Source organism: Haematobia irritans, chromosome 5 (assembly GCF_050003625.1).
Source record: "Haematobia irritans isolate KBUSLIRL chromosome 5, ASM5000362v1, whole genome shotgun sequence".
NCBI classification, from domain to species: Eukaryota; Metazoa; Arthropoda; class Insecta; order Diptera; family Muscidae; genus Haematobia; species Haematobia irritans.
The window spans coordinates 68,522,426-68,594,514 of NC_134401.1; the positions used below are offsets into that span (position 1 = coordinate 68,522,426).

At 34.8% G+C, this 72,089-nt stretch overlaps 2 protein-coding genes, 1 long non-coding RNA gene and 2 pseudogenes across 4 annotated transcripts in view; 4 read left to right on the forward strand and 1 right to left on the reverse strand.

Annotated features, from left to right (window-relative positions):
* The window catches only part of hfp (Poly(U)-binding-splicing factor hfp), a 244,271-nt gene extending 235,566 nt beyond the window's left edge, over positions 1-8,705 (forward strand). For both annotated transcript variants that reach the window (XM_075309920.1, XM_075309921.1), the window contains one exon: positions 7,614-8,705. In XM_075309920.1, coding sequence (XP_075166035.1) covers positions 7,614-8,604 — 991 coding nt within the window. In that variant the 3' untranslated portion in view covers positions 8,605-8,705. The remainder of the gene's footprint in view (positions 1-7,613) is intronic.
* An 11,713-nt stretch (positions 8,706-20,418) lies between these two features.
* LOC142238973 (protein pangolin, isoforms A/H/I/S-like) lies at positions 20,419-21,818 on the forward strand (annotated as a pseudogene).
* Positions 21,819-32,548: 10,730 nt separating this feature from the next.
* LOC142240206 (uncharacterized) lies at positions 32,549-32,952 on the forward strand. Its single transcript, XR_012723190.1, has 2 exons — positions 32,549-32,595; positions 32,655-32,952. It is a non-coding gene; the product is annotated as an uncharacterized LOC142240206 (long non-coding RNA).
* A 4,722-nt stretch (positions 32,953-37,674) lies between these two features.
* LOC142239779 (N-acetyltransferase eco-like) lies at positions 37,675-38,283 on the forward strand. The gene is made up of 3 exons (XM_075311550.1): positions 37,675-37,937; positions 38,035-38,180; positions 38,252-38,283. The coding sequence occupies exons 1-3, from the start codon at positions 37,675-37,677 to the stop codon at positions 38,281-38,283; spliced, it is 441 nt and encodes a 146-aa protein (XP_075167665.1).
* Positions 38,284-41,285: 3,002 nt separating this feature from the next.
* On the reverse strand, positions 41,286-49,581 carry LOC142239780 (putative inorganic phosphate cotransporter; annotated as a pseudogene).
* Positions 49,582-72,089: the final 22,508 nt, after the last annotated feature.

Sequence of the window (72,089 nt, forward strand, 5' to 3'; positions counted from 1 at the left end):
TTAGAATGTATAATCATTACATTCCAAGTCCATTTCAGATTCAAGAAATTTTGAAATTAAAGTTAAATTTAAATTTGAAAAATATAAAATGGCCCACTGTGTTGGACACGAAAAAGATAGGTCAATGAAACTTCTACCACATATAGCCCTTGTCGAGAGCTATAAGAATATATAGGCATTATATTCCGAATCCATTTCAGATTCGAGAACTTTTGAAATTAAAGTAAAAAAAATCTGAAATGGCCCACTGTGCTGGAATGGGGAAAGATAGGTCAATGAAACTGGTACCACATATAGCCCTCGTCAATGGACTGAATAGTCTAAGTCAGCCTGAATCTTAATCGGGCTGCCACTTTAACCTAGCCCTCGTCGAGAGGTATCAGAATATATAATTGCTATATTCTAAATTTATTTCGAAATATTGTCAAAATTAGAAATAAATTACGACATATTTTCCTTTTGAAATTTACCTCTGTAACTGTGTAGCAAATTGTGTTAAACCTCGCTGTTATTAATATAACATAACATACTTTACTCTGAGAGTCGCTCTCTTGATTCGACTCTCAACAGATGTTGTGAAAATAACATATCAGTGTCTCAATTACCGCATGTATTTTTGAAGTTAAATTTTAAAATAGAAAAATTCAATTTTTTCAAAATCGTTAAAAGATAGGCGAATGCAATTAACGTCAATAATATCTCTTATCTAGATCTATCAGAATATGTAAGCATTATATTCCGAATCCATTTCAGATTCGACAAATTTTGAATGTACATTTAAATTTTAAAAATCTCCAATGACCCACTGTGGTGGACACGAAAAAGATAGGTTAATGAAACTAGTACCATATATAACACTCGTCGAGAGCTATTAGAATATATAAGCATTATATTGCAAATCCATTTCATATTCAAGAAATTTTGAAATTAAAGTTAAATTTTAAAAATTTCAAATGGTCCACTGTGCTTGAATGGGGAAAGTTAGGTTAATGAAACTGGTAGCACATATAGCCCTCGTCGAGAGCTATCAGAATACATACGCGTTGTATTCCGAATCCATTTCAGATTCGAGAAATTTTGAATGTAAACAAAAATTAGGTATATTTTACTTTTGAAATTTTCCTCTGTTACTACTTAGCAAGATATGTTAAACCTCGCTGTTATAAAACCAAAACAGCATACTTTACTCTGAGAGTCGCTCTCTTGGTTTAGTTACAGATTCGACTCCCAAAAGATGTTTTGAAAATAACATAGCAGTGTCTCACAATTACCTCATGTATTTTTGAAGTTAAATTTTAAAACACAAAACTTAAATTTTTTCAAAATCGTTAAAAGATAGGCGAATGAAATTAACGACAATAATAGCTCTGGTCTAGGCCTATCAGAATATATAAGCATCATATTCCGAATCCATTTCATATTCAAGAAATTTTGAATGTAAAGTTAAATTTTAAAAATATGGTTTGGCCCATTGTGCTGAAATGGAGAAATATAGGTCAATGAAACTAGTACCACATATTGCCCTCGTCGAGAGCTATCAGAATATATAAGCATTATATTCCAAGTCCATTTCAGATTCGAGAAATTTTGACTCTAAAATTAAATTTTAAAAATCTGAAATGGCCCACTGTGCTGGAATGGAAAAAGATAGGTCAATGAAACTGGTACCACATATAGCCCTCGTCGAGAAGTATCAGAATATATAATTGCTATATTCTAAATTTATTTCGAAATATTGTCAAAATTAGAAATAAATTACGAAATATTTTCCTTTTGAAATTTACCTGTATGACTGCGTAGCAAAATGTGTTAAACCTAGCTGTTATTAATATAACATAACATACTTTACTCTGAGAGTCGCTCTCTTGATTCGACTCTCAACAGATGTTGTGAAAATAACATAGCAGTGTCTCAATTACCGCATGTATTTTTGAAGTTAAATTTTAAAATAGAAAAATTCAATTTTTTCAAAATCGTTAAAAGATAGGCGAATGAAATTAACGTCAACAATAGCTCTTATTTAGATCTATCAGAATATGTAAACATTATATTCCGAATCCATTTCAGATTCGAGAAATTTTGAATGTAAAGTTAAATTTTAAAAATCTCAAATGACCCACTGTGGTGGACACGAAAAAGATAGGTTAATGAAACTAGTACCATATAACCCTCGTCGAGAGCGATCTGAATATGTAAGCATTATATTCCGAATCCATTTCAGATTCGAGAAATTTTATTTAACGAATTTGAAAAAAATTGAATTTTTTGCTTTAAAATTTAAATTCAAAAATACATGAGGTAATTGTGAGACACTCCTATGTTATTTTCACAACATCTGTTAAGAGTCGAATCTGTAAACAAAGCAAGTGAGCGAGTCTCATAGTAAAGTATGTTATGTTATGTTTATAATAGCGACGGTTAACATATTTAGGTAAACAGTCACAGTGGCATATTTTAAAAGGAAAATACTATTATTATTAATTTTCGCAATATTTCAAAATAAATTTAGAATATAGCAATTATATATTTTGATAGTACTTGACAAGGGCTAAATGTGCTACCAGTTTCAGTTACCTATCTATTTGCAGTCCGGCACAGTGGGTCACTTTAAATTTTTATCATTTAATTGTACATTCAAAATTTCTCGAATCTGAAATGGATTCTGAATATAACGCTTATATATTATGATAGCTCCCGACGAGGACTATATGTGGTACCAGTTTTATGAACCTATCTTTTTCGTGTCCAGCACAGTGGGCCACTTAAATTTTTAAAATTTAACTATAATTTCATGCTTTCTCCAATCTGAAATTTATTCGGATTATAATGCTTATATGTTCTGATAGCTCTCGACGAGGGCTGTATGTGGAACCAGTTTTATTGACCTATCTTTCTCCATTTCAGCACAATGGGCCATACCATATTTATACCCTTCACCACTACTGCGGTACAGGGTATAATAAGTTTGTGCATTTGTATGTAACGCCAAGAAGGAAAAGTCTGAGACCCATCGTTTAGTATACCGATCGTCTTAGAATTAAATTCTGAGTCGATTTAACGATGTCTGTCTGTCTGTCTGTCTGTCTGTCTGTCCGTCTGTCTGTCTTTTGATGTATTTTTGTGTGCAAAGTACAGCTCGCAGTTTTAGTCCGATTGTCCTAAAATTTGGTATAGGGTCCTGTTTCGGCTCAAAGACGATCTCTATCGATTTTGGAAAAAATCGGTTCAGATTTAGATATAGCTGCCATATATATTTTTCACCGATCTGGTCATAATTGGCGTGTATATCAACCGATCTTCCTCAAATTCCGTACATCCGAATATTTTATGAGTCTCGAAAAACTTGCAAAATATCAGCCAAATCGGTTCAGATTTAGATATAGCTCCCATATATAGCTTTCGCCCGATTTACACTCATTTGCCCACAGAGGCCAATTTTTTTGCTCCGATTTAGTTGAAATTTTGCACAGGGAGTAGAATTAGCATTGTAGCTATGCGTGTCAAATTTGGTTGAAATCGGTTCAGATTTAGATATAGCTCCCATATATAGCTTTCGCCCGATTTACACTCAAATGACCACAGAGGCCAATTTTTTGCTCCGATGTAGTTGAAATTTTGCACAGGGAGTATAATTAGCATTGTAGCTATGCGTGCCAAATTTGGTTGAAATCGGTTCAGATTTAGATATAGCTCCCATATATATGTTTTTCTGATTTCGACAAAAATGGTCAAAATACCAACATTTTCCTTGTAAAATCACCACTGCTTAGTCGAAAACTTGTAAAAATGACTCTAATTTTCCTAAACTTCTAATGCATATATATCGAGCGATAAATCATAAATAATCTTTTGCGAAGTTTTCTTAAAATTGCTCAAGATTTAAATGTTTTCCATATTTTTTTTTTACTAACATTGTGTTCCACCCTAGTGCATTAGCCGACTTAAATTTTGATTCTATAGATTTTGTAGAAGTCTATCAAATTCTGTCCAGATCGAGTGATATTTAAATGTATGTATTTGGGACAAACCTTTATATATAGCCCCAACACATTTGACGGATGTGATATGGTATCGAAAATTTAGATCTACAAAGTGGTGCAGGGTATAATATAGTCGGCCCCGCCCGACTTTAGACTTTCCTTACTTGTTTTTAATTAAAATTACATTCAAATGTGCAATTTTTTACATAAAAGAGCTCTGTTAACCGTTAACATAGATCCGTTAAGCTGTTAAAATTGCTCTGTTAAAGTGTTGAAAATTAGTAGCCATATAGACACCAATTCAAACGCATCATAAATAATGAGGCTATAAAGGCAGGTTTAAATATTAGTTATTTAATGATATGCATAATTGTACTATTTTTGTTTTTTTTTTTTTCATAACAAACCTGCGTTTGGCACATCAATTTTATCAAAAACCTATTTAATGACAGCATTTTTAATATAGTGTTCTTTCTCAATTAAATTGTACCAATATACTATATCAGTTTGGTTACCCAGTCTAATATTGGTGTGCAGTATTTATGCAGTACTCTGAAGTCCATGTTAATCTAAACGAAATAACAACATATACATGTAGTAAGAATATTAAATTAACGTGAACGTTTAAATTTAGTTACTTACCAACTGTGCTCCTCGAAATTTTAAATGTAGCCCTAAACGAACACGATAACCATAGTGCTATATATGGTTATCGTGTTCGTCAAATATTTGACGTAACATATTCAGTACGTTAATTCCCATCGTCAGATCTGTCGATGCGGTAGGAATTTAGTTTCTCATTCAGAAAAGGTTTTCTATGACGGGTACTTCACCTAATTTTCCAGGATGAGAAGTCCCTTCACAGTGCCTCTCGATGCTTACTTCTTGCGGTATATACTTCTTGTTTACTACATTTTTTTTCAAAATCGCTAAACTTGCAGGCCGTTGGAGTTTATCTTGGAGCCGCAATGTATTTCCATAAATATATGAACGTTTGCAAGATGCTTTTTACAGGAAATTTTGTGTGAATGCGCTGTTACATATCGTACACCTGAATGTATCACTATTTTGGAAAAATGTTAAATGTTTGTAAACGCCACGAAAATTACTAAAATTTATCAAACTATATAGCACTCCGTTAAAACTTACAACAAATAAAATATCTCCAATTCGCAAAAGTATTAAAAGCTATTTTATCAACGTGCGATCACAATAAATGTCATTTCACAAATGAATTTATTTATTATTCAACAAATTTCACACGCAGCAGACATAACGGATTAGCATTGCTTTGCAACACAACAAGTATGTCCTATTTGAAGATTTTTGTAGTTTTGTTTTCTATTTTTAGAAATTTTAATTAAATCATCACTAAGAAAAGTTTATAATAATTAAAATATGTTGAAATAATGTAATTGGTAGAGTTTGTCAAATATGGGGGGCGGAAACATATAAATGAATAACATGTGATGAAAATTTTCTTCAATTTGATTACTGATGGTCAAAATGATGACCAAAAATTGATGTAAGTTTCTTCATTGAGTTGATGACGGTGTTTTTCAACTGAAAAAAGAAATCATCAAATTGAATACCGATTTCATAAAAACAATGTAATTTCTACATCAATTTGATGATTTTGTTTCATTAATTTGATGATGTACTTTTCTTTCAGTGTACAGGCTCTCCGTAAGGTTACTATTAAAATGAGAAATCATGAACGTCGTGCACGTATTAAAACGATCACATTGCACAACTGACGGAGTTGCCATAAGAACGTCTAACGATTATTTTAGCATTTTTCATGGCCAAAGAAGAAACGAAAGTCGTTCATGAAATCGTGAACGCCCGCGGACGAAACCGTGAACATTCCGTCGTGAACGCTTAAGTTTCATTTTGTTGCAGTCCGTTCACGATTATGGAACGTAATTTTTACTATTAGTGTATAATTGCTAATTATAATAAAGATTTTAGTAAATAAATTCCTTGAAAATAAGATTTAATTAAACTTCTTGGAGTCGGCGTCGAGGTAGATCATAAACCTGAAGTCGGAGTCGAACAAATACTGCTGGAAATGCTATAGCATAAGCAGCAAGCGTATACAACAGAGACGATAGCTATAACTGCCGTATATATGGTGATATATACTATAGAAAGGTTCATCGCTGCAAAGAGTTTTCAACAACGTTAGCATTGACACTTTTTAACCCGGGCTGTACTAGCGTGACCATATGGTCACACACATTAGACCGTCACTAAATCTTCTCGTGTTGATCGCTGATAAACATACCATTGACATTTCAATATTCGAAAAAAAATAATTACAGCACAATTCGGGTTAATTCAGTTTCGGGTCACCGGGTCTATAAAAGACTGGATAGCCTCTATGCTAGGTTAGGTTAGGTAGTAGACTATTCAGTCCATTGTGATACCACATTGGTGAACTTCTCTCTTATCACTGAGTTCTGCCCGATTCCATGTTAAGCTCAATGACAAGGGACCTCCTTTTTATAGCCGAGTCCGAACGGCGTTCCACATTGCAGTGAAACCACTTAGAGAAGCTTTAAAATCCTCAGAAATGTCACCCACATTACTGAGGTGGGATCATCCACCGCTGAAAAACTTTTTGGTGGTCGGTCGAAGCAGGAATCGAACCCAGGACCTTATGTATGCAAGGCGGGCATGCTAACCATTGCACCACGGTGGCTCCCATGCTAAGGAATAGTTAATAGATAAGCTGTGGATCACATGTACAGCCAATATTGAGCAGGGAACTCCACAGGGAGGTATACTATCTGCACTTCTATGGTAACCACCTACGGGATGACAAAGGGAAAGAGTCTTTAGAATGTCAAATGACTGTGCAAGACCAAGGACCTGGATGTGAATCCAGTATAACTAGAATTGCGAAATATTTTTTAAGTTTCATGATCATACCATTTTTCATTCGCCGATTTTATCCCTCCTTTCTAAAAACCATAATTTTGGAGCGACCGAGTTTTTTGGCATCCAATCAATAGGTGCTGCACATGGCGTATGGCGTTGTTATTTGTCAAAGTGGATATTTCTATGGATGCATCTGATAGATTAGCATCCCCAGCAAAAAAAGAGCTTCCAAAAAAAGTAGTTTAGATGCCCAATTTGTGAACCGGAAGTACTGCAAACTTGGACCATCTCCAACGAATTTTACATGTAATTGCCATAGGATGGAAGTACTCCATTTTTAGATCCTTTGCATTGCTTTAGAAGTTGTGCTTGGAAGTTCATTTGAATGAAGAAATTTAAAAAACTAAAAAACAAACATTTTTCAGGCTAGAAATAAATAATTGGAATGATAATAATAATGAATGATAAAAATAATAAATCGGAATATGGAAGAATTCCCATCAAATAGGAGACTGATTATGCCGAAATAGAAGGAAACGTTAATGTCAAATGAACGGCAACAAGGCCGACCCCATGGAGGCAGAACAGTGAACGGTGGTGTATGTAGGGTGTCTTTTGAAAATAATTAAATTTAATTTCCTGTGTCTGACCTATGTTGTAACCGCATAGAAAAATAATTAAAATCCCCGATTTTATGTAATTTCAATTTATATTTTAAAAAATAAAATTTGTATTTTTGTCTAATTTCAGAGTTGGACGTTCCATAACACCTCCTAATGCACTTGTCAGTCCGGCTACAAACTCCACGATGCCCACTGCTGCCGCGGTCGCTGCTGCTGCTGCAACAGCGAAAATTCAGGCTCTAGATGCCGTAGCTAGCAACGCTGTTCTCGGGTTGTCTGCGACAACCCCATCATTGGGTATATCCCCTCTTACAACTGCTAAAGTAAGCGCACTTCCCATGTCAGCAACTACAAATGCTTTTCATCTCCCAGCGACAACTGGACAAGCATTCATTACGGCAAGCATGTTTCAAAATCCAAATATAAATCCAAACTTGCTTTCTGCTACTGCTTCGACATTACAGTCAGTAACGACGCAACCTATGCATTCCGGGAACAATGCAATTATTGGAAACTCGGCAGGTGGGTTAAATGTACCGATAGTTGCAAAAATTGGTCCATTAGCCACAGATGGAATTACTGTAAGTGGACAAACTGCAGTAGTTAATGCCTTATTGGCAAGAAACGTTTTAACTGTCTCCAGTAACCCTGACACAGCTAAGCAAGTACACGAAAAACAGCAAGAAGAACTTCAGAAAAAATTGGTAGAAGAAGGCGAAACACAAACTTTACAGCAACAAGAAAACATGTCTATTAAAGGGCAAAGTGCTAGGCAGTTTGTAATGCAGAGATTGATGAGACCCCAAGAATCCCGAGTAATTATTTTGAGAAATATGGTTGGGCCAGAAGATGTAGATGAAACTCTTCAAGAAGAAATTCAAGAAGAATGTAGTAAATTTGGAACAGTCAGTCGGGTCATTATATTTAACGAAAAACAGACAGAAAATGAGGATGACGATGAAGCAGAAATAATTGTGAAAATATTTGTTGAATTTTCACTTGCGGCTGAAGCGGATCGCGGAAAGGATGCCCTACATGGAAGGTTTTTTGGAGGTCGCCGAGTTATTGCTGAATTGTATGATCAGTCCCTTTTTGATCATGGAGACTTGTCTGGTTAAATATCTTGGTATCTTATTATTAAAATCGGATACTTTATATCTGATATGTCATACAACAATGTCTATATTAAATAAAACTAAAGTGTAAATGGTAATAAAAAGTTTGCGTAATAGAGATTTATTTTATGCGTAGGGTTTGTTCAGAAATATTTTTCACGAAAATTCACAAAAAATTATTGCTCTCCCATAGGCTCAAATTATGAATTCAAAAAGTTTTTGTTAAAATATTTGTTATTTTGTATATTTCCAAAGTATGGTGACACACGTTCATGAAACGTCGCATTTATGAGAAGTATGCTAAAATAGACTTTGTTCAACGAATTTTGTGGCCACGTGATCAATGTCAGAATTAAAAATAGATAAATTGTTTGAATATTTAACCCTTTCGACCCCGAATTTTTTAACGGTATCTATAATTCGTTTTGTTTGTTATTGTTGGTTCCTCTTCAATCATTAAACCCTAGTAAAGGGTATTTCGTTATACACCGGCGGAGTACTATGGGAGCCAACAAAACAAAACAAAAAAGAGAGCTACAATACCGCACGCAGGAAATATGCAGCCAAATAATAAACACCTTTATGTTTCAATTCAATTAGTTTATTATATTCCAAAGTATTTTATTAAACTATAATTTCTTTTAATTATTGTTCAGAACACTAGATATAATTTACACGCTTCTCTTTTCAATACAATAGGCTTTTTTAATAAAGTTCAATACAATGGTCTATGACCGCACGGTTTTACTTCTTCTAATCCATTAACACCTACATAAATTCGAGTAAATATTCATAATAAAAGAAATGTTAAACTTAATATATAAAAAAATGTCCCAAGCTCCTCGCTATGTGGCCATATCTTACAGCAACTGATTCATAATTTTTGCGTGAAAGTCACCCAGTTGAATTCATAGATGGCGTTGTTTTTAAAGTTAAAAACTGTTGACTCATGATATCTCTCAATGTCAACACCATGCATTGAGTAAACTGTAAGTGTAGCTTAACCAACAGAGGAAAAGTTAAGCTACACTTGTAGTTTAGCCAATGCATGGTTTTAAGCTGAGATCAAGAACAACAATAATGATTGAAGAAAAACCAACAATAACAAACAAAACGAATGAAGATAGAGGAAGCACGCTCAAAAACAAACCCAGCAAACTACATTCAAATCGATGATTTGAGTTTGGCAAATTTGTTATTGTTGGTTCCTCTTCAATCATTAAACCCTAGTAAAGGGTATTTCGTTATACACCGGCGGAGTACTATGGGAGCCAACAAAACAAAAAAGAGAGCTACAATACCGCACGCAGGAAATATGCAGCCAAATAATAAACACCTTTATGTTTCAATTCAATTAGTTTATTATATTCCAAAGTATTTTATTAAACTATAATTTCTTTTAATTATTGTTCAGAACACTAGATATAATTTACACGCTTCTCTTTTCAATACAATAGGCTTTTTTAATAAAGTTCAATACAATGGTCTATGACCGCACGGTTTTACTTCTTCTAATCCATTAACACCTACATAAATTCGAGTAAATATTCATAATAAAAGAAATGTTAAACTTAATATATAAAAAAATGTCCCAAGCTCCTCGCTATGTGGCCATATCTTACAGCAACTGATTCATAATTTTTGCGTGAAAGTCACCCAGTTGAATTCATAGATGGCGTTGTTTTTAAAGTTAAAAACTGTTGACTCATGATATCTCTCAATGTCAACACCATGCATTGACTAAACTGTAAGTGTAGCTTAACCAACAGAGGAAAAGTTAAGCTACACTTGTAGTTTAGCCAATGCATGGTTTTAAGCTGAGATCAAGAACAACAATAATGATTGAAGAAAAACCAACAATAACAAACAAAACGAATGAAGATAGAGGAAGCACGCTCAAAAACAAACCCAGCAAACTACATTCAAATCGATGATTTGAGTTTGGCAAATGAAAAGAGATATGCTTGCAAATTTGTTTAGGCAGTAGCCGACTATCAAACATTTTTTCGGAAGGTTCAAGTGTAGTTCACTTTGGGTTGAGTGAATTACCCGAATTTATTCTGATAATTGGTTGATAGTTTTGCCGCAAGTAGAGGATGCTGATGAGGAATGTGGTAATTCCGAAACAGCTGTACATCCAACCATCTTGCAGTCTATAGGGATTTGCCCAAATAAATTTGACAAGCATACTTTTCCTCTGTTGGTTAAGCTACACTTGTAGTTTAGTCAATGCATGGTTTTAAGCTGAGATCAAGAACAACAATAATTTATATTTTTCTTTATTCCTTCTTCAATTCTAAATAAAACAACAAAAAACTCAAAACTAAAAGTAAAAGTAAAGAATTCAGAGAGATAAATAAACAAAACAACAAAAAACCTCGCATGTACTCAATTTTGCACTTTTCTATACCGGTGTCAGTTGGAACATTTTCTAATACGTTTATACGTTTTGGCATACTTTCAACCAATTCTTGTATAATTTCATCTGGTATATTCATCCATTCAAGCTGTACTTGTTCCCACAGGTCTTCTAATTTTTATGGAGCTGATTTGTACAATCCGAGCTGTCTTCCCACGATTGACCATAAATTCTCAATCGGGTTGAAGTCGGGGCTTTGCGCTGGCCAATTCATCACTTGAAATTTTTGCTCACTAAGCCATTTTTTCACTATATTTGCACTATGCTTCGGATCACCATCCTGTTGAAATACGACTTCATCTTCAGGATAAGCAAATAGCGAGGTAGTCTTCCTTCTTCATTATACCATCAATTTTCTGCAATGGCCCAATGTGCCACCAAGTGAATATTCTATAATGCCTACTATTGGCGAAGGAAGTTATTGTTTGCACCTTAATCTGTGTTTTTGTCAAAAAAAAGGATAATTAAAACAAGTATATACGGCCGTAAGTTCGGCCAGGCCGAATCTTATGTACCCTCCACCATGGAAACTTCTACGAAAGAATGTCATCCACAATCTTAAAACTTCTTAACATCGTTTTCTAAATTGTGAGTTAGTCCATATGATTATGGACTGATATGGACCACTTTTGGCATGGTTCTTAAATATCATATACTACCACCACGTACAAAATTTCAACCAGATCGGCTGAATTTTGCTTCTCCAAAAGGCACCGGAGGTCAAATCTGGGGATCGGTTTATATGGGGCCTATACATATTTATGGACATGTTTGTTGGATACCATATACTAACATCACGTACCAAATTTCAACTGATTAATTTCGGATTAATTTGTCTCTTCCAAGGGGCTTCGGAGGTCAAATCTGGGGATCGGCTTATATGGGGGCTATATATAATTATGGGCCGATTTCGACCAATTTTTGCATGGGTGTTTGAAGCCATATATTAACACCACGTACCAAATTTCAACTGAATCAGATGAATTTTGGTCTTCCAAGAGGCTCCGGAGGTCAAATCTGGTGATCGGTTTATATGGGTGCTATATATAATTATGGTATGATGTGAACGAATTTTTGCATTGTCATTAGAGACCATATACTATATACACCATGTACCAAATTTCGGCCGGGTCGGATGAAATTTGCTTCTCTTAGAGGCTCCGCAAGGCAAATCAGGGGATCGATTTATATGGGGGCTATATATAATTATGGACCGATGTCGACCAATTTTTGCATTGTTGTTAGAGATCATATGCTGACACCATGTACCAAATTTCAACCGGATCGGATGAAATTTGCTTCTCTTAGAGGCTCCGCAAGCCAAATCGGGGATCGGTTTATATGGGGGCTATATATAATTATGGACCGATGTGGACCAATTTTTGCATGGTTGTTAGAGACCATATAGTAACACCATCCGGATCGGATGAAATTTGCTTCTCCGTTTATATGGGGGCTATACGTAAAAGTAGACCGATATGGCCCATTTGCAATACCATCCGACCGATTTTAACAGACGTACGGACGGACATGCTCAGATCGATTCAGAATTTCACCACGACCCAGAATATATATACTTTATGGGGTCTTAGAGCAATATTTCGATGTGTTACAAACGGAATGACAACGTTAATATACCCCCATCCTATGGTGGAGGGTATAACAAGATGCAAATAAATGGGAACTTATCTGGGATTTTATCTGAAATATCAGAAATCGATAAAATACATCGCTCGTCGGTACAATATGTAACTTGGCAATCGATTTCAATGCTAATTTTAAATATTTTTCTAAAGGCGTTAAATGTTTTGCGTGCCGTCCTGGTTTCTCAAATTATGGAGCTCGGCTCTGAACTCTTACAAAGTAAACTAAAGATAATTGACCAAAAATATAAAAACAATTCAGTATTCTTTTTACGTTTCGTCCCCATTTCCTTAAAATTCTTGACAAAATTAAAAATAAAAAATTGTACTACACATCCCAGCAAAAAAATTTGGAAGTCCTTCTAAATGCACAACTTTAAAAATGTTCTTTATTATAACTCGTTTTTTTTCATATTTTTAATGGGTAATTTTAAATTTTTTGTTTCAAATAGATTGAAAACAGAGTAAGAATTAATAAAATGGAACAAATTATTAAAATGTTGTCGATAAGAATTCTAGATCCAGTCTAGGTTAGGTTAGGTTATGTGGTAGCCCGATGTATCGGCTCACTTAGACTATTCAGTCCATTGTGATACCACAGTGGTGAACTTCTCTCTTATCACTGAGTGCTGCACGATTCCATGTTAAGCTCAATGACAAGGGACCTCCTTTTTATAGCCGAGTCCGAACGGCGTTCCACATTCCAGTGAAACCACTTAGAGAAGCTTTGAAACCCTCAGAAATGTCACCAGCATTACTGAGGTGGGATAATCCACCGATGAAAAACTTTTTGGTGTTCGGTCGTAGCAGGAATCGAACCCACGACCTTGTGTATGCAAGGCGGGCATGCTAACCATTGCACCACGGTGGCTCCTCTAGATCCAGTCTAGAAAAATTGGGAATTTTTAAAAATATTTGCGAATTTTTAAAAATATAATTCACATACAAAACACTGAATTCAGATCACATCCTACAAAGTGATTCAAATTCATTGCAACTGCTGTCCTATGACTATCCCATGTTAAATTCATCACTTCTGCGCTAATTTGGAACCACTTCCGGATCCAAAAAGAACATTTTCACTACTTTTTTGGCGCCGCTTTTTTTTTTTTTTTGATGGGATATTCAAAACACAAAATCGTCTCGAGATGAACCCAGCAAAAAATGGAAGTTGTTCCACAAACATTTCTTTTAAACATTTCTTTTAAATTAAACATTTAACTCAAAGTAGATCCCGGGATCCCCTATCGATTTGTTCCACTTCCGATGCAGTCCTTTTGGTCTTAGAAACTACGGAATTTGGTCGTTTAAAGTGAAAATTTATGTTTTGGAGAATTAAATTTCGGAATAAAATAAAAAAAGCAATAAAAAAGTAAAATAATAATAAAAAATCATCCCAGTTTGGATTTGAACCTCTGCCGTTTGATTTTTTCACTTCCAAGTAAGTTCTTTTCAGAAAGTTTTGCAAATTACGAACGATCCCATATCGATTTTTTCCACTTCCGATGCAGTCCTTTTGGTCTTAGAAACTACGGAACTAGGTCGTTTTAAATGAACATTTAAGTTTTGGACAATTAAATTTCGGACAAAAAGAATAGAAAATCAATAAAAAGGAAGTACTTTTGAGAAGGTTTTGCAAATTACGACAGTTTTTAATTTTTGTTGATTTTTAATGGAAAACATAAATTTATACGAAAATATATGCCGAAAAAAAACAAAATTAAACGATGTATACATAAAAAAATATTTTTTAGAAAAATTTTTAATAAAAAATTGCCGCTGCTGAGATTTGAACAAGCGTTTTTTAGTTTTTCATTGATAATAATAGAATGATAATTAGAATGAAACTAAAATAACTTTAGATATATTTGCAAGAAAACCTTGAACTTTGTCATGAACTCGGTATTTATGATTTACTATGAAACACCGACACAATTAGCAGTCGACAGACGCAAAGATTATAGATTTGAGGAAGATGGGAGATTGGCTTGCGTCATACCAAATGTTGCATTTACCAGATTAGTTTAATACATGTTTGTAATCTTTTAGTTGTTTTTCGTTTTGATTTTTTAAATGAAAAATGTAATTTTCTTAATGAAACAATGTTAAATTTTTTTAAATTATTGTTCAGAACACTAGATATAATTTACACGCTTCTCTTTTCAATACAATAGGCTTTTTTAATAAAGTTCAATACAATGGTCTATGACCGCACGGTTTTACTTCTTCTAATCCATTAACACCTACATAAATTCGAGTAAATATTCATAATAAAAGAAATGTTAAACTTAATATATAAAAAAATGTCCCAAGCTCCTCGCTATGTGGCCATATCTTACAGCAACTGATTCATAATTTTTGCGTGAAAGTCACCCAGTTGAATTCATAGATGGCGTTGTTTTTAAAGTTCAAAACTGTTGACTCATGATATCTCTCAATGTCAACACCATGCATTGACTAAACTGTAAGTGTAGCTTAACCAACAGAGGAAAAGTTAAGCTACACTTGTAGTTTAGCCAATGCATGGTTTTAACCTTTAACTGGGTACGTGGTGGTAAAATTTACCACCTCGAACACTCGTTTACATATATTTTAAAAAAGACGTGTGAAATAAAGTATATGTTAATCATTGAAAGAACATATAATATTTCGAAATATTGTTTTATTTTCGTTAAATACAATGTTTACTAATCAACAAATATAATAATGATACAAAAAAACCATTTTTTTACAGAAAAAATATTAATGTAAAAGAGGGGGTAAAATTTACCACACGTCGCAAATTACGCAAAAAAATTTCACCTCACCGGTTAAAGGTTAAGCTGAGATCAAGAACAACAATAATGATTGAAGAAAAACCAACAATAACAAACAAAACGAATGAAGATAGAGGAAGCACGCTCAAAAACAAACCCAGCAAACTACATTCAAATCGATGATTTGAGTTTGGCAAATGAAAAGAGATATGCTTGCAAATTTGTTTAGGCAGTAGCCGACTATCAAACATTTTTTCGGAAGGTTCAAGTGTAGTTCACTTTGGGTTGAGTGAATTACCCGAATTTATTCTGATAATTGGTTGATAGTTTTGCCGCAAGTAGAGGATGCTGATGAGGAATGTGGTAATTCCGAAACAGCTGTACATCCAACCATCTTGCAGTCTATAAGGATTTGCCCAAATAAATTTGACAAGCATACTTTTCCTCTGTTGGTTAAGCTACACTTGTAGTTTAGTCAATGCATGGTTTTAAGCTGAGATCAAGAACAACAATAATTTATATTTTTCTTTATTCCTTCTTCAATTCTAAATAAAACAACAAAAAACTCAAAACTAAAAGTAAAAGTAAAGAATTCAGAGAGATAAATAAACAAAACAACAAAAAAACCTCGCATGTACTCAATTTTGCACTTTTCTATACCGGTGTCAGTTGGAACATTTTCTAATACGTTTATACGTTTTGGCATACTTTCAACCAATTCTTGTATAATTTCATCTGGTATATTCATCCATTCAAGCTGTACTTGTTCCCACAGGTCTTCTAATTTTTATGTAGCTGATTTGTACAATCCGAGCTGTCTTCCCACGATTGACCATAAATTCTCAATCGGGTTGAAGTCGGGGCTTTGCGCTGGCCAATTCATCACTTGAAATTTTTGCTCACTAAGCCATTTTTTCACTATATTTGCACTATGCTTCGGATCACCATCCTGTTGAAATACGACTTCATCTTCAGGATAAGCAAATAGCGAGGTAGTCTTCCTTCTTCATTATACCATCAATTTTCTGCAATGGCCCAATGTGCCACCAAGTGAATATTCTATAATGCCTACTATTGGCGAAGGAAGTTATTGTTTGCACCTTAATCTGTGTTTTTGTCAAAAAAAAGGATAATTAAAACAAGTATATACGGCCGTAAGTTCGGCCAGGCCGAATCTTATGTACCCTCCACCATGGAAACTTCTACGAAAGAATGTCATCCACAATCTTAAAACTTCTTAACATCGTTTTCTAAATTGTGAGTTAGTCCATATGATTATGGACTGATATGGACCACTTTTGGCATGGTTCTTAAATATCATATACTACCACCACGTACAAAATTTCAACCAGATCGGCTGAATTTTGCTTCTCCAAAAGGCACCGGAGGTCAAATCTGGGGATCGGTTTATATGGGGCCTATACATATTTATGGACATGTTTGTTGGATACCATATACTAACATCACGTACCAAATTTCAACTGATTAATTTCGGATTAATTTGTCTCTTCCAAGGGGCTTCGGAGGTCAAATCTGGGGATCGGCTTATATGGGGGCTATATATAATTATGGGCCGATTTCGACCAATTTTTGCATGGGTGTTTGAGGCCATATATTAACACCACGTACCAAATTTCAACTGAATCAGATGAATTTTGGTCTTCCAAGAGGCTCCGGAGGTCAAATCTGGTGATCGGTTTATATGGGTGCTATATATAATTATGGTATGATGTGAACGAATTTTTGCATTGTCATTAGAGACCATATACTATATACACCATGTACCAAATTTCGGCCGGGTCGGATGAAATTTGCTTCTCTTAGAGGCTCCGCAAGGCAAATCAGGGGATCGATTTATATGGGGGCTATATATAATTATGGACCGATGTCGACCAATTTTTGCATTGTTGTTAGAGATCATATGCTGACACCATGTACCAAATTTCAACCGGATCGGATGAAATTTGCTTCTCTTAGAGGCTCCGCAAGCCAAATCGGGGATCGGTTTATATGGGGGCTATATATAATTATGGACCGATGTGGACCAATTTTTGCATGGTTGTTAGAGACCATATAGTAACACCATCCGGATCGGATGAAATTTGCTTCTCCGTTTATATGGGGGCTATACGTAAAAGTAGACCGATATGGCCCATTTGCAATACCATCCGACCGATTTCAACAGACGTACGGACGGACATGCTCAGATCGATTCAGAATTTCACCACGACCCAGAATATATATACTTTATGGGGTCTTAGAGCAATATTTCGATGTGTTACAAACGGAATGACAACGTTAATATACCCCCATCCTATGGTGGAGGGTATAACAAGATGCAAATAAATGGGAACTTATCTGGGATTTTATCTGAAATATCAGAAATCGATAAAATACATCGCTCGTCGGTACAATATGTACCTTGGCAATCGATTTCAATGCTAATTTTAAATATTTTTCTAAAGGCGTTAAATGTTTTGCGTGCCGTCCTGGTTTCTCAAATTATGGAGCTCGGCTCTGAACTCTTACAAAGTAAACTAAAGATAATTGACCAAAAATATAAAAACAATTCAGTATTCTTTTTACGTTTCGTCCCCATTTCCTTAAAATTCTTGACAAAATTAAAAATAAAAAATTGTACTACACATCCCAGCAAAAAAATTTGGAAGTCCTTCTAAATGCACAACTTTAAAAATGTTCTTTATTATAACTCGTTTTTTTCATATTTTTAATGGGTAATTTTAAATATTTTGTTTCAAATAGATTGAAAACAGAGTAAGAATTAATAAAATGGAACAAATTATTAAAATGTTGTCGATAAGAATTCTAGATCCAGTCTAGGTTAGGTTAGGTTATGTGGTAGCCCGATGTATCGGCTCACTTAGACTATTCAGTCCATTGTGATACCACAGTGGTGAACTTCTCTCTTATCACTGAGTGCTGCCCGATTCCATGTTAAGCTCAATGACAAGGGACCTCCTTTTTATAGCCGAGTCCGAACGGCGTTCCACATTCCAGTGAAACCACTTAGAGAAGCTTTGAAACCCTCAGAAATGTCACCAGCATTACTGAGGTGGGATAATCCACCGATGAAAAACTTTTTGGTGTTCGGTCGTAGCAGGAATCGAACCCACGACCTTGTGTATGCAAGGCGGGCATGCTAACCATTGCACCACGGTGGCTCCTCTAGATCCAGTCTAGAAAAATTGGGAATTTTTAAAAATATTTGCGAATTTTTAAAAATATAATTCACATACAAAACACTGAATTCAGATCACATCCTACAAAGTGATTCAAATTCATTGCAACTGCTGTCCTATGACTATCCCATGTTAAATTCATCACTTCTGCGCTAATTTGGAACCACTTCCGGATCCAAAAAGAACATTTTCACTACTTTTTTGGCGACGCTTTTTTTTTTTTTTTTTAATGGGATATTCAAAACACAAAATCGGCTCGAGATGAACCCAGCAAAAAATGGAAGTTGTTCCACAAACATTTCTTTTAAACATTTCTTTTAAATTAAACATTTAACTCAAAGTAGATCCCGGGATCCCCTATCGATTTTTTCCACTTCCGATGCAGTCCTTTTGGTCTTAGAAACTACGGAATTTGGTCGTTTAAAGTGAAAATTTATGTTTTGGAGAATTAAATTTCGGAATAAAATAAAAAAGCAATAAAAAAGTAAAATAATAATAAAAAATCATCCCAGCTGGGATTTGAACCTCTGCCGTTTGATTTTTTCACTTCCAAGTAAGTTCTTTTCAGAAAGTTTTGCAAATTACGAACGATCCCATATCGATTTTTTCCACTTCCGATGCAGTCCTTTTGGTCTTAGAAACTACGGAACTAGGTCGTTTTAAATGAACATTTAAGTTTTGGACAATTAAATTTCGGACAAAAAGAATAGAAAATCAATAAAAAGGAAGTACTTTTGAGAAGGTTTTGCAAATTACGACAGTTTTTAATTTTTGTTGATTTTTAATGGAAAACATAAATTATACGAAAATATATGCCGAAAAAAGAAACAAAATTAAACGATGTATACATAAAAAAATATTTTTTAGAAAAATTTTTAATAAAAAATTGCCGCTGCTGAGATTTGAACAAGCGTTTTTTAGTTTTTCATTGATAATAATAGAATGATAATTAGAATGAAACTAAAATAACTTTAGATATATTTGCAAGAAAACCTTGAACTTTGTCATGAACTCGGTATTTATGATTTACTATGAAACACCGACACAATTAGCAGTCGACAGACGCAAAGATTATAGATTTGAGGAAGATGGGAGATTGGCTTGCGTCATACCAAATGTTGCATTTACCAGATTAGTTTAATACATGTTTGTAATCTTTTAGTTGTTTTTCGTTTTGATTTTTTAAATGAAAAATGTAATTTTCTTAATGAAACAATGTTAAATTTTAGGCAACAACAAAAAAATTACATTATCCCCTTTATGGAAATTTATTTCGTGCTCTTAATTTCTTTTTATTTGCATTTTAATGCTATGTCAATACTTGTCGTATACGCGTTTGGTTCGAGTATTAAACTAATGTGGTAAATGGTTTGATGTGCTCAGTAGCCAATCTCCCATCTTCCTCTTCTATAATATTTGGACAGACTCAAGTTCGAGATATCTATGTGTGATTTTTGATGGTTCGTTTGTCCGACATTCAAAATAATTACTTAGCAATTATATCTCTTATTCGCTTCGACGTGTAAGCCTACACATAAAGATCTGAAGTTCATCTAACTCACCTAGAAGAGTCGAGGGGAAGTCCACTGCAAAGAAAAACCCAATACCCAATACAATGAAATAACAAATTTATTTGTTTATATAACACATGATTTGAATCATTTATATTTAATTTGAACAATATTTATACTAAAATTAGTTTTCTTTATTACATGCAATAAAATATTGACTAATATATTTATAATTCTATTTTAATTACATAATAAATTTGTATTTATTATAACTTAAATCGTAGAAATCGCTGAAGAGGATCATGCCAAATATAAGTGATGCTCGTACCACTAGTTCAACAGGGGATGACCTAGGAAGCACAGACGAGGTGAAAATATTCAAAGACGAAGGCGATCGCGACGACGAAACTGTATCAACCGAAAATTTGTTGGAAGAAAAATCTAGTTTAATCGACTTAACCGAAAGTGCCGAGAAATGTAGAGAAATTCCAGCTAGAACTAATGACAGCCCAGACTTTAGTAATACTGGTCCAAACGTATCACACTGTAATATGAGTTATTTAGTATCTCCTTATTCATATACAGGCAATACTGGTGGTGGTTTCCCAGTATCGATGGCGAACAAGCTAGGTTTACAATGCTTTTTTAGTCAAAATACTGATCATTTAGCCACACCTCCACCTGCACACTGTGGCATTCCTCCATATCAATTGGATACTAAAGCCTTGGGATTGACAAGATCGTCGCTTTATACCTTTCCTTCAACCTAATACCCGTATTCTATACTAGGTCCGGAAATATCGCAAGTTGCATCATGGCATTCTCCTGTATATTCATCATCTACCAGTTTTCGCAGTACTTATAACACGACATTGCCCAGTGAATTATCTAGTGAATTTTCCTTTCCTTTCTCATCCAGTCTACCATCGGTGTACTCATCACCATATCGTGTGATTAACTCGCACCAGTCTATCGTAAACCCATTGACAAAACAAAGTGGAAGTAAGAATGCCAGCCTAAACAGTAGTTCTAGAAATATAGATTGTAAAGACATAAAAAACATGGAGCGAAATATTAAATGCAATAACGCTTCAGCTGATAAGAAGAAACCACATATAAAAAAACATTAAATGCCTTTATGCTGTACATGAAAGAAATGAGAGCAAAAGTTGTGGCGGAGTGCACTCTTAAGGAATCTGCAGCAATAAACCAAATATTAGGTAGACGTTGGCATGAATTGTCGAGAGAAGAACAAGCCAAATATTACGAAAAAGCAAGACAAGAACGGCAACTGCACATGGAACTTTATCCAGGGTGGAGCGCCAGGGATAACTATGGATACGTGTCAAAAAAGAGAAAACGCAAAAAGGATAAACATTCTACTAAAATAAACACAGAAAAAATTTAATCAAAGTCCACATTGAGATGATAGCGTATCATTAAAGTAGATGCCGTACCTATTATTATACAACAGTGCGTATAGTAATTTAGTGTATATACGTATTTTAGACGATAATTTCACAAAACTCAACTAACTTTAATTAAGAAAGATTATTTGATATGTTTCTTATTATCAATGTTTTTATGTATTATTAAAACTAAATTGATTTACGTATTAATGTATATTCTTTAGTAATGATTTTCAATAAAAATCAAGCTATATATTGAATATTAATCATTGATGAAAATGTTCAGACAAAGTTTCTTTAAGGTGGGTACTGTGCTCATGTATTATAGATGATATAAAAGTTAAAATTGGTCCACAAGGTTTTAAAATGTTTACTAGTTGTTTGCCGATTGCGAATAAAATATGAAATAAAGAAAAATAAAAACTCGATAGTTTAGTTTTTTCTATATATAACTCAAGACAAGTGGCTTTATTGAGGGTTTTCCTTATATACAAAATCGTAAATAATAATACCTATAATTTGAAACGATAAGGTCGAACATGAGAGAGCACTATTAACATTGCATTCAACATTGAGTATACCAAATTAACTTTATTCTAACGTAAACATTGCCGGACGCCTTGCAACATCAAGGTATGTTGCAACTAAAACTAAACTTAAAATACAAAATGAGACTAAGTGCAGTGCAAAGTGAGTTTCTTTCAGTTCATTTACAACAAATTCAATTTATTAATTAACTTCTCTTTACAAAATTCAACTTAATACTAGATTACAATAGTAATGAAATGACTTTGACATTAAACCGGCCTGCATTGGTATGAGGCTAACATAAAAATAGTAAATGTAGGATTTGTATTCCGGAATATCTTCAAAAACTGTTTTACAACTTTTACATTCATAACAGTTTTTAATGTTTTAGAAAAATGTCGTCTAGTGAAGAAAATAAAACCATTCCAACAAAATTTAGAAAATAGCCTTTTTGAGCAAATGGACTCACTGTTGAATTAAAGGGTTGACTAGAGGCAGTCGAAAATGACGATTTTAAATACCAATGCAATTTGACCTGAAGAAACACGCGGTCATTAAAGTCCACAAGAAAAATGTTGGTAGTGTTAAAAATGAGCAATGATGTTGCAATGTTCGAAATCCGATTAAAAATTTCAATATTCATATTATTGAACATTTGGTCTCTTTATTGAAGGATATAATCCCTGTCTATTAATTTTAATGAAATTGAATTCAATATAAAATTTTCTCGTAGGGAAAAATGTAGGTGAAAAAATGGAATTTTAAGGAGCCGCGTAGGGAATTTTCAAAAAACTTCCTGGCATCACTGCTATAATGCGAATCATACCGTTTGCACCCTCAAAAAAATCGCTTCTTTAACATATGTTCCAAACATATTTTGCAGGAAGCACATATATTATTGGATACTGCCGAAACATTAATATGTTTGTTTTATGTGAACATATTATATGTTAGGAAGCATTTTGAGCCCAAAAATATTATATGCTTGGAAGAATTTTTCCCAAAGACGATTGTGCTCATTGCCTAACATACTCGTAATTTTCACTTCCACGAAATATTTTAGTTCCTTTTTCTGTAATACAAATAATGTTGAAGAAATTATTCACTTTTATAAATTTTTTAAATTTTACCTTTCGCTTGCACGGAGAATCGAACCGAGGACCATAGAGTTTGTAAGCCAACACACTATCCACTGGACTACGTAGCTGTTATAGTCACCAGTAGATAATTATCGTTATAAGTTACATTTATATAGCATAGTTTGCAGCGCCCACGAGCCCATGCAAACATATCATTATTTAACAGAAGCATACATTTGTTTGCCACGTGAAGCAGTGGCTAGCATGTCTGCCTTGCATGCAAAGGGTCGTGGGTTCAATCCCTGCTCCGACCGAACACTTTTTTTTAATTTACACATTTATATTTATACTATATTAAAGTTTTATAATGAAACTTCGAAATGTGGGTTATTAAAGATTTATAGGCAGTTACAGCACACAAAAAAAAATTTTTGATTTCAATCACGAAAATCGCGGATTCAATCATTTTTTTAATTGAAATGTCTTCAATCACGAAAACGATAGTATCAATCACCCATTTTGATTGAAAACCAACACGATTTTCAATTAAAAATGTAATTGACTTTTGTCACGGAATCAATTAATTGTGTGATTGAATCAATTAAAAACGTGATTGATTTTTAACACAAAATTCAATCACAGTTTTAATTGAATCAATTAAAATTTTAATTAATTTCGAGGCAAAAATCAATCAACTATTTTATTCATTCAATTAAATAATTAATTGAAATTGGCTATAAATTTCAACAAAAAAAAATTATATATTGCGCCCCCTAAATCGTATTTAGTTTTATTTGAAATAAAAGAAAATATGTGTTTCTTATAAAACATATTTAATATTTTATTATTTTTTGAATTATGCAATAGACAAATAAATTTGGTTCTTGTTATTTGTGTTTTTTTCTAACATAACTTACAATACATTTACAATACAATACAATTACTATCAATAACAACTATAGGGTGAAAAAATAGACTATATAAATCATTATCTTCCTTATCATAATAACCATGTCAGCAGGTTCCTTCTTATATGTAAATGCGCATAGATTTCCAATAAATCAGCAGCCTGTAAGCTAAATTAGTTTTTCTGAAAGTAAACAGAATAATTCGAATTTAATTTTGTTCAATTTTGTTCATAATTTTGCTAAACATTACCTGCATAGAATATCAAGTTCAATTCTTAGTTCCAGGTTGCAGATTTATAATCTTCTTTTGCAGTTATAGTCTTTTAGCATAAAAAGGTGTATTAAGGAGCTCAGTAATTGAATTTTAGTAACAATTCCTTTCCAAATTTTCCACACATTGAAATCGTCTATTAAAATTTGAACCAATCAAAGACAAAATTAATGGCAAAACAATGTAATATTTGGTATTATATTGATGATACTTTGCAAATTCTGGAAATAGAAAAAATATAAATGGAAAATACATATTTTTATTATTTTCGGATATTTTTCATATTTTTAAATCCAAAAGAAAGAACTTTTTACCATTACATAATTCAGCTCATTAGTTTATATATCAGATATACTGCTCTCTACTTGGGTTCAAACTGAAAAAGGCAGGTAAAACAAAAATTCAATTAATGCCAAAGCTACTTCGCAACCTCAAGGTGAATCATCCAACAAACCCATACCGCTCTTGGTTTTAAGAAAACTAGGAGTGAAAAAATATAATTTTAAAAGATCAATACGGTACTCACCTTTTAATTGCACACATATTCTTATATATTTGCTAAAATGATGGAGTTGATGGGATTGATTGGTCCATTTCACGAAATAAAATTGCCCACTACAAGAAATGAATAAAAAATATCTTATCTTAGTCCGTTTAATGTAAACAAGCTTCAATGGAAAACGGTATTCACATTTCACAATTTCTTACCTTCAATAAACGAATATTGTTTTCCATTTTTACAATACCACAAAATACAAACACAGGTAATTTCACATGCATTCTGTCACGTTTACCACGTGGCCATTTGTTTTTGCACAGTTTATTTATTTCAACCCTTTGCTATGATTTGTTGTTGCGTTCAAAATATTTATGCACACATTTTGAATGCAGCAGACAGAATGTCGCCAATCATGTTTTTCAATTTTCGCGAAAAACAAACACCCAACCGTTCGTTACGAGTTACTTCCACAGACTGATCTCTCCATCATACATTTTTTAATAAATGTCCATTCTCTTGTTCTCTTTTCGCTCTTTCCATTGCTCAAAATTATTCAATTTCAATCACACACATTGGATCACATTGGATCAATCACATGTGTAATTGGAAACGGAAAAATGTTCAACCACGTTTGTAATTGAAAATTATTTCCGAATTGATTAACAAATTGATTGAATCAATTAATATTTTAATTGGAAACGTAACAAATATCAATCATTTTTTTAATTGGTTTTTATTCGGATTTGATTAAATAATTAATTGAATCAATTAACATATTAATTGAATCCGTTCCCAAATTCAATTAAGTGTTTAATTGAAAAATTTTGGTGATAATTTTTTGTGTGAGTGCTTGATATAAACGAAATTGACTGATTTTTGGATAAAATATTATTTTTTTATTGCAAAAATAACAATTTTGTAACAAAAAACTGTTTTTGGTACAAAACTTTAAAATTTGGAAGGAATTCAAAAACTCTAACAAAAGAAGTCGAGTATAAACATACATAAATAATTTTATAATATAAATTTATTTAGGCGTGAACAGTTTTTTTACTAACATTTAACACCATCGCTCTAAAATGCCTTTTATTTTTCTTTAATAATTCATTTTAAAGAAAATAATCTTTTTAAATTGTTTTAGATGCAAAACTCCAACTTAATGCCCGTTTTTATATTTGAAGGTGTCAACTCCTCGTGGACTACTTATTAATAAAGAGGAACTAATATACATTTTACTGTGTAACTTTTAACTATTTCCTCCTTATTTAATTTTACTGTCCCAACTCTAAAAAGAGTATAGTGCCCTTTCGTTATTTTTATGAAGACCCCTGAATTCTTTTAACGAACCAAGAAAAAAATTGTGCCCATAATGCCAAAATGATAAACAAAACACATGTCCACACATACATAAAATGCTGCTCTCAAGGCGAAAACATATGCTGTTTGTTTTTCAAATGTCTATTCTCTTGGTTCCGAATGTCTATTCTCTTTATTCAAATTAAATAATATTTAGACTTAAGCATACTAAATTTTTGGCCTTATCATAAAACAGTTTTCCGAAACAACATACAAGCGGTTTCACAGAAATTGTTCCCTTTTGATTCTTTCGCTGTGTTATGTTGATATCTTTCGTCAACTCTCCCGGTTTCCATCTCTATTTCTTTCTCTATACTCTCTCTGTCGCTCTCTGAATAAAATATTACAACATATGTATGTTTAGTCGAAATTTGTAAATTTATATATTGTTACGAATTTGATAATTATAGATATAAGTTTATTAAATTAGTTTCCGTTAATTTAAAACTTCAAATTGTAACGATAAAATTTCGCTATCACTTGTTGGAATCATCTATTCATTTTCTAGTATTTTCCTGAATTTCTTTTATGTTCTTTTGTTTGCTTACCGAAATGTTAGTTCTTACTCTCTCATAGAATAGCAACCCCTTTGCTTTGTTATTCTGCATTCTCATTTCATCTCATTGTCTATTGTCATTGTTGTTGTAGTAATGCGAGCATATATCTATGTGAGTGTGTATGTGTTTGGCAGCCACCAGACGAATAACTTAATGGTCGTAGATCCTTCTAACATTGTCTAAGAATGTTCTGGCGTTGCCAGAATATTGTAGTGCTACCAGAATGTTCTCGTATTGCCACACCGTCATATATAAAAGCGCTCGCATGCTGCTAACGAGTCAGTCTTAATTAAAGCGTCAAACGAATAACTTCAGTGTGAACGAATTGTAAAGTGTGAAGTCATAGTAAATAAATTGTAGATTGTCGTTATTTAAAAGAACTGTGTTTTAATTGTCGGGTAATTAAAAACGCCTAAATATAAAAACGTAACAATATGTTTGCATTCACACATATGATTTTTATGAAACATTCATGCCCCAAACATAATATATTCTAACATATTAACATAGATGTCCCAAACATTTAGTGTTAGTTTAGGAACATTTCATGTTTGCACTTAAATATATTGTGTTTTAAAATTGTGCCCGAAACACACTGTGTTTGTATCGGAACATATGAAAAACATATTTTTCTTTCTATTTCTCCATATTCACCAACCTATTGGCCTACTGATTTAAATAAATTCCCTGATTTGACAGACTTCTGTATTTCAAAGGGTATCCCGGCTGAATCTGTAAAATGTGAATGTAGCGAAGACGTATTCAGATCACTCCCCACCCAGTATTCTTAACCTTGCATACACAACGAATCGAAAAATATCATAAATTGCAAACTTCATAATAAGAGAACTAACTGGCATTATTTTAAATACCAAGTCAGCAAAAACTTAAATAAGAAACTCTCTTTAAAAACTGAGTATGAAATAACTGAAGCTGTAGAACATCTTGTCCAAGTAATTCACAATGCTTCATGGAATTCAACGCCAAAAACAAATTTGAAAGATATCTGACCGTATCCAATACCGTGAAGAGAAAAATAATAGAGAAACGAAAGGCCAAAAGCAGTGGCAACTATCTAAATCTCCCGAAAACAAACGTCGACAATACATGATGAACAAATTGAGGAGGAAATTCTCAATCTTGGCCCATCTAAATTAAGTGACTATTCTTTCTGGAAAATTACTAAGAAACTAAATCTGAACGATAAAACAATTTATCCAATTCGGAAGAGTGACAGTACATGGACAAAAAACAACACTGAAAAAGTAGAAACATTCGCTGACCCTTTGTACAATGTATTCGCTCCCAACAGTTGCGAAGAAACTCCAGAATATATTCAAATTTTTTTAGATCAAACTCATTACGATCCCAAACCAAACGAATTGTTAGCAAATTTTCGATTTAATTCCAGAAAACAAAAATCAGATGAAAGCTGCGCTCAGTTTGCTGTGGAATTACGTAAGTTGGCAGTCGGTTGTAATTTTGGTGCACATCTAGAAGTGCGTTGTTGTTGTAACAGTTTTTAATGTAGTTTCATCCATTTTGTTCTATGCTTGTGTAGTTCAGCTGGTAGCCAGATCAAGGAACTCCGCGACAAGGATGGGGTGTGTCCAGAGTATAGTGCCCTTTCGTTATTTTTATGAAGACCCCTGAATTCTTTTAACGAACCAAGAAAAAAATTGTGCCCATAATGCCAAAATGATAAACAAAACACATGTCCACACATACATAAAATGCTGCTCTCAAGGCGAAAACATATGCTGTTTGTTTTTCAAATGTCTATTCTCTTGGTTCCGAATGTCTATTCTCTTTATTCAAATTAAATAATATTTAGACTTAAACATACTAAATTTTTGGCCTTATCATAAAACAGTTTTCCGAAACAACATACAAGCGGTTTCACAGAAATTGTTCCCTTTTGATTCTTTCGCTGTGTTATGTTGATATCTTTCGTCAACTCTCCCGGTTTCCATCTCTATTTCTTTCTCTATACTCTCTCTGTCGCTCTCTGAATAAAATATTACAACATATGTATGTTTAGTCGAAATTTGTAAATTTATATATTGTTACGAATTTGATAATTATAGATATAAGTTTATTAAATTAGTTTCCGTTAATTTAAAACTTCAAATTGTAACGATAAAATTTCGCTATCACTTGTTGGAATCATCTATTCATTTTCTAGTATTTTCCTGAATTTCTTTTATGTTCTTTTGTTTGCTTACCGAAATGTTAGTTCTTACTCTCTCATAGAATAGCAACCCCTTTGCTTTGTTATTCTGCATTCTCATTTCATCTCATTGTCTATTGTCATTGTTGTTGTAGTAATGCGAGCATATATCTATGTGAGTGTGTATGTGTTTGGCAGCCACCAGACGAATAACTTAATGGTCGTAGATCCTTCTAGCATTGTCTAAGAATGTTCTGGCGTTGCCAGAATATTGTAGTGCTACCAGAATGTTCTCGTATTGCCACACCGTCATATATAAAAGCGCTCGCATGCTGCTAACGAGTCAGTCTTAATTAAAGCGTCAAACGAATAACTTCAGTGTGAACGAATTGTAAAGTGTGAAGTCATAGTAAATAAATTGTAGATTGTCGTTATTTAAAAGAACTGTGTTTTAATTGTCGGGTAATTAAAAACGCCTAAATATAAAAACGTAACAATATGTTTGCATTCACACATATGATTTTTATGAAACATTCATGCCCCAAACATAATATATTCTAACATATTAACATAGATGTCCCAAACATTTAGTGTTAGTTTAGGAACATTTCATGTTTGCACTTAAATATATTGTGTTTTAAAATTGTGCCCGAAACACACTGTGTTTGTATCGGAACATATGAAAAACATATTTTTCTTTCTATTTCTCCATATTCACCAACCTATTGGCCTACTGATTTAAATAAATTCCCTGATTTGACAGACTTCTGTATTTCAAAGGGTATCCCGGCTGAATCTGTAAAATGTGAATGTAGCGAAGACGTATTCAGATCACTCCCCACCCAGTATTCTTAACCTTGCATACACAACGAATCGAAAAATATCATAAATTGCAAACTTCATAATAAGAGAACTAACTGGCATTATTTTAAATACCAAGTCAGCAAAAACTTAAATAAGAAACTCTCTTTAAAAACTGAGTATGAAATAACTGAAGCTGTAGAACATCTTGTCCAAGTAATTCACAATGCTTCATGGAATTCAACGCCAAAAACAAATTTGAAAGATATCTGACCGTATCCAATACCGTGAAGAGAAAAATAATAGAGAAACGAAAGGCCAAAAGCAGTGGCAACTATCTAAATCTCCCGAAAACAAACGTCGACAATACATGATGAACAAATTGAGGAGGAAATTCTCAATCTTGGCCCATCTAAATTAAGTGACTATTCTTTCTGGAAAATTACTAAGAAACTAAATCTGAACGATAAAACAATTTATCCAATTCGGAAGAGTGACAGTACATGGACAAAAAACAACACTGAAAAAGTAGAAACATTCGCTGACCCTTTGTACAATGTATTCGCTCCCAACAGTTGCGAAGAAACTCCAGAATATATTCAAATTTTTTTAGATCAAACTCATTACGATCCCAAACCAAACGAATTGTTAGCAAATTTTCGATTTAATTCCAGAAAACAAAAATCAGATGAAAGCTGCGCTCAGTTTGCTGTGGAATTACGTAAGTTGGCAGTCGGTTGTAATTTTGGTGCACATCTAGAAGTGCGTTGTTGTTGTAACAGTTTTTAATGTAGTTTCATCCATTTTGTTCTATGCTTGTGTAGTTCAGCTGGTAGCCAGATCAAGGAACTCCGCGACAAGGATGGGGTGTGTCCAGAGTGATCTGGTAGTGAGATGGGTAGGCTTAGCTGGGCAAGCAAAAAGGTGACGAGTGTCATGTGGCCCTTGATTATATATGGGACACACGTCAGCTACGCTGCTATCAATCACTGATAAGTATGAATTGAGGCGGCTGCACTTGCCTGATCTTAGTTGGGCCAAAACTACCCTTGTCTGCCGTGGGAGGTCTCTCTCCTCCGGTGCAATGGGCGGCGGCCGGACTCCGAGAACAGGATTAACCTTGTAGCTTCTCACCGCTTCAGCTACAGTATCCTCATGAATCCTGTTCAGACCTGTCTGGTATGCTGCCTGATCTAGAGGCTGGATCTCGGGCCCTGGAAGGTGAAGATCAACCTTTACATTCCTGGGTGGAGGTTGTCTATCCACAAGATGGTGATTCGGATGACAACTTCGATGGCAACCCAAGAAGTACTGCTTTGGGCATGCTAACCATTGCACCACGGTGGCTCCCTGATCTTGCCTGATCTTAGTTGGGCCAAAGCTACCCTGGTCTGCCGTGGGAGGTGTGTCTCCTCCGGTGCTATGGGCGGCGGTCGGACTCCGAGAATAGGATTAACCTTGTAGCTTCTCACCGCTTCAGCTACAGTATCTTCATGAATCCTGTTCAGACCTGTCTGGTATGCTGCCTGATCTAGAGGCTGGATCTCGGGCTCTGGAAGGTGAAGATCAACCTTTACATTCCTGGGTGGAGGTTGTCTATCCACAAGATGGTGATTCGGATGACAACTTCGATGGCAACCCAAGAAGTACTGCTTTGACAACATGTAATTGTGTCGACGCACTGGGATGATCTTGGTGTCCGCATAAAGGAGATCCAGGGGTGTACTGCTGAGACATCCTGTTGCGGTTCAAAGGGCAGCGTTCTGACAGGTCTGTAACAGGTTGGCTGATAAGTCCCGGTCTGACACATAGATGGCGTCGCTAGTATTAAATGCATATTATTTTTATACAGTACCAACCTTCAAATGATTCGTGTCAAAATTTGACGCATGTAAGTCAATTATTTTGTGAGATAGAGCGTCTTTTGTGAAGCAAATTTTGTTATTGTGAAAAAAATGGGAAAAAAAAGAATTTCGTGTTATCAAAACAAAAAAATACTGTTTCTGAAGGGAAAAAATACGGTGGAAGCAAAAACTTGGTCCGGACTCTGCCCCAGGGAAATAAACAATCGTGTATGTTCTGGGAATTATTCCCATAGGGGTTGTTCTGCATGCAACTTTTCACCTCACAGATGGGAGAACATTGCACGGACAATTTTTTTTATTGCATTCTTCTATATTTGCAAAACGAAGGATTTAAAACCAAAGTAAATTATTTATTTTGAATCTATCATATGTTTTCTATGTGCTTCATAACTATTTGATGATAAAATAGCACAAAAGACCTCTTAAAAACAAAATTTAAAAATGTATCACAAATTGTGATGGTGGTTGCTTAAAAGCAGCTGATTTTGTGTAAGTTCGAAATGTTGCAAGAGTTTGAGAAAGCGCATTGAAACTTTTATAATTGAGAAAAATAATGATATTGCTTGTTAATTGTTAACGGATTTTGTATGAATACGATTAGTCTTACATTTGAAATAAAAACAAATTACTTTTTGAATCAAATCAAATAAATGAAAACAATATTTTTGAACCCAAAATTTCTTTAAACGATTGGGCAACATTACATCTGCAAAGCGTCACAAGCAAGAGTCAGTCAAGCATAATAAACTGCGGCAACATTTCTCGCCGTTGGTACAAAAATATTTTACTTCAAAAAAATTATTTCTTTTATTTACTAAAAAAGCATAACATACAAAATATTCGGCAATTTTGAATTTGTAATGCGATGAAAATTAATTAATTTCTTTTGTAGTCGATTTTAGTGCGTACATAACGATTATTCCTAACGGCGTTAAAAGTTTTTGCGCATCGTCTTAAATCTTCAAATTAGTTGCTCGTCTCTGAACTCTTACAAAAGTAAACAAAATTAAATTGGTAAACATGTAAGTACATATTTGTTTATTTTTTATAAATATTGTATATCGTACTATTTATCGTTTAGGTCTTCTCGAAAAACTATCTACCACGATGAGATTCTGATAGATTTCATGGAATCAAATCCGGATATAGCCATGGACTATAGTAAAAAAGAAAAATTAACCCAGGATAAATTGTGGTCGGAACTAGCCGACAAACTAAATGCCTGTGGCCCAATCACTAAAAGTGTATCAGAATGGAGAACTTTTATTTTTATGGTTTTATTTATTATTCTTTTTATTACTTAAACATATGTACCTTATAAATAGCCAATGAATAGTTCCTTATAAATAAGTAAAATGAAATATATGAATATAACTACATTCTATTATAGATTTTATTGGTTTAACGAGAGGGCGATATCTTCCCGAATTCTTGCACCATCGTTGATGTTGTGTAAATGCTGGGATTCGTCAACTTCATCATCATTGTCCATAGGTAAAATTAAAGAATCATCATCTTCCATAGCCACATTAAACTGTTTGCATATGTTATGCAATGCACAACAAACATTAACAATTTTAACTACCTTTATTGGCTTGAAGTATAGTGCCATTTGTAAGCATCTAAATCGACTTTTGCAATTTCCAATAGTTCTTTCGACAATGTTTCTTGCGGCACAATGGTGTTTATTAAACCGGCGTTGGTGTTGATTCTCAGGACTTCTGTATGGTGTTAAAAGATATGGTTCTAAGCCGTATCCGGAATCTCCCAAAAGCCAGCTGTTTTTTGTACGATTATACATTTGAGCGTAATAATTTTTGAAATCACTCAAATTCCAAATGAAAGAGTCATGACACGAACCAGGCCTACTAGTATCCACGACTCTTATTGTCATTTGGTAGTCACAGACCTAAATTTGACCGAAATTATCAATTAAAGCTAATCAAAGTTTAGTATGAATACTTACGATCATTACATTTAGGCTGAAGTAGCCCTTTCTGTTGTAGTATAATGCTTCCTGTTCAGAAGGCTTTATCATACGAACGTGTGTGCCGTCTATGCAGCCGACTATGCCGGGTATACCATATTTTTGAAAAAAATATAACTTTGATGCATTTATTTCTACAGAACTCATATCCATTGTAATCCACGATGGACATATGTGATCCTCTATGGTATTTACAACTTTCCACAATATTTTACAAAACGTAGTTCTTCCAATGTTTAGATACATATCATTGGCTATAACTCCTTGAAAAGAACCAACTGCAAAAAACCTTAAAGCAGCCGCCACTTGAATTGGGGCTGGTATGGACCCATGTCCAAGATATGGAGAAATCTTGTCAAGAATAAGCGAAAATCCTTCCTTGTTCAAACGGAATAAGCCCACAAAACTAAAAAAATAAAAGAAGTCAGCCGAGTAAATATTATAAAGTCATCTTACCAAGAATTTGGAATATCCATTGGATTTGTAACATCGCGCAATCGGCGCCTTTGTATCCGTGTGTCAGAAAATGAGTTTCTTCGTATACCATTAACCATTAACAAAAACGAAGCAGGCATTTTGATTTTTTTCCAAAAAAATTGAAAAATACTTAGTTTATGACAGCAATGTAAACAACTTGTTTACTTTTTTCTGCAATCCATATGATTTGCAGATTTTCATTTTTCGGCAAGGGAATTCGAAAAATCTTGTTTCACGGGAAACACAGAAAAACTAAAAATTTTTGTGGGGAGATGCATGTGAGAGGTGAAATCTCTGTCACGTGAAACCCAGAACATACATGAATAATTGATTGGTATGCAAAATTCAAGCGTGGTGAAATGAGCACGGAGGACGGTGAACTCCCGAAAGAGGTGGTTACCGACGAAAACATCAAAAAAATCCACAAAATTATTTTAAATGACCGTAAAATGAAGTTGATCGAGATAGCAGAGACCTTAAAGATATCAAAGCAACGCGTTAGTCATTGCATTCATCAATATTTGGATATGCGGAAGCTCTGTGCAAAATGGGTGCCGCACGAGCTCACATTTGACCAAAAATAACAACGTGTTGATGATTCTGAGCGGTGTTTGCAGCTGTTAACTCATAATACACCAGAGTTTTTCCGTCGATATGTGAGAATGGATGAAACATGGCTCCATCACTACACTCCTGAGTCCAATCGACAGTCGGCTGAGTGGACAGCGACCGGTGAACCGCCTCCGAAGCGTGGAAAGTAATGGCCTCTGTTTTTTGGGATGTGCATGGAATAATTTTTATCGATTATCTTGAGAAGGGAAAAACCATCAACAGTGACTATTATATGGCGTTATTGGAGCGTTTGAAGGTCGAAATCGCGGCAAAACGGCCCCATATGAAGAAGAAAAAAGTGTTGTTCCACCAAGACAACGCACCGTGCCGCAAGTCATTGAGAACGATGGCAAAAATTCATGAATTGGGCTTCGAATTGCTTCCCCACCCACAGTATTCTCCAGATCTGGCCCCAGCGATTTTTTCTTGTTCTCAGACCTCAAAAGGATGCTCGCAGGGAAAAAATTTAGCTGCAATGAAGAGGTGATCGCCGAAACTGAGGCCTATTTTGAGGCAAAATCGAAAGAGTACTACCAAAATGGTATCAACAAATTGGAAGGTCGTTATAATCCTTGTATCGCTCTTGAAGGGAACTATGTTAAATAATAAAAACTAATTTTGACAAAAAAATGTGTGTTTTTTTTAACCGGGGACTTATCAGCCAACCTGTTATATTAATCCACTGCGTATCACTCGGTGTCCACACTGGCGCTGCACAGTTTACCACTGACCGGCCAATCGCCTTATATGTAGTTAACGAGGTTTCTTTTTCCGCACCCCAAGTGCTGCCGGCAAGCGACTTGAGGACCTTGTTTCTACCGCGGAGCTTATCACAAATTGCAGTGGCATGAGCGGACGACTTAAAAAGGTTGTCGAATGTGACCCCGAGGTAGACATTCAATCGATCGCAAATGTCATCAACAATCTGCCCGGATGCCATGATCGTGCAATCGGCTGCATATGACACAATCTCGACGCCGTCAGGATAGGGTGGAATCGAGGACAGGTAGAGGTTAAACAGTGCCGGAGATATCACCCGCCCTGGGGAACTCCCTGTTTAACTCTACGGGGTTTTGACTTCTTGTCCCTGAATTCCACGTACGACTGGCGTCCACAAATATAATTCAGAGCCCAACGCTTCGTTCCTGCCGGTAGGGACGTATTCTCGATGTCCTCGAATAATGTGGCATGGTTGACCGTATCGAACGCTTTCGATAGGTCAAGCGCCACCAGGATCGTCCTATGACACGGCTTGGGCTGATTAAGTCCCCTATTGATATGTGTCGAAATGGCATGTAAGGCTGTCGTCGTTTGTGTACCTCCATGTTGATGGTGGGCAGCTGGAAAATTCTCTACAAGGCTGGGGAGGAGTAGTTCCTCAAGTGTCTTGGCTACTGGCGAGAGAAGGGATATCAGTCTGTACGATTCACCTTTACTCGAATCTTTGCCTGGCTTCAGTAGTGGAATCACTCTTCCCATCTTCCAGACATCGGGTATAATGAGTGATTCCAAGGACAAATTGAGGAGTCTGGTCAGGTACTCAACTCCAAGTATTCGCTGAGGATAACTTCGGCTGCGGTAAATTGTGGTGTGTCGTCGGCTCGGAGACCACTAATGCGACGAGTGGCTCTCCTTTTCGCTCTATCACTCTCGGGATGCTCGACAAACTGTTGGTTGAAGTATTTGGCGCATCTCTTCGGATCAGTCACAGTCACGTCGCCAAAGGTAACTGAAATCCCATCATCCCTTGTAGCGGGGTTCGAGAGGGCTCTCACTGTTGACCACAATTTACCAGTTCCTGTATTTAAGTTACATTAGGGCTGTTTTCTTTTTGCACTGGATGGAACTTTTGTATGTGATTCGTTGCACTGGTGTTCTATCCAGTGCAACTATCAGTGCAAGTCGCACCAGAGTTACCATGGTAAGATAATTTTGTAGTTGTCAAAATATGAGTTGGCAACTACAAAAATTGGATTGGCAACTACAAAAATTGGATTGGCAACTACTGAAAATATCAAACGAAAATAAATAACAAACATGTCGCAGAAATTGTAAGTACAAGAAATATTTCTAGATTTTGTTTAATAATTTATTTATAAATTATAGGAAACGAAGAGGGTGGACCAAATCTGAAACGCTCCTTTTTTTATCGTGCTATAGTGCAAGGAAAGAGGATATTGAATATCCTCGTAGAGAAATAAGCGCCAATTCATGTGTGTTGGAGGACATGATTTTTCAAGGGTTTAAGGTTAGAATCATATTTACAATTTAATATTTAATACATCCCATTTACTAGGATACCAGCATAACGCCAGAAAGCCTGGAAAATAAAATGAAATCTTTATTAATGGCCTATAAATCTGCAAAAGACAATGCTGGGCGCACAGGCGCTGGTGCTACTTGTGTTCCATACATGGATGAAATGGAAGAGTTGTTTGGAAGGCAGCCAACAATTTCCAACTAACATTCATTAGATGTAGGAATAGAACAAAGATGTACTCCTTCAAAACTTTCAGGTATTTTAGTGAATTCAGTGCTTTATATTGGGGTTTGATAAAATTGTGACCCTTATAGAAAGATAGAACTATTGTCTAACAAATGCTTAAATAGCTAAGCGTAAACCTCTTTCTTTATGTTTTAATACCAGTGGAATCTTATGAAAATATGTCTATTGAAATTCTCTCCGAGGGCGAATATGAATATAGCCAAGTTGTATATGAAACTCCACTATATTCACAAACCACAATTTCGAAGGCGGCAAAGAAAATTGCAGAAGACGAGAAAAATGCAAATGAGAGGTTGTCAACCATTGGCTGTGCCAGAAACTGAACGAAAACAACCTCGCTCCTGGAATGCAGGCAGGCAGGTCATGATCAGTATCAAATAGATGCTGGACAAAAAGAGTTTGGAGCCCACCACTGCAAACAATGCGGCTTAATCTATACAGTCCATGAACCCGAAGAAGAAAAACTCCATCGTGATTTTCACGCCTCTCTTCATGTTTTGCAATTTAAGGGTTGGATAGATGAGGACATCATGGCCATATATCCCGAATGGGCCCGATGGTCGCATTATCCGCTTAACAGAATCAACTGCCTTGAAACGTAAGGAACGTCTAATGGATGTATTAAAAATTGTCGATAAAAAGCGGGGCTTTTCGTCGTACATTGTACCAAAAACGTTTGTTGCCTATTTCGCCGTAAGAAAAATGCAAATTGTGGGCTCATGTTTGGTCCAACCACTGGAAAAGGCCAACAAATATATGTGTGTGGATGGTGTTGAAGCCAAGTAAGTTAAACCTTTGAAGCCAAGTAAGTTAAACCTTCAAACAACAAATGAAAACAAACAAACGAGTAAGAAATTCTTAATTTCCTTCCGATTTTAGGTGTTGCATTTCACGCATATGGGTTTCCCCTTTACATAGGCGATTCCACATCGCTACCAAATTGATACAAGCAGTGCAATTAAATACGATATATGGTGAAGAAATACCTTTGGATAAAATAGCCTTTAGTGCCCCCACTGAAATGGGTAAAAGTTTCGCTCAGAAAATTACACAAACCGATAACTTTTTGGTTTATCAATAAATTGAAAATATGCAGATAATTTAGAGATTGTTACTCCATCGATATAAGACAATTATGCTGGAAATCAATTGGTCTATTTTTAGATTTTATTTTGCATGTTTATCATTTTGTTTTTTTTTTTATAGAAATAATGATGCCCCTAAACTTTATATTTATGGAATTAAGATCAGAAAATGCCTCATTTTCATCTGTCTGTTAAAAACAATCGCTTTTTAGTTTAAATCTTAAAATAGAAATTTTACATGGCTATCAGGATGATGGGGTAGTGTATAGAGTATTTACTTGCTCCCCCATCAGGATTACCTATTAAATTTCTTTGTATAGTATGGGCAATTATTTTTGCATTCAAAATGGATTTTTAAATATTAACGCATAATCTATAGTAACATATCCGAAATATATTTGAACTGTACATAAAAACCATTCGCTTTGAATAATCATCATACAAAAATGTTAACGTTCTTTTTATTACTCCAAGTACACATAAAAAATACTTTTTAGCAACACATATAACTACAAGTTATTCGCTTTTTTCATTTCGTTTTGAATTTTATTATAGGTTTCTTAAAGGCATTGCATTTGCTTACATGTTTGTCAACTGTTATTTTAAACCAACATATATACATACAAACATATTTTTTTCATTTGTAAGAATATTTGTTTTTTTATTACATACTCCCCAGCTAGCATTTTTGTCGTTTTTTAAGCACTTTCGAGTCTTTTTCGAGTCTACTTGGCGATTAAAAAGGCAGAATATGAGCTCATTTTATGAACATAAAAGACTCTTTTGTCGGGAGAAAAACGTGACTACCCGCGACTCTTCTTTATAAATCATTTATGAGTCTTCTTCTATAATATTTTAGAGTCTTTTCCGACTCATTTTTTAGTAGCATTAAAGTCTTTTTTGAATCGTTTTTTGATCAGTTTTAGTCTTAATATACCTCATCTGCGATTCTTTTCCGAGTCGTTTTTCAATTATGATTATAATCCCTTACGAGTCTTTAATTGATCACATATTACTCTATTTATGAGTCACTTATGAGTCATTTAATAGTCATATTTCTAATCGCAAATGAGTCTTCTAAGTGCATTTTTGAGTCGGTTTTCTGAACCCTTTCCCTTTAATTAATAATACGTGTTTTTTTATTAATATAAATATTTAATATTAATATTTGTATTATAATTATTTTAATTAAAATACTTAGTATTTAATAACAATCATTTGTTAATATTTCTTTAAATGAAAAAAAAACAATTAATTTTAATAAAATTAAATAAAAAAATATATATACTTAATCACTTCTTTTCGTTTTTGTTAAACGATCCTTAGCATGGACAAAATGTTTTTGTAATACGACATTCATTTCCCTGTCTGTCGTTTCGTATTTAAGATGACATATATCTAAAAATATATAAGTGATTTTCTTGTAATCAAATTTAATTATTATTTGTATTATAAATATTTACTTACTTTTAATTAAAGTTATTATGAAAGATTTTTCAGCACTGGGCTTAGTGCTAGTCCCCTTCCAGCCATATAATGTAGCCAGTTCATCGGAATATACTTTCCGAACTGAATATCTTAAAAATTGTGCGTGTCCTTCTCCGCCAGTTTTTGCTGTAACCTATTTCTAAAAAATGTAAACAGTGTTAAGAAAAATTATAAATTATCAATTTTATTTGTTAGTTTGTTTCGTCGTCTTTCATACTTACAATTTGTTTCAGCTTTTCTGCATTTTCCTGTAGCAAATTCCCAAATTCATTTAAATCGTTTTTATTATTAAATGGAAGTTTCTGACAATATTATAGAGATTGCCCCGTTAAAATAGTGATTTAAATAAAAAAACATTTGCAATAACTCTGTAAGATCATTATTTGATCACCAAAAGTACTCGAAGATGACTCCTTTAGACGATTTTAAATCGAACACATTTTATGCCCATTAGCGCGAGTCATTTTCGTGCCATTTTTTGGTCCCGTAACTGTTTAAGCAGTTTTTGATTACCAAAAGTACTCGAAGATGACTCCTCTAGACGGTTTTTGTTAGATTTTTGTTATTTTTTGTCGTATTTTATAACGAACTCATTTTACGCCCATTAGCGCGAGTCATTTTCGTATCGTATTATAATCACATAACTGACATAGCAGTTTTTGATCTCCTAAAGTACTCGAATATGACTCATTTACATGATTTTTGTTAAAACAATCACCCAAATGCTAGCTGGGTCTATTCGGATTGTTTTAAGCAAATCATTACAATATAAGGTTCCATCAGCACCGAAACAACCTTAATAAAAAGTGTGTGTTTTTTAATCCTGAATAAATAACATTTTTAAGAAAAAGTATCAATTTATTTTTTACATAGTCTGTTTTTAACTCCATACACTTCTCTGTCTCCAAGCACGGTTGCCGTAGTTACCCAGAAAAAACTAGGTAACCACAACCCATTACAATTGGCATCAGTTTTCATTACACGTTGCATTACATTGCGATGAGTTATAATGACTTACTTGTAATGACAAAAATAAATACTTCTCGGTAATTTTCCAATTGTTATTGTCAAATTTTTAGGCAGTTGGCTTAATAAAATAGAATAAATGATGGTACCATTTTTAAGGCTTTTAGTTCGATTGTTTTTAAAATTAAACGTTTTGTGCTTTTTAAATAAAAACAAACTTAAAACAGTGAAAATACTGTTTTCTGAGAATAAATCAATTATTTCCTTTAAATACACATTTGGTAGCAAGACATCATTAAATTAAATTAATCCTGATTTATTGTTTCTCCAAGTTATCTGTACCAAATAACTTTTTTTTTAATTTTTGGACTTAGGTTAAAACTAAATCCATTTACTGCATTTCTGTTGTCGTTTTGCAAACAGTCTTGTGGAATTTAATTCTTTTCCTTATTTTTGCCACGTTCTTCGTTTTCAATATCTTTCACTGCTGGTGGATCATTGAAAGGTTGAACTTCTCCCGAAGCCCAAATACAATAAACTACAACAGTACCACAGAGAACAGCAAAAGCCACCCAGAATAACAAACGCCATTCCAGTAATGTATCATTTGGTGTCATAACTCCCACCAAATATGGTGTAATTACACCAGTTATAGCACCAATACCATTAGTGATGGCCATCAATGTACCCGAATAATTCGGACTCATATCAAGTGGGCTAAGTTTCATGCCAGCATAGAAAGCACATTACAAATTGTAATGAAGGCCACAACAGCAACACGATCACAACCAGCATAGGATGCAGCAACCATGAAAATAGCAGGACCAAATGCAGCAACAGCAGTCATCACTTTACGGGTATTTGTAATACTCAAAATCTTTTTGGCCATCAACCAATCACCAATGAAACCAGATGAAATCGAGAAAATCCACATGAATACAAGCCATTAGCTTTGATGGAGAATTGCATAACATCAGACATATATTTGGGTAAATCGGTAACCATAATGTAGAAGCCCCAATCATGACTGATTTGAGCACAGACTTAAGCAATCATAGGTAAATTAGTTAAAATAGCCTTCCAGGGTGTGGGTGGAAGATTTTCATTGCGAACAATGGAGCCCATTTCTTTTTCCAAGTAATCACGTTCGCTGGGTTTGATGTAGGGATGAGAGGCGGGGTCACTAAAGCATAAGAGACTGAAAAATATGAACCATAAAACACCAAGACCACCAAAGAGGTAAAATACAATAGGTCAATCATAGGCATCCAAAAGTACTCCGGATAGGGAATTAGCCAATATAGTACATACCACCACCACCCAAAACCAAGGCACCCAATTTTCCACGTTCTTTTAGAGGGACCCATTGTGATAGTAGAACACTTAAAGCTGGGAAAGTAGTACCTTCGCCCAACCCCATCAATATGCGAACAATGATAAGAGCTGGGGAACCCCCTTCGGTAATGGCGATTGGTGTACCAAAGTGAAAATAGCCGTCGATAGAATACCCAAAGTCCATTTACCACCGAATTTTTCAGCCAATAGACCACCAGGAATATGGGTTACAATGTAACCAATATAGAATGAGGACAGAATTAAACCTTGTAATTCTTCGGACCATTCATAATCACCACCACTCGAATAATCAGAGTCCAAATCACCTGCTGGACACACCGCCGCTTCACCTTCTTCTGTATGATTCCTTTTTACGACTAATTCGGTAATGGCAATTGAAAGACTAATTATTTTTGTTTGTTTTTGATATCTATATTTAATGTTATTAATTTCACTTTTTACTATAAATTGGTGGTCTCTACCTCCATTTTTATTTGTAAACAAAAAACTTCATATTGACAGCTGGGGTAAAAGTGTTGCCAACCAAAATCGAAATTTGAACTGAAAAATTTTTGCGTTTTATTTTAGCACTGGTTATCAGTGCAAAAATAAAACAGCCCCATTGCTTCAGGTGCTCTAACCAAGTGTTCCGCTTGTGCTCGTCGAATATCTTACTAATCTCTAGATTTAGTTCTCTGATTCTAGGATCAGCAGGGTTAGCAGGACGGCGTTCATCACGCTCGTCTGCGAGTCCCGCCGCTTCGGCTGGGAAGCTGGGCCTCACTTGGGCAATTCGACCAGCGAGTTTTAAGCGAGCGGCTGCTGCGTTGATGATGTCCCGGAACGCCCTCTGGGCAACATGAACATGAGAGAGGCGGGAGCTCACTGAAGCGGCGATGGGTGTATTCTCTAAAGCCTTCCCAGTTGGCTTTCTTTTGATTGATAAACGTCCGGCGTTCAAAGGTTTTGAAATCGAAGGGTCAGTTAATGGTGAGAATTATGGGGAGGTGGTACGATCCCAATGCAATGACGGGTTGCCAGGAAACGTCATTTATCAGACCAGGCGACGCTAAAGATAAATCTGGAAAATTGCTGCAGTCACCCATAATTCTCGTAGGGGCCTCTTCGTTCACCGTGCAAAATGTGGAATAATCTATCTACTCTGCCAAAGCTATGCCTCTCTGGTCATTACCTAGGAGTGGATGCCAAAATTCATGGTGGGCATTAAAGTCTCCTAGAACCAATCGGTTATGCCCGCACAACAGCCACTCAATGTTTGGGCTGTAACCTGGAGCACAGCTACCAACCGGCGGTATATACACATTTTATAGCTCTATCTCGGCAGCCCCAGACTTGACAGCTACCCCCATACATTCCATATACGGGTCACTAGTGTCTTTCACAAGCGGGATAGGTCTATACTGCATGGAACGGTGTAATATGAAAGCCAGGCCACCACCTCCACTTCTTGTGTGATCCTTTCGAAGCACATTGTATCCATCACAATGGCGTAGGCTGCAGGTGGAATTCAGCTTAGTCTCCTGGATCGCCGCGACCATTATCCTCTTCCGATTCATAAAGTCCAATCTTACCTCGGAGCCCGTTGCAATTAAATTGCAAAAACGATGAACTATCCGGAACTGGAACAACAATATTCGGTGTAAGATGCTGCGGCGGAGAATATTGTTGTACGGGAGATGGGTCACATAGTCAGACGACCCACTGCTGCTATCGCTGGTACAGCATCCTGCCACGTATTCAGTATGACTATATTCGATTTTTCAACCGTCGAACGGAACGGACGTGTTTTTTAATAGCGGATAAACTCATAGTAATAAGTACCTACTACGAATTTCAAGTGTGGTGGGAAATTAAGCCACCATGCAACGAAATTCAAAGACATACACTGGGTTGTTAACTTCAGGGCCCAGTGGACGGGTATTTTTTAATAGCGGATAAACTCATCGTAATAAGTACCTACTACGAATTTCAAGTGTGGTGAGATATTAAGCCACCATGCAACGAAATTCAAAGACATCCACTGGGTTGCTAACTTCAGGGCCCAGTGGACGGGTATCGACTGGAGCTATAAATTTTGGCAATGACAAGTCGAACCTTCTCCAAGGTAACGGCATCAAAAAGGTAATCCCTCACGAAAGAGATTCAAGGAACGCAGAAATGCTTTGTTTATCCTAAAGAAATTAGGATCAGTCGACCCAAGCTCGTTGTCGTCTAAACAAAGCGATGCCTTAAAATGGCCTCAAGGAATTCTTGAGGCTGGAAAAAGGGAACGATCACCGGATGAGCTTCCATCCTCCAAAAGGGATCAACGATAGTTTGCCTCAGTTGCTAAAGACAGCCTTGTAATGACTATCATTAATAAAAGAGCATTGGACCATATGGTTCCAAAGCAAAAATGGGGGGAAATTGAGAATGCTTTGTCTGGCGTCTACTCACAGGTGCTGGAAAAGTTTCCCGGCCCAGATCCTCGACACCAAGTGGCTGGTTGGTATCAAGGACGATTTAAGCTAGTCGCATTTGAGGACCAGAGGTCTATAGAATGTTTTAAAGCTGCTCTGATACAAATTGGTGAAGTTTGGGAAGGAGCTGCTCTAGAGTTAGTCGACCTAGAGCACATGCGTGGATACCTGCAAACCCTCCTGACCCTGAACCTATTTTAAATAGACTGAAACAATGCAATCCAGATCTTCCAACAGCTGATTGGAAGGTTGGCCGTTTGGATGAAGTGGATGGACCAAGACGGCATGCAGTGTTTATATTGAACACTCAGTCTTTGCGACATCTAGCAAATCAGGGCCGTGTATGTTATGGCTTTCATTATATACAAGTTAAGGTATATAAAAACGATCAGCTAAAGGATTCGGAAATCGACAATCCTCTGTCTGAATCAGAAATAAGCGGATCCTCTTGCGATGTCGAGGGAGATACCAAAGATGCAGACATGGATAGACACCTTATGCGAGAGGAGGTTTCAACTGCCTCAAAACTCACCAAAGTTTAACCTATGGTTATTGCGAGAGTCACCTATATCTCTGAAGAGGACATTCTTGATGACTCGATTGAAACGTCGGATGTGACGGTTGTTGAAAATCTCGATGGTCCTACGGATCCTCCAGATAAATCTTCACCATTGTAAGGCTACATGTGCTGCCTTAAAAGTTCTCCTGATGAAAGGGAACAAAGATATAGTTCTCATTCAAGAACCATATGTTTATAGAAACAAAATATGTGAATTAAATAGTCCGGGGCTCAATCTATTGCAGTATACTGGTAATGATGTAAATCGAGCCTGTATAATTGCTAAAAATTGCAATGTGCAATACAGACACTGTCGTTGCCAGCTTAGAAATAGCCAAATGCAAATATTGGGTATCTTCGGTCTACATGGGACATGATAGGGAGATGCCTCCATGTGCCGTTAACACCTTAGTTGAGGAGTCATTGAAAACAAAGACAAAACTCATTATGGGATGCGATGCAAATGCACATCATAGTATATGGGGAAGTGGTGACATTAATACAAGAGGAGATTCACTCCTAGAGTTTATTTTGCGTACTAATTTGGTAGTTTGCAATAAGGGAAATGCCCCAACCTTTGTCACAAAAACAGGCACGAGGTTTTGGACGTCACCTTGGCCTCGCAAGAACTGAATGAAATGATATCTGATTGGCAGGTTTTAAATGAACATAGCTTCTCAGATCATCGCTACATCAGTTTCAAATTTGATGTTCATACCACCAAGACCATATTTCCGCGAAATGTTCGGAAAGCTGATTGGAATAGGTATAGGGAATCGTTCAATATGATGATACCGGAAATACCAGAGACAAATATGAGCACTGTGCAAATTATCGAACATGCAGTGGAGAGGATTACTAAGGCCTTCAACATTTCACTGAAAGCTTGCCCTAGAGGGAAGCCAAGGGGGAAAAATCGACAACCATGGTGGTCTACGGAGTTAGGTAATATGAGGAAAACGTGCAGGAAGCTCTTTAACAAGGCAAAGTCCACCAGAGCTCCTGTGGATTGGGACGCTTACAAGAAGAATCTGAGAGGATACAAGCGAGAACTGAGAAAGGCTCAGCATAACTCTTGGAATGATTACTGCAGCAGCAGGTTTCATTAAAACATCGGACGGCAATTGGACAACGTCCAGGGAGGAGACGCTGGAGGTACTATTGGACACACATTTTCCCGGAAATCAGACGGTTGAACCATGTACTGGCGGTGCCACAGTGGCTCAGCGGCGGTGCCACAGTGGCTCAGTGGAGGGAATCAAAGGTCGTTTTCATACCTAAAGCGGGAAAAGCCTCTCACTCGAATGCGAAGGATTTCCGACCAATCAGCTTATCATCATTCCTACTTAAGACTCCGGAGAGGATGATAGATATTTATCTTAGAACTAGCGTCGATTCAAGTTTACTCTCGAAACGACAGCATACATATTCGAAGTGCAGGTCTACTGAGACCGCATTACATGAACTAGTCAGCTTTATTGAAAGCTCACTATCTGTCAAAGAATACACAATTGTGGCATTTCTAGACATCGGAGGGACATTCAATAACGTCCATCCGAGCTCGATATTAAATGGACTGACAACTCTGAATGTTGATCCATGTATACTTAGGCTGTTAGACGAATTTCTAAGGCAGTGATGCATTTCAGCCACACTAGGACAAGCAAACATACAAAGGTATGTGAACAGAGGCACTACTCAAGGAGGAGTTCTATCACCTCTTCTTTTGAATGTTGCTATAAACAATCTTCTGGTTTCCCTAGAAAAAGAAAGGCTAAAAGTGGTGGCATACGCAGATGATGTGGCACTAGCATTCAGGAGAAAATTCCCATCAACAGTTAGAGATATTATACAGAGAGCCCTCCGGATGACTGAGAAATGGGCGAAAGATAATGGTCATGTACTGCAAGGATCGCAAAACTCCCACGGTTAGGCCCATTTCCTTAGGGGGTATTGAAATTCCCTTTAGTGAGTGTGCAAAATACCTTGGCGTTATTTTGGACAGGAAGCTGAACTTTAAGCTTAATATTGAAGAAAGGGCGAGAAAGGCATCGGTAGCTTTATACTCGTGCAAAAAGGCAATAGGGAAAAAGTGGGGACTAAAACCAAAAATTGTGCATTGGCTATACACGGCAGTGGTTAGACCTATAATGCTATATGGTGTTGTAGTCTGGTGGCAGGCACTTCACCAGCCGACAAGTTTAGACAAAGTTGCATCTATTGCCTTTAGACATTTTGGCCAAACAGTCAGCTGCAACAACGGCTGTGCGGTTGCGCGCACTATCGCTGTGGTCGGAGAAAGGTTACGGTCACAGTTCGGTACTCAAAATAATGCCAGATGTGCCTAACGTAGTGGATTACACCCTGGCAAAACCACTTTTCGACAAAAAGTTTGAGACTCTAATTCCCAACAGTGAGGTGGGGTGTACACGGACCCCGGGGAATAAAAGATATATAGATTTCTACACTGATGGCTCCAAATTGGATGGACAAGTGGGTTTCGGAGTATATTCTAAAGATCTGGAACTTCGAATAGCGAAAAGATTACCTGATCACTGTAGTGTTTTTCAGGCTGAAATATTAGCAATAAGAGAAGTGGTGAATTGGATGAGAAGTAATGCTCCAAGCAATATTGGCATTAATATATACTCAGACAGTCAACCTGCAATAAAATCCTTGAACTCTGTGTTCCTCAACTCGAAAACGGCCATCGACTGCCGCAAATCTCTCACTGAGATGGCTGAGCAGCACAATATTCACCTAATATGGGTGCCTGGCCATAGGAACATACCGGGGAACTGCGAAGCAGATGAGCTTGCAAGGCTAGGAACTACCTTACATATTCCAGGGGAACTAGAATCTGTTGGTATGCCTCTGGCTACCTGCAAGCTCTTACTGCATGATGGCAAATGTTCGATGGGAGAATTGCAAGGGTTGTAACGACACCAAGCAAATATGGCCCCATTTAAACTTAAACCGCAGACAAGATATGCTAGTGTTCTCGAGACGCCAGATATCACTCCTGATATCTGCTATAACGGGTCGCTGCCTGATAGGCGATTTGGCAAAAACTATTGGCGCGAAGTATAATGACTATTGTATGAGTTGTCATGATGCGGAGGAAAAGGAATCAATAAAACACCTCTTGTGTGAGTGTCCTGCATTTGGTGTAAGGCGTAAGCAAATTTTAGGGGCATATAGCTTCAGATTACTGGCGGACCTGGAAAACGTTAACTTAAGCAGTCTGCTAATGTTTTTGGAACAATCTGGTTGGTTCAACAGAAGAAATAATGGAGAAGGTTCAGCGGTTAATAACTAGAAGTGCCCATATGTAATAGGTACTTTTAGTTAATGTTGTATCACAATGGACTGAATAGTCTAAGTGAGCCTGAATTTTAATCGGGCTGCCACTTTAACCTAACCTAACCATGACTATATTCCCGCAGCGATGTTAAGCCGGAGCAGTTCCGGAAGTGCACCCACTCCAAGCCCCGGTTACACCTGACCGAAACCGGCAGACTGAACAATACCATGGTCCGGGGTTCTCCTCTATCCCGGCTCGGACCAACAGCAATCGGAGAAGGCTCCCCGGGATGCACCTTCTTCAACACAAAAAGACGGACGAAACAACACGTACACTGATGTGGCAGCCGCTGGCCAACGGATGGGGCCCATCGGGTCAATCCGGTACACAGAACGCGCCACCGTGGGATTGTAACTAACGTTACATTTTGGTTTTATGCTGAGTACATCAAAAAGTGCAAAATTGAATCTCTGAATTCTTTACCTTTGGTTTTGAGTTTGTTGTTGTTTTATTTAGAATTGAAGAAGGAATAAAGGAAAACTAAAATTATTTTGTGTTTCTTTATTGCTCCTTTTTTATTCGTTTAGAATTAAAAAAAAAAATAATTTTGTACTCATTTCTGCCACTGTATGACAATTTTCGTAATTCACGACAAATCTCGTATTTCACGAATATTTTCGGAATACGACAATTTTTGTGGCTCACTAAAATTCTCGTAATTTCTCGTGACTCACGACAATATTTTTGATTCGCGAAAATGTTCGATTCACGAAAATCTCATGACTCGCTGCAATTTCTGATGAGTAAGTAACATTCATAACTCACGACGGAACCATTAGCAAAATTAAATGTGAACAAAATCCGCGAAGGTGATTACAACTCGGTGAGCTTAAATTTAACCGTGAACGTGAATTTGTTCTTGAGTTTTAGTTTTTATTTCTCTGTTTTACCGTGAGTGTGAATTTTATCGAGAGCGTGAATTGGATCGTGAACGTGTATTTTAATCGTAAGCGTGATTTCGGAGAAATTTTACGCGAATTCAAAAGCACCAATATTCGTGATCAAACTAATCCACCAGAGTAATGTCAAGAAGACCGATATCTATGGTTTCTCCTCTTTATACGATCCCTTCTACATCATCTCCGCATTCCTCGTCACTGGGTCATACCCATCGAATTTTTCCAATATCATTGTTTCTGAAGGTCTCATGTCTAAAGGTGGGTATTAAGTTCGAGTTTAGCCGCTAAAATCACCATTTTTTCACGATTACTTTTCTTAATTAATCCACTTTAAGGAATACAAACTTTGTGAAAATTTGCTTTGGACTATTCCCAATCAAGTTATAATAAAATTTGCAACAAATATGTACAATTTTTCACTTTAGCGGCTAAACTCGAACTTAATACCCACCTTAAAAGTATGTTAATTTACTACTTTAATTACCCAAAGTTGCCCAAAGGCAACTTGACAACTTTAAAAATTACTCACTTTTTTTAATTCTAAAATTTGACTTCCACAAATATTTTATTTGATATGTACTACAGCAATAAAATAATAAAAACGTTCAACATTTGTTAAAATTTTACATATATTTTGCTCTTTCCTACTTTATAACTACAGAATTAGATCTAACATCAGATCCAACTATATAATTATATTTAAGACATTAGCTCTAGGCCAATATTGAGATCTGATCAGATCTAATGCCATAGTAATTAGATATGATCTTACCATTTTTTCCGATCTACTCATATCTAATTTTATCATTAAACTCTTGGATACCTTGGAAATTTCTAAAGCTTTCGGCTTTGATCTCTTCTCTTTCGCACAACAGGAAAATACAATTGGTTCACGACCAACAACAGCTGCTCTGCACAGAAAAAAAGTGTCTCGTAAATTTAAGAAGATTTTTACAATAATTTATTACAAGAATTTTCCAGAATTTTAGTTCATTTTTCGTATCTTCAACGAAAATTAACTGCTCGAAAGGAAATTTTACAAATTTTAAGTAGCAATCGTTTAGTTCATGACCTACAAAATACGATGGAAATTTCCTTAAAAAATTTCTTAACTGGTAGTTAAAAATTCGTTTGTCATGCTATAAATCAACTTGTGAAATGTAAAGTATTTTCTAAATAATAAGTGCAATTTACTATAAGATTTTTTTGTATGAGAAAACATTTTTTTACGAAAAATGAACTTGAAAGCGGATAGCAATTTCTTACTGACAATTCCTATAGTTAATAATTGTTGGAAAAAATTACCTAATGAAATATTTGTAGTTCACATGTGATTAAATTTATAGACATTTTCGTCAAAAATGGTAGATAACATTTCATGAAAATTTTGCAAATATTAAGTTAAACGTTTCATCGTTCATAAACTGGTGTGCCTTTACGAATATTATTCTTAGAGTAAATTGTCAGCAGATGCAATGAACTAATGCATAGTACAGAGATCTTGATCGGAATAGTGGAATGTGATTAATGTAAATATGATGTTACTTGAGTTTTGTTGTGTATACATGAGCGTGGGGTTGTTTTTATTTTTGTTCATTTAGTAGTTTGTGTGTGTGTTTGTTATTCGTTGATGGTTTATTTGGCTGGATGAGGTGTTGTTTTCAATAAAGGCACATGTGTTTTTGTTGTTGTAGGAATGTTTTGGCTTTGCTTGGTTTTGTTTGGCATGCTTCAGTTGTATAGTTGGCGTTGGCGTGGGTTGTTGCATCTTTTAAGCAGGTATGCAACAAGGGAATATAAAGGCATGGAATATTTTGGATTTTTGAGACATATATTGGTGTTTGTTTATTAAACCTTTTAAATGAAATTTATTAATATTTTATCGGTAGTTTAGAAAAAAGTTATTAAGAATATTTAGTAAAATATGTTGAAATTGAAAGTGTATTGAAATTTTCATTATTCAATGTAAAAAATTAATATTAAATTCCAGATGAATTTGGAAAATTATTGTTATATCTCAGCGTATAGTTTAGTCATAAATTGGTAAGTATTTTTTTAATATGGCTTTCTTTTAAAAAGAATATTTTTTATGTATATTATTTTTTGTTAATTAATTTTTTTGGAAACCAGTTTAATGTTTTTCTTTGTTCTAAAAGCAATATTTAATTTCAGAGCATCTCCAGATGGATTCAAACAAATTTAAAAAATAGAGAATTGGTAAGTTTTCTTTTAAAAATTGGCTTTCTTTCAACTAGAATATTTACGTTTTTATGACCTTTTTATCATCAAAATTACAGGTTTTTAATACCTTCTTTTAGTATTTCTTTAATCAAATTTTTTGGAAACCAATGTAATATTTTTAATGTAAAAAACAAATATTTAATTTCAGAATAACGCCTTAAAAATTTGGAAAAATTTTTAGTACTCCGTTGCTTGTAATTTAATAGTGAATTGGTAAGGATTCTTTAACTTTCTTTCAACCCTGTACAGTCATCCTTATTTTTTGTACATTAACGTCATCCTTCGTCATTTGGACTACGGCTCATTTCAAGACGCTATAATTTTCATCGTGAGCGAAAAAGTTAACCAAACTTGAATTTATTTTCTTATTCAATTTGGTTTTAATTAGCATAAAACAAAAATTCATAAAACGGTCGAATTAGTATAACATAAATTTACCATTTCCCAATAGACTAAAATGCATTTTAAATCGAAAATGAAATTACGTGTCGTCATTTTGACGAATGATGACTGTCTAGAGTTAACCATAATATTTTTATGCATATTATTATTTTTTTCATTAGATTTTTGGGAAACCTATTTAATAATTTTAATTAATGCAAAAAATAAATTTGGACAACTTTTATATTCCCCCCCAGCGTACAATTTAATAGAGAATTGGTAAGTTTTATATTCAAACTTTGTCTTTCTTTCAACTAGAATATTTATTTTATTATATCCTTCACATCGATAACAACACAGTTTTATGAGTTTATATAGAATACTTCATTATTTCTCTAATTGTTTCAGGTACAAATTTAATGAGATACGTTTTCCAAAGAAAAGTTGAATTCCTTACACCATTTGATAAAATGCCCCAAATATGGTAAGTTACAAGCTAAAATGAAGAATTAAAAAATTATATTTCATTACATGGTGTTAATTTTTAACAATTTTCATTATTGCTTCCATTTTTTTCCAGCAAGATATGTGAAAAAATTACCTACGATGAATAAAAAAAGGATATGTCAAAATGTCCAAACAGCGAGTTCAAATGAACTACTCTCTGTTCCAGGTGGTCATCATTTTGATTCACAAAAAACATTGTATTAAGAACTTTCATCATAAGTTTTTATAATAAAGTACTTTTGCTTAAAGAAAGTTTAATTTTAATGTATGAACATTTTCATAATAGTAAAACGATTTGTTGTTACTTTAATTATTTAATTTCTCTGTAGTGTGGAAGGATTGATTTAAAAATAGTTTAGTTGTCGACATTTTAAAGAGACTGTTAACCAATTTTTATTATCGGGTTTCCCACAAAATAAGCAAGTAAACCAAAATAATATTGACTTTTTAACTTGGTAGGGGTATATAAATCTTATGGTGTTGTAAAAATGAACTAAAATACAATGTTATAGATGAACTAAAATTTAAGAGAATTATACGTGTCTGTTCTGGTACACACATGTACAAGTTACGTATGGTGTCACACTTAAAAGGTGTTCTGACCAACACTATACACCGTCATAGACCTGAAAAATGTACACGAACATTTCTTTTGTGTAGGCTTAGTGTAAAGCCATCGTATGCAAAGTTAGAAGTTTTTATAACAAATAAATAACAGATTCTGAAACTTTAATATGTTTTTTATAAATATTTGCAAATTTTATTGGGAAAGTCACTTATATATGGCAGAAACCATGATTTTAAAAATCCATCTAAAATTTGAACGGAAATTTCCTCTGATTGGTGTATAACAGCCTATTTCTGATATCCGAACGAAAGCAATTGCGAACGAACGGCAGTCACTCACTTTCGTCTAGATTTGGGTTTCTCTAACTTCCTTTCGTTCGTTCGCATGGCTTACGTTACTGTCAAATGCTAGCATTACCAGATCTCAATTATTTCAATTTCCTGAAAAAGGCCCATACATTTTAAAAATGATTTTCCATAAAATTCAATCTGGCATCGCCGTTCATTTGGCAAACATTTCCCGCTTTTGATATTTGGTTTAGCTCAATAATTTTTTTAACAAATTAGCCCGTGTAGAGAGATAAGGATTTGTATTTCCATATTTCTACAATAATTACAGTTCAGTTGTCCTTTTAATGAGTGATTCATTCGAAATGTATGTGTTTGCTCGTGTTAGACTTTCCCTTAAACGGTCTCTATGGTGGTTATAAAGAAAAAATAGATCGATATAATTAACTTTTATCACATATTTACAATAAAAGCTTTAATCAATTTATCAATTATTAAGTTTTTCCTATTTATAAATGTCTTTTTCCACAAAACGAAAGGTCTTTACCAAGTGGGTGGTTTTGACATTTCAGTTCGTCAAAATGCGAACGAATCGAGTTAGAGAAACCCAATTTTAGAGCTTACGTTACGTCTTCGTTCGCATTGACTTTCGTTTCGATTTTCGTTTAGATACCCCTTAGAGAAACCAAAATCAGCTGTTTTTCGTTTTGTATGCGAACGAAGACTAGAATTCGGATAGCAGAAATAGGCTGTAAATTTTGGGGTTGTTTTAATCAGCTGATTTTCAGTGTGTTCGAAAGTATAATATTGCCACAATTTTTAAAAGTTAACACAAAAAAGTTTTAAGCAAAATTATGTTTGATTTTTGTGAATACTATCCGCTTTCCTAAACAAATCAAAGGTCTTTTTGAAAATATAAGGTAATTAAATTATAACTTTTACAAAATCAATGGGCTAAGAAAAGTGAATTTTACCAAATTTATTGCATGAAAAATATGGCATCTTCAATTCTGCAAAGTGTTCTTGGTGCACAAATCACTGAGCAAATTAAAAAAAACTAACGCCGCCAATATCTTTCTGCACATGGAGGCCGCCACGATAGAAAATTTGTTTGCAATATTATTGTAAATATTTAAGCAATACAAATGAGAAAAACCTTAACAGAATAGGTAATTATGCCCACTGTAATAAAATTTCCTTTAATGTATGGATGTTAAAAACTGTTTGACCAAAACCAAAATAAAAACTTCTCCGCCGTCAAAAACTAAAACGAGAACGACACGGCGATCGTTTGTTCATGAGTAACATTGAGGAGGGATAGAAAAAAAACGAATCAAAACAAAGGTAGAAATCGCCTTCTAATTTTTTCTTGATAAATTGCTCTTGTCCTTACATTAGTCACTCCTAACAAAAATCCGGTAGGCATTTTATGGCTTTGAATTACGCATTACATTTAATTTTTTATGTTTATACCGGCAAAATATGTTTTGTTTAAATTTCTATCTGCAAATAATATGGCTTGCAGAAAAAATCAGCCGTCACATTTTTCGATTAAAAGTCCGAAAAAAGTGTTCACACGTGTGACTCAGAACAACTAACTTTGTGTGTGGTGTGTAGAAAGTGTATAGTGTGGTGCACAATGCGGTGTGAGCCAGAACAGACATGATAAACTAGACAAGTGGAAAAAATCTTAAGGGCTAAATCATGATCAATATTACTACAGTTTAGTTCATTTTGCAATGGAAAAAGGTTCACTGTTTTTTCAGTGTGTATTAAAAAATCATCAAAATCGGTTCATAATAGCGAATTTGACAGCTAAAACAAATTTTGATACCCCCGAGGTGACCAACTTTTAACGCCTACAGGTTAGCCCGTGGACCCACTAGGAACTCTCAAAGAAAATGGTACAAAAGGTACAGAATTATTTCCAAAAAAGCGATTTGGAACCACTGTGCGGCGTTGGGCATTCCCTCGATTTTTTACTAATCGGTGCACAGTAACTCCAAATCGCCTTTTCTAGAAATAATTCTGTAACTTTTGAACGGATATCAATATAATTTTTTTTCTTTGTGTAAAAGCTGAAATGTTTCTCTTAGTTTGTGGGTCCCTAGTGGATCCACGTAGACGTTGAATGTTGGTCACCTTGAATGTATGAAATTTGTTGTACTTGCCAAATGGACAATTATGAATCGATTTCGATGATTTATTCTTTGCTGGATAGAACTTGTAAAACCCCACAAAGCAGTTTACTTCCGTGTTGCCAAATAACTTTTAAAGTTCTCGAGATATGAGATCAACAATTTTTTTGCCAAATTTTATGAAAGTATGGTTAGTATTTTGGATCTGGAAAGTAAGTGGTTCTTATCTTCATTCTCTACATTTCCTTACGTAATTTAGAAGAAAAAATTGTGGACCTATGTGCTACCACACCGCGGTGTTGTAGTTTTCTAATGAATGTGTGTCCAATTACAATATTTTTAAGTGCTAGATTATAATGTTTTGGAAGTGTAGTCCATATTTTAATGTTAGATAATAATGTTATGTTATTATTTCGGTCTCATCCCGAATATGTCATTCATAAAGCATCCAAGTTTTCCAAAATGAGTGATGAATATATTTTAGGAATGATGGACGCAATTCTCTCTGAAGAAGATGCTGATGATGAGGAAGACTTGAGTAGTAATGACGATGATCAAATCCATTTTTATTAATTCATCAATATCATCAACTCGTCGAAATCCAGTTATAATTCAATAAATCTGAACAATCGGAAACGCAGTGTTGCGCTGCATCTGTTTCGCAACAAAATCAATGTTGCCGATCAGCCGTTGCAGCTGCTTTCTTGTTGAATATTTTGTTTGCAATATAGAATGCAAACACACCACAAATGTATATAATAAATTTTATTTGTCAATTAAATGACTCTTCAAATTAGTCAAAGCTACACCCAGAAAAAAGTGACCCCTTCTTTAAGTTAAAATGAACTCATTGTGAAGAAAGTTGAACTTCGTATAGCGCCAAGGACATTTTTATTTATTTGAACGATGTGATTTTCATAGAAATTAGTTAACATATTCCTATAATTATGTACCACTATACTACAGAATGAAAAAAATTATCTGAATTGAATTCATATATGGAATGATTTTATTGAACTTTTTTCATTCATTCGGACAAATCTTACATATTTCTGGTAAACCTTTTTTACTTCAAACTTAGAACTGCTTACCTTCGTTTTTAGATACAATTTTATTTATTTATATAGGCAATTTTTCTTGAATAAAATACACGTTTTATTAATATATTAAATATATTTATTAAGAATCAACAGCATCGACTGGCCTTGAAATATTAGTTTATTATTCCACTATTTCCATGTAATGGCATCAACTGTAAACGCACCTTTATTTCTTGTACCTTTTACTTTTAATAAGTTGCTGCGTAACGATTTTGTCCTTCTCACTAAATATTTTAAAATAACAAATATTTTATATATTTTATTTGTTTTTTATTATATCATTTTACTATATTATTTTTTAGTAATCCCTCCGTATACCATAACAACGCGATTCCAACTAAAAAACAACCCACGCGCAAACATATCGATAAAATAAATATAGGAAAATTTCCTACATTCTAACAAGTGTGTCTCCTTAAGTTTTAAAAGGATTGAATACTTCTTAGTACGAATGAACTAAATTATTTTTTTATGCTAAGTGTTATTTGTTATGATAGGCTTTCTATAATGAAAGAAGTCAGAATTATCATTTTATAAGTCATTTTACTAAATTTGAGGAAACTTGGTTTTAGTTCATATTTTGTTTATTTTTACGAATGCTTTGTTATCAGTGAATAACATTTTCTTGTTCAGTAGTAAATTCTTATACCCAGCGAAGAAAACAGTATTAGTAAAATTCCATGCCTTATTGTAGTTAATGAACTATTCCTAACTGCTTTCAGTTTAGGATTTTTTACTGAAGCAAGTAAATTTTATTATTTTAAACAAAAATTTAGAACCAATCTGGATAACACGTAGCACGGACCGATGTGCATATAATTTGGTAAAATGCTTACTTATCACTTTGTGGAAGATGAGTAATGAGCTTCCGGTAAATAAGTGATCGATCGGCTATTTAAATTATTCGGGTATGTTCTGGGTTTAACATGAAAGACTTGCGGGGAATTGTACCCGTAGGGGTTGTTCCTCAACTTTTCATCTCACAGATGGGAGAACTGTGCACGGATTTTTTTTAGTGGAATCTTTCATATTTGCAAAACGAAGGATTTGAAACCAAAGAAAATCATTTATTTTCAATCTATCATATATTTTCTATATGCTTCATAAGTATTGGATGATAAAATAGCACGAAAGCCCTCTTAAAAACAAAATTAAAAATCGTGTATGTTCTGCGTTTCACATGAAAGACTTGCAGTGAAGTGGTCCCGTAGGGGTTGTTCTGCATGCAACTTTTCACCTCACAGATGGGAGAACTTTTCGCGGACATTTTTTTTAATGGAATCTTTCATATTTGCAAAACGAAGGATTTAAAACCAAAGTAAATCATTTATTTTGAATCTGTCATATGTTTTCTATGTGCGTCATAAGTATTTGATGATAAAATAGCACGAAATACCTCTTAAAAAACAAAATTTTAAAATGTATCACAAATTGACCAAGATTTTCATTCCACTTGTTGGGTGTTGTTTAAAAGCAGCTGATTTTATGTAAGTTCGAAATGACGGTGTTGCAAGATTTTGAGAAAGCACATTGAAACTTTTATAATTGGGAAAAATAATGATATTGCTTGTTATTTATTAACGAATTTTGTATGAATACGATTAGTCTTACATTTTAAATAAAAACAAACTACTTTTGAAGCAAATTAAATAAATTAAAACAATATTTTTGATCCCAAAATTTCTATAAACGATTGAGCAACATTACTTCTGCAAAGCGTCGCACGCAGGAGTCAGTCAAGCATAATAAACTGCGGTAAGATTTCTCGCCGTCGGTACAAAAATATTTTCTTCACAAAATTATTTATTTTATTTACTAAAAAAAGCATAAAATACAAAATATTCGGCAATATTGAATTAGTAATTCGATGAAAACGAATTAATTTTATTTGTAATCGATTTTAGTGCGAACATAAAGATTATTTCTAACGGCGTTACAAAAGTAAACAAAAGATAATTGCCTTTGAATCCGTGTTTCAGAAAATGAGTTTCTTCGTATACAACCATTAGTAAAAAAGAAGCAGATATTTTGTATTTTTTTCCAAAATTTTTGAAAAATACGTTGTTTATGACAGCAATTTAAACAACTTGTTTACTTTTTCTTCTGCAAACCATATGATTGACACATTTTCATTTTTCGGCAGTCGAATTCGAAAAACCTTATTTCACGGGAAACACAGAACAACCAACAACAAACAAATTTGAGGGGAAATTCATGTGAGAGGTGAAATCTATGTGACGGGAAATCCAGAATATACCCAAATGTATCACAAATTGACCAAAATTTTCCTTCCACTTGTTGCTAAAAATTGGGGGTTGTTCAGAAGCAGCTGATTTTGTGTATGTTCGAAAGGACAGTGTCGCAAAATTTTGAGAAAACGCATTGAAACTTTTATAATTGAAAATATGTGTGTTAATGCTTTTTAGATTACAACGAAGTGTGTGTGAATATGGTTATGCTTATATTTTAAATAAAAACAAACAAATTTTTGAACCAAATAAAACAAATTTGATCACAAAATTGCTATAAACGATTGGGTAACTTAATTTCTGCAAGAGTCAGTCATTTATAATAAACTGCGTTAAGATGTGTCGCCGTCGGGAATAAGATGCATGCATCATAAAATTATTTGTTTTTATTTATTCATAGAAGCACAAAATAATCCGCATTTTTGGATTTTTCAGACGATGAAAGTTCATAAATTACTCTTGTTCTTACAAAAATGTAAGAACGATTTCATGATTTTTAAAAATATTCTACAATTCAGTAGTTTTTCTTTAGATTGTAGCACATGAGTTTCTTCGCATTTCTTTAAGATTTTGCCACAAACTTACACGCTCACAAAAAATCGCTTCTGTAACATATACTCCCAAACATATTTTGCTTCAAGCATATACATTTTTGGGTATTGCCCAAACATTTATATGTTTGATCTCTTCCAATATATAATATGTTTGAAAGCATATTGGTCTAAACAATATATGTTTGGGTAGTCTAAGTTCCAAACATTTTGTATTTTTGCATCCAAATTCAATAATGTTGTCTTCCAAAAAACAATATGTTATTATGTGAACATATAATATGTTTGGAAGCATTTTGCACCCAAAAATATTATATGCTTAAAAAATTCTCCCAAACAATATTGTGCTCAAAATTTTATTTACTTATTTATATATTTACAATCACAATGAATTATGAAAATAAACAGGTAATATAGGTGCTAACAACATAGGTTTTCGACCTGAATGCTCAAAATTTTGTTTCTGCCCAATTGTATATTCCCCCACATCTTTCTCACTTCCACGAGATTTTTTAGTTCTTAGCACCTTTTTCTGTAATACAAACTGTTTAGCATTGCGCTAAACTTTTGCTCAACACTGCGGAGCTATACTTTTGAGCAGCACTGTAGCTAGCGGTGCATTGACACACATGCATCGCTAGTTACAGGTGTTGCTCTCTCCACAGTGTTGTTGCATTTATCAGCTGAATGGAGAAAAAAACGAATTTGGCGATTAACTCCAGTAACATTGAAAGATGTCAAATATTTCATATTGTTTGCGTACTTTAAACCCGAAACGTCGCCGTGACAAATATTAAATACGACAAAAGTGAATTGGAAAATAAAGAAGAGATAAATTTGTGAAATTTGGAACAAAAAGAGAGTGATATTAAATAAATATTGTATAAAAGAAAATACAGCCCAGAACTATTGTATTAAAATTACACTAAAAACATTATTGCACATTGAAATTGTTAAAATTTTAAATAAACTAACTACTTAATATTAAATTATCTAACACAAACAAAATGAACAGAGAATGAAGTAACACTTAAACTATTGTTTGTACACGCAAAAAAAATAATAATAAATTAATTAAAATCTTAAAACTACAATAAAATTGTTTTAAAATCTACATTTGTTAAAGCAAAAAAACTATACCTAAAATCTATACATGCAAAAACAGTAAATTGTACATTGTGAAAATTTACATACCTACCTAGTTACATTTTTATACTTACCATACCTCGTTGAATTTCATATACTTAAAATTATTGCACTAAAAACCAATTACCTGTAAAAATAATTGAACCTAAATACTTACCATTACAAAACCCTTTATACTTACCAACATAAAGTTTGTGAAAATAAAACCTGAAATTTTAAAGTGGAACTACATACCATTTTCGTCTTCTCATTTTCAAACGGTTAAAGTTAAACATTATTTGGTCCATTCGAACCGTATTGTGAAAAATTTGTGAAATAATTTAATCTTGCTATTTTCATCGTGAATTGCACATAACCCCTTGGTATCACAACAGGTAGAAAAGTTTAAAAAAGTGAACATTGTGAATCTATCAAACAAACGCTAGAACAAAATTAACATAACTATATAACATCGAGAGTGGAAAAAAATATATGAAATATTATTAACAAATTCTTAATCAAAAACAGTCTTCGGTTCGGCTCGGTAATAAAAGAAATTTTACAAAACACAACAACACAAAATCCATCGAGCCTTCTAGAATCTTGGAAGGAAGATCCCGTTGAAGCGGTACATAAGTTTCAGCCACACATAACACCAACAAAACAAAAAACAAAGTACAACATACAAAGTGAGTACAAGCTTTCTTTTCGTTTTTTGGCGCGACAAGACAACAGAATACATTGGGCGCAGCACATACGGCACTCTTCCATGATTTCATCCAATGAGTTGTTGTTTTTACATGCTTGACCCTATATATTTTGTGTGTTTGACCCGTGCATAAACTATTTTTTGCGGAAAATTGTTTGACCCCTTATTGAGCAGCAAATTTCTTGGATAGAATTGACCCATTAAATTATCAATGCGTTTAGACTCAATTTGTTTACTTAAAAACCGAATAATAAAACGTTTTACATGATCTCCTTATTAAAATATTACGTATATCGTTATTGCTATTGGGGGCCATGATTTATCATTCGTATCTCCATTCTCGTTTTTGGTGTTTATTATCTTGCTGGTAGCCATTTTGCACGCTTATGATCTGCCAAATAACCTAACTTGATTTTAATCGGATAATTAGCAACAGAAATTTACATGACACAAACAATTTTTAATCGCTCGAAAATTGGGCTAAAATTTATTGGTCTTGTATATATTTTCTACATAAAATTATTTTTTTTTTGGAAATTCATGAAAGAACTGAATTGAAGTTAAACTATCATCGAATTGATTGAAGGAAATTGTACCGAAATAATACTTAGCAATGCCCATGTACATTTTGATTCGATGTTTGCGGTAACTTTGAAGTGTGGAAAGTTTTACATTCGTTTTCTTTGCTGACTTTTCTGCGGAGGATATATGGTATTGTGGTAACAAAAAAGAAAACTGTATTGGAAAATTTTTGTCTTTGTTGAAATTTTTCAATTTGCAATTTTGAAACTTTTGCACCGACCCACGTATACTTACTTTTACACCACCCCTCGTACATGTTCCATTTGGTAATTGGCAAACTGACTTAAGTCAATTAAAAATAAATTCAACCGATATTTTGCAAAATGACCCAAGTCAACTCTTAAAAATAAAAGTTTGTAAATATAAACCACAATTTACCCTTTTCAACGGCTATAAATACTCATGGGACATTTTCATACGTTTTGAAGAGGTTATTTCTTGGTTTTGGAAAAATTATTTTTCTTGTTTGTTGGAACCCTGAACAATAACGAGATTGGAAGAAAATTGTAATGGTGCGATTTATTGTATGCTTGTTGGATTTAAAATTTGCACAAAATAAAAGCTGAATACTTGAGTAATTTATTAGTTTGTCAACTATTTTCATCTGAGTGGATTAATACGAAATTTTCGACCCTCAAGTTCTTACAAGAATTGCATATACTTTTTCCAATTATAAATTTTTGAAATCTTACATAATTATCAAGTTTTTTTTTGGAACTATATGGTTTTACTTTATCCTGCAAGAACGTTTGACTCGGTGACCCGCTTGTCTCACGATCCGACATTTTAGGATTTTTGCCAACCTGTGTTGTCTTGTCTTGCGAATTTTTGTTATTGGTCCGGGGAAGTAATTAATCATTTGACACCATTTTCTTCTTGTACTCAAATTTGTTGAAATTTATAGATCCGAACATAACCCTTCAAAATTAATGACTTATTTTGCAAGTGGTTAAGATTCTAGCTTACTTAATTCTCATTTTGCTAATCTTTGCGAAGTTTTGTTGTATCAAAATTTTGACATAAGAAATCGAATTGGGCAAAATGGAGAAAATTTTTAAGGAGACATTTGTAAACAGTGTCAATGATTTGAACGATTTCGAAAGTATTTATGCTGTTGCAAAAACCACGGAAGATATTCGAGAACTTGAGACCCTAAGGGTAGAAGTTGAGACCCTGTGGAAAAATGTTAAAAAAGCATATTTAGATTGTCGCGATTATGTTCCACAAGGTGATGAGCAACCAATAGATAAAGCGAAACTTCGGACCCACTACAGCGAAGCGATGTCGTCATACAAAAGAGTTTTGAGTTCGATCAATGCTGATGTAATCGCCTTAAGGGACCACGCGGCCAAAGAAAAGGCAGAAAGGCAATCTTTAGAGACCCATGACACGAATCTTGATTTTTCGCCAGCTTTAAGACTTCCTCCCTGCGATACGGACATTTTTTGTGGAGGATACAGCGCTTGGCCCACCTTTAGGGATCTTTTTTCTGCCATTTACATTAACAACTCTCGACTTAGTAACGTCGAAAAACTCTTCCATCTGACACAGAAAATTTCAGGTGAAGCAAGAGAAATAATTAGTAATGTTCCTCTAACCAACGATGGGTTTACGTTGGCGTGGAAGAATTTGAAGGATCGTTACGAGAACAAAAGAATGCAGGTTAATGAGCAATTGAAAACTCTTTTCAATTTGCCAAATGTCTCCGTCGACTCAAGTCATTCAGTTCAAAAACTTCAGAGAACAGTGAATAGTTGCATTCGGACTTTAGAGACACTTGGGGTAGAAGTCAAGGAATGGGACCCAATTCTAATATATCTTTGTTCTGCAAAATTACCAAGACCTTTTCTCGAGGAATTTGAGAATTCTTTAGAGGATTGAAAGACTCTCCCAATTTGGCATCAATTCGACCTTTTTTTGACTCACAAGTTCAAGACTCTCGAATCGGTGGGAAATATAAAACCAATATTCAGTAAACAGAACAAGATTAAATTTGATAATAACAGATATAAATCGGATAAGGGAAAGTTCGTCAATAGTTTTCAAACCAACGTTTCACAGAAGCCTCATTATTCGGGGATCAAAAATAAATTTAATCCGAAACCAGTTGCTGTAAATTCGAAAACCATTGTTCCAAATTCAAGTTCAAGTAGTCAAATGTGCCCACTTTGCAAAGAAAGGCATTTTATTCGGGATTGTCCCAAATTTATTGAAAAAAATATCAATGATCGAATCCATGTTGTCAAAATTTCACATCTTTGTTACAATTGTCTATCATCCAACCATGGCATTAAAGATTGTAAAAGCAAATATACTTGTCGAGAATGTAACATGCGACATCATACAATGTTACATAAGGGAACGGAAACCCAACCTATCACTCATGACCCAACAAGAGACTTGGTACGACCCAGCACTAGTACTGCGGCTTTAACAACTCAAATACAGTCCACTCCAAACATGGAAAACAATATTACGACTTTAACCCTTCAAGATGATCGAACTTGTGAGTATCATCCCAGAGGTACATTACTTTTCACGGCTTTGGTCCAAATCGAATCTCGAGGACAATTGTTTGATGCCAGAGCGATCATTGACTCTGGATCTCAATCCACTTTCATATCTGAAAAACTCAAGAATAAATTGTGTTTGCCAACTAGACGAAATTTAGTACATATTACGGGAGTCAGTGAGATGTTGGCAGAAACTTCTACAAAAGCTTGTCTTTTCAATTTACATTCTCGCCTAGACCCGAGTTTCCATTTAGAAGTTTGGGCTCCTGTTTTGCGGACCCTTCCATCCAATTTACCAGTACAAAACCTAGACTTAGCACAACTTAGGGATGTTGTCAATCTTGATTTGGCAGATCCAAAATTTTACATCAGTCAACCAGTTGATCTTCTAATTGGAATGGATATAGGACCCTTAATTTTTTATATTGAGACTCCAATGAAATCAATCGGCTCTTTATTGGCCCAACACACTGTTTTTGGATGGATTGTTGGTGGACCAATAGTTCAAGGAAATGTTGTCGAAAACCGAATTTCTTTACACAACACTGTTTCCATAGAGAATATTCTCACTCGTTTTTGGGAGGTGGAGGAAATCCCAAAAAAGATTTTGAGATCAGAAGATGACGCCTTTTGCGAGTTAAATTTCAAAAACACTACAAAGCGTAATGAACAGGGTTGATATATTGTGACTCTCCCATTTAAAAGTTGTGAAGAATTAGGGAACTCTCGAAATATCGCAATGGCACAATTTTTCCGAATGGAGCGGAAGTTAATGAAGACTCCTGATATAAAATTACAATATGATCAAACGATTTTAGAATATTTGGCACTTGGTCACATGAGAAAAATTTCTCCTCAGGAAATCTCGAAGACACCTAATTATTATCTACCGCATCATGCGGTGATAAAACCTGATCGTTTGACTACAAAACTTCGGGTTGTTTTTAATGCATCAAGCCCTTCCTCAAATAAACGTAGTCTCAATGATAATCTGTTTACGGGACCCATTCTCCAGCAAGATCTTGTCATACAAATTCTGAAGTGGAGGTTCTGCAGGTATGTTTATAGTGCGGATGTCACAAAAATGTACAGACAAATTCTGCTCGACAAAAGTCAAACACAATACCAGCGCATACTTTTTAGAAAATCGCCTACGGACCCATTAGAAGATTTTGAACTTTTAACAGTCACCTTTGGTGTCAACTGTGCTCCCTTCCTCGCAATCCGGACACTTCTTCAACTTGCAGAAGATGTGGCGGACACATATCCCCTTGCGTCACAGATTATACGAGAAAACTTGTACGTAGATGATGTTTTGACTGGAGCGCACACGGTTGAGGACGCTATTAAATCTCGTAAAGAGTTAATTCTAGCTTTGGACTCTGCGGGTTTTCAACTAATGAAATGGTCGTCTAACAGTCATGAAATTATTCAAGATTTACCTTCGGAACAATTGCTGCCACTTAATTGGTTGGATTTGTCTGAAGACTCGTCAACCAAGACACTAGGAGTTAGGTGGAATATATCGGGGGATTATTTCACATTTAATCAACCCACTATAGAAGTTAGGCAAAATTACACCAAAAGAGAAGTTTTGTCTTCTATTGCAAAGCTATTTGACCCATGTGGATGGTTAGCGCCTGTAATTATAGTAGCCAAGTTGGTCATGCAGCAAATATGGCTAGACAAAATCGATTGGGATGATCCTTTGAAAACAATTACACTCATGAATTGGCAAAATTTTGTAAAAAATAGCGACGCTATTGAATCTGTAAGAATTCCTAGATGGATTCATTTTATCCCAAGATCAAAAATAGAGATTCATGGGTTTTGTGATGCATCCGAGTGTGCATATGGGGCAGCTTTATACATTCGTGTTGAACTCCAAGATAACCAAGTAGAAACTCATCTGATTGCTGCTAAGACCCGAGTTGCTCCAATTAAAAAGATTTCATTGCCCCGACTCGAGTTGTGCGGAGCAGTTTTATTTTCTAAATTAGCATCAGCAACCATTACAAATCTTCAAATTTCAAATTTCTCAACCCAGTTTTGGACTGATTCTACAATCGTGTTAGCGTGGTTGAAAAAGCCTCCATGTGCGTGGAGTACATTTGTGGGAAATCGTGTATCTGAAATTCTGGAAAATGTTGGCAACGATAAGTGGCGACATGTTGACTCCGAAGATAACCCTGCTGATGTAGCTACTAGAGGTTGTACGCCTTCTGAATTGAAGTCTCATCATTTATGGTGGCATGGGCCACAATGGTTGAAATTGCCTGGAGATAGATGGCCGAATTTTGAAACTTTGGAAGACACAAACTTAGAGACAAAGACTGTGAAGGTTTTAACTGCTTGAAGACCCTTTGTTACGATTCTCTTCATTGTCACGCGCTTACAGGGTAATGAGTTATGTTTTACGTTTTTGGAGAAATACTGGGAAAAGTAGATCACATCTTAGAATTTCGACCCAGGAGATAACTCCAGAAGAAGTTCAAGAAACAAAACGACATTTGCTCATTATGACTCAAAGTCAATATTTTGCACACGAATACACTAACTTAGTGAAGAAAATGAAAATTGCGTCTACTAGTAGTTTATTGACAATGAACCCATTTATTGACTCAAATGGGATTATGCGGTCAAATGGGCGACTTGTACAATCTCCTGTTCTAAGTTATAACGAAAGACATCCCATTCTTTTGCCATACGATGCTCGCTTTACACAACTTTTAGTTGAATTTACGCATAAGGTTACTCTTCATGGTGGTAATCAACTTATGACTCGTGTTTTGAGATCGGAATTCTGGATATTCCGATTAAAACCTTTGGTGAAGAAAGTAATACATAGCTGTAAGACTTGCATTTTATTTAAAAGACACAAACAATCTCAGATAATGGCCTCACTTCCACCTGAACGTAGCTTTCTTTCCCGACCTTTTACTAATACAGGTGTTGATTTTGCAGGACCCTTCAACATTAAAAACTATAAAACAAGGGTCTGCTTAATAACCAAAGGTTATATCTGTATTTTTGTGTGTTTTGCGACAAATGCTGTTTACTTAGAAGCTACAAGTGATTTATCGTCACAGTCTTTTCTTGCGGCTTTTTCACGATTTATTGCTCGAAGAGGTTGTCCCTCTTGTATTTATTCAGATAATGGGAAGAATTTCACGGGTGCAGCAGAACTTTTGAAGAAAGATCGTCTACAATTTATGAAAGCTTTACAAACCCAAACTTTGCAACAATATTCTCACAACAATCTTGTTTGGAAATTTATACCCCCTGGTGCCCCTCACATGGGCGGCTTGTGGGAAGCGGGTGTGAAATCGCTGAAGACCCATTTAAGAAAGTTTATTCCTAGTATGAGCTTCACCTTTGAAGAATTATCTACGATATTGGCCCGTATAGAGGCTTGTTTAAATTCACGACCTTTGTATAGGGCAAACGATGATCCAAACGATTTTTCTCCTCTGACCCCTGGTCATTTTTTGATTGGAACTTCCATGTTGGCTCCAGCTGAGCCTGATATATCAGATCAAGATGTCACACTTGCAAACAGGTGGCAACGACTCAAAATTGTGTCTCAATATTTCTGCACGAGGTGGAAGTCAGAATACCTTAAAGAATTGCATCGTCGCAACAAATGGAAGTACCAGCAAGAAAATTTAAAGGAAAATGATCTCGTAGTAATAAAAGATGACAGATTTCCTCCAACTGACTGGGCAATGGGTCGGGTTGAGAAAATATATCCAGGAACAGACCAAAACATAAGGGTAGTAGATATACGAACGGCAAAGGGGACATTCAGTAGACCCGTTACGAAGCTGGTCAAACTTTTTTCCGCATGACTAGCTTTTTGCGCCTTAATCAAAGAAACTTGGTACTCGCAGCGAATTTTTATTTCAGATATGGCTGCCTATTTACCACGCCCTGAAAGAGTGGATGATGAGAGACGCGGTCGGGATAGGAACCACAGGGCAACAGATAGGACTCAACGACATCGCTCTAATAACCGTCAAAACCAGCATGTGGATTGGCGCGGCAGACCATCTTTTTGGAAATACTCCTGTGGCCTCTGTCAAGAGGATCACGCCCTCCGTTCTTGTTCTCGATTTCTAGAGAAAACCGTGTCACAGCGTTATGAGGTAGTCGAGAGGCGTGGTTATTGCCGAAACTGTTTAGCACGAAGTCATCTTGCCCCCGACTGCCCTTCTCTCAGTGGATGCCGAAGATGTAATATGCGCCACCACTCTCTGCTTCATGGAGCCCCCCAATTTGATGACCCCTTAAGACCCGCACATCTTTTTGGACCCTTAGTAGATGCGCCGCCATCAGATCCTGCGCCATCGCCAGACAATGATACACCTTTGAGATGGGACTTGGTTTTTGTACCGACGGCAACGGTACGAGTGTCTGAAGACGGAGTTGATACCTGGACGACAATACGGGCAATAATCAACCAAGCATCTACAATGTCAAGAATTGCATATTCGACTTTTCGCCGCATAGGTCTCCGGTCCTTCATACACCAAGGCCGTCGGTTCACTACATTTCGTTTAAGACCTCGGAGTACCAATAGTACGTGGGCGCTGCGTGTTAACGCCCTAATCACTAACGAATTGCCGACCCGGCCGTATTCAGACCCAATTCTAGAAGACCCGACCCGAGACCTTGCTGCGGATACGCTAGCAGACATTGACCCACGTGCAAATACAACTATAGACTTAGAACTTGTAGCGGACGTCTACCCAGCGCTAAGAAGGGATGGGCATGTTTTCACCGGATTAGGCGATGTGCACGCATATCAAACTATTCTGGGCTACACCTTTGCTGGTCCTATCAGGAATATGCCAACGAACTAAACCATCAAATAATTTGTAAAAATACACTTGTCACGGCGGGCCCAGAATGTTTAGCATTGCGCTAAACTTTTGCTCAACACTGTGGAGCTATACTTTTGAGCAGCACTGTAGCTAGCGGTGCATTGATACACATGCATCGCTAGTTACAGGTGTTTCTCTCTCCACAGTGTTGTTGCATTCATCAGCTGAATGGAGAAAAAAACGAATTTGGCGATTAACTCCAGTAACATTGAAAGATGTCAAATATTTCATATTGTTTGCGTACTTTAAACCCGAAACGTCGCCGTGACAAATACTAAATACGACAAAAGTGAATTGGAAAATAAAGAAGAGATAAATTTGTGAAATTTGGAACAAAAAGAGAGTGATATTAAATAAATATTGTATAAAAGAAAATACAGCCCAGAACTATTGTATTAAAATTACACTAAAAACATTATTGCACATTGAAATTGTTAAAATTTTAAATAAACTAACTACTTAATATTAAATTATCTAACACAAACAAAATGAACTGAGAATGAAGTAACACTTAAACTATTGTTTGTACACGCAAAAAAAATAATAATAAATTAATTAAAATCTTAAAACTACAATAAAATTGTTTTAAAATCTACATTTGTTAAAGCAAAAAAACTATACCTAAAATCTATACATGCAAAAACAGTAAATTGTACATAGTGAAAATTTACATACCTACCTAGTTACATTTTTATACTTACCATACCTCGTTGAATTTCATATACTTAAAATTATTGCACTAAAAACCAATTACCTGTAAAAATAATTGAACCTAAATACTTACCATTACAAAACCCTTTATACTTACCAACATAAAGTTTGTGAAAATAAAACCTGAAATTTTAAAGTGAAACTACATACCATTTTCGTCTTCTCATTTTCAAACGGTTAAAGTTAAACACAAACATTGTAGAAGAAATTATTCAATTGTATAATTTTTTTTATTTTAATTTTACCTTTTGCCGGACGGGGATTCGAACAGCGGACCACACAGTTTGTAAGGATCAAAGAAGTAGCCGATCAATTGCCCAAGGAAAAATAAAATGTTAGTTTTGTAATAACAAGCAACAACCACCAACTTAATTCAATATCGCTCCCTGTTAAATAGCGCTCCAAGCTACTAAACACATATATGTTTATAGGCTATTTCTAAATTAATATATGTTTGCATCCAAGCATATTATATTTACAAACATTTTATGTCCCAAACATAATATGTTCTAACATATTAACATATATGTCCCAAACATGTTATGCTAGTTTATGAACATTATATGCTTGCACTCAAAAATATTGTGTTTAAAAATTTGTGTTCCAAACATATAATGTTTATAGCCAAACATATGAAAAACAGTCTTTTTCATCCGTGTAGAAATAAAAGAATTGTACCACACGCTCACAAAAAATCGCTTCTGTAACATATACTCCCAAACATATTTTGCTTCAAGCATATACATTTTTGGGTATTGCCCAAACATTTATATGTTTGATATCTTCCAATATATAATATGTTTGAAAGCATATTGGTCTAAACAATATATGTTTGGGTAGTCTAAGTTCCAAACATTTTGTATTTTTGCATCCAAATTCAATAATGTTGTCTTCCAAAAAACAATATGTTATTATGTGAACATATAATATGTTTGGAAGCATTTTGCACCCAAAAATATTATATGCTTAAAAAAATTCTCCCAAACAATATTGTGCTCAAAATTTTATTTATTTATTTATATATTTACAATCATAATGAATTATGAAAATAAACAGGTAATATAGGTGCTAACAACATAGGTTTCGACCTGAATGCTCAAAATTTTGTTTCTGCCCAATTGTATATTCCCCCACATCTTTCTCACTTCCACGAGATTTTTTAGTTCTTAGCACCTTTTTCTGTAATACAAACATTGTAGAAGAAATTATTAAATTGTATGATTTTTTTTATTTTAATTTTACCTTTTGCCGGACGGGGATTCGAACAGCGGACCACACAGTTTGTAAGGATCAAAGAAGTAGCTGATCAATTGCCCAAGGAAAAATAAAGTGTTAATTTTGTAATAACAAGCAACAACCACCAACTTAATTCAATATAGCTCCCTGTTAAATAGCGCTCCAAGCTACTAAACACATATATGTTTATAGGCTATTTCTAAATTAATATATGTTTGCATCCAAGCATATTATATTTACAAACATTTTATGTCCCAAACATAATATGTTCTAACATATTAACATATATGTCCCAAACATGTTATGCTAGTTTATGAACATTATATGCTTGCACTCAAAAATATTGTGTTTAAAAATTTGTGTTCCAAACATATAATGTTTATAGCCAAACATATGAAAAACAGTCTTTTTCATCCGTGCGCATATGTGATTATATATGTTTACATTTTCCTCTTCAAATCATATGATCTGCAGACATTCATTTTTCGGCAAGCGATTTCGAAAAATCTTGTTTCACGGGCAACCAAGAACCAAACATTTTTGGGGGGAAATCAAAGTGGAAGGTGAAATCTATTTGAAGGGAAATCCAGAACATACTTGATTGATCGAAATGTGGAAACTCCACCTATCTTTGTTGATAAAGTTTCTAACATTCCGCCATTATTGTCTCTGCTAAATGAGTGTCTTCCACAATAGTTTGAAATTAAAATTCTGCGAAACGAACAAGTCAAAATAATGTCAAAGGCTCATGACACGTATAAAAAAGTTGTAGAAGAGCTAGATAAGAAAAATACTGAGTATCATGCTTACCGACAAATACATGACAGAGGGTTTAAAGTTGTCCTGATACCCAAATGCTTAAGGATGAACTTTCTAGCTATGGCCACGATGAAATCGAGTTATCCACTATACCCATCAATAAAGAGATTTACTCAGTAACCTATCTAGTTTCGAGCGTTGTATCTTTTGAACCACCT

Coding starts and splice junctions, on each gene's coding strand:
- LOC142239779 (XM_075311550.1), top strand. CDS start 37,675: ATGAGGACATCATGGCCATATATCCCGAATGGGCCCGATGGTCGCATT. Junction 37,938..38,034: donor GTGGATGGTGTTGAAGCCAA/GTAAGTTAAACC, acceptor TTCCGATTTTAG/GTGTTGCATTTCACGCATAT. Junction 38,181..38,251: donor TAGTGCCCCCACTGAAATGG/GTAAAAGTTTCG, acceptor GAAAATATGCAG/ATAATTTAGAGATTGTTACT.